Source organism: Hevea brasiliensis, chromosome 14 (genome assembly GCF_030052815.1).
Source record: "Hevea brasiliensis isolate MT/VB/25A 57/8 chromosome 14, ASM3005281v1, whole genome shotgun sequence".
Taxonomy (NCBI): domain Eukaryota; kingdom Viridiplantae; phylum Streptophyta; class Magnoliopsida; order Malpighiales; family Euphorbiaceae; genus Hevea; species Hevea brasiliensis.
The window spans coordinates 22,028,013-22,099,186 of record NC_079506.1 but is presented as its reverse complement, the minus strand read 5'-3'; the positions used below and the strand labels follow the sequence as shown (position 1 = coordinate 22,099,186).

Here is a 71,174-nt window from a genome sequence, read left to right as displayed (position 1 = left end):
ATTGGACCAACACAGCCCAAGCTATGGCAGTCCAAGTGGACTGAAATTTCAGTCACCCTGCTGCACTCACAAGGCAGCATGCTCCTTCACTTTGCCATGCTACATTTCAGTCCAATTTATGGCCAACTTACCTAAAATGGTCACTGATTGACCATTAAAATGTTCTCTAACAATTTCCCAAGCTAAATCCAAGTTTCACTCCCAAACCCTAGCTCATTTTCAAGGATTACACCAATTACCTTAGTTAGCACACCAATTCATCATACATATATATATATATATATATATATATATATATATATATATATATATATATATATATATATATATATATATACCTTAAACATCATCTTTAGTCCACTCTAAGTCCATCAAAAACACTTAATCTTGTTCCTCCCTAGGGCTGCCAAAATTCATTGTATACATACACATAAATTCCATTCATTTAATTCACAAATTCCTGCTTATTTTAGGTCTCTAATCATGGAAAGAGAAAGATGTATGCATAATAGGCACTAACCTCTTTAATGGCAGAATTTTCCTCATCAAATCTGAAATTTTCCTTTACTTTCTTAACTTTTCTTAGTAACCAAACACTTCCCCAAGAGGTGTAGACAATTTTTAATGAAGGCAATTTAGGTTTTAATGGTGAGAATTCATGGGAATGAAAGAGAGAAGAAAGAAAATTTTCATAGAGAGAGATGAGAGATTTTCGGCTAAGCTCTTTGTGGAAGAAGATGTGCAGATTTTTAATTTCATTTTCAGCCTTTTTTGTGTTTTAAGTGTATTTGGTGAAAGGTGATTAGTGGAAGAGGTTTTAATTGCATCATGGTGATGTCATAAGTCCCATTTTCATTCATTTTCTTTTCTTTTCTCCACTACTCATCTTCAATTTAATTTCTAGTAATGTTTATTCATATTTTATGTCATATTAATTATTTACTCAACTGAACAAGTCGGCCAAAAATCACCTCTGAAGGCGAAATGACCAAAATGCCCTCCGTTCGGCTTAACGAGTCTAAATCGTCTGTACTGATTGAAAAATTTTTCTAGGTATTTTCTTGGCATTCTAATGCCATGGGAACCTCAATAACCCTTCTCTGAAGTCCCAAAAATTATTTTATAATTTTTCCCCCGGGTCTAGGGCTCCTCGTTGCGAAAACCGCAACTTCCCTCTGGTTACCCCTCGCTAGGGTACCGGCTCATTTGATTTAGTTGTATTTTATTTCTAAAATTTTTACTAAATTTTTCTTACTAATATTTGAGTTAATTATGGTTCCTGACTTTAATTTAAATATTTTTCCGGACGTTCTAGCTGTCCGGACCGACACCGGTCACCGGAACAGTAGAATGTACGGAGTTGATACCGGGAGGGTGTTACAACTCTTCCCCTCTAATTTAAATTTCGTCCTCGAAATTTACCCAGTGTAAATAGCCGAGGAGCTACTACCTCTTTTTTCTTCACTTTTCTGTGTTATCCTACTTCACTTTCTCCTTAGTCTCAATCCTATCCTCAAATAATTCTGTACTCATCCACTTTCATCTTAAATACAGTCTCCTTCTCATGTCCATTCGCTATCTCATTGTCTCTTCACTCTCTTATTCCATACCCTAACCTAAAATAAACGGGAAATACAGATCTGCAATAGTGTCACCTCGACTCTTATGAATGCAATGCATGATATGCAGTCTATCTAGGTCCAGAAACGCCTAAACCGCGCTCTGATACCACTAAATGTGACACCCCTTACCCGACTACAGTGTAGCCGAGCAAGTTATGCCACTCAGTGTGCCGGAGCACTCTATTTTATCCGATTTCATTACAGTCCTTGATTTATTTATTCAAAAACTTTATTGAAGATTTAGGCTATTTTTACTTTTATCAGAATCTAACTAAATTGGAAATTTCAAAAATTTTAACGATAATCCGACAAAGTGTCGGCTGTAATTTGGACTAACAGTTCTTCTGAACCTGCCAAAGACAATTTCAATATATACTCAATTTCTCAAACTTAATAGTCTCAAAAATTTTCAAACATAATGTATCTCAATACAAGATTGATTTCTCAGAAATCTCATTAGATTTTCAATATCTCAATATTCACAAGTATAATCTCATTATAACTCAAATTCAATTCACATACTAAAATACTTACTTTGAATAGCTTCCATAATTCATAGGTTAATAAAATCATAATTTATTTGAGGTTCCGTAAATTTTAAAGAAAATCCGGCAGAGTACCGGCTAAAAATGGAGAAAACAGTTCTTCGGAACCTGTTAAAAACACTTCCAATGAACAAATTCATTCATTCTCAACTCCAATATCATCACAAAGCTCAATATCAAGATCTCAACATTTTTTTCAATTTCAGGTCTCAACAACCTTTTCATTTCTCAAACATTCATTTCTTAGGGTTCTCATATATAAACAACAATTAAATACTCAAATTATTTCCATACATAACCATAAATCTTTATTATTTACATGAACCTCAAAATACATTACATAAATCCCAAATACATATAAGAAAACAAATATTTAATTACAAAATGACAAAATGACATCTAATGTCCTACCAATGCACTGCAGGTGATGAGGTGACACGGACACTGTGCAGAACTGCAGGATGGACTCACCCAGTCTGTGGTCTACTGGGCTCACGATCGGGATCTCCGGTACCTACGCGTGGCAAAAGCAACGCGCTAAGCAATAATGCTTAGTGGTGCAATAATATAATAGAAGAAATAACAAAAAGTAAATATGTATTGCATGTGGATGTTTTGTTTGTTTTGTATTTGTATATCCATTCATTTCGTTACTTTGTCCACTTTCATTCATGTAGTTGCCCAAGTAACCTATACTAGATGACTGGACTGGATAACGGGTAAACTGGCACTGAGTACATAGTACCTCGGGCCGTCACACCATCGGTCACATATGCATCTCCCGGTGTGCAACAGAACAGCTAACAAGCTGTAAATAATATCAGGCACAAAGCCAAGTCTCAATACAAAGTCAGAATGGCTAAAAGCCATGAAATCACAGAATGGAATATTGCCATGTGCAGTACTGCTAACTGAACCCTATTGGCATGCCAAACTATCCAAACCAATCTTGTTAGGAATACTAGGGCATTTAATACTTGAAAATGTTAATATATTGTGCTTTATGACTTCATTATTTCATGATAAATTTCAATCATAATTCATACATTCATTTGATCATTTATATGATCACAATTCACATCAATTATTCTTTTATACCATTGTACTCAAAATACTTCTCCTCTTTACAATAATGAGAACTAATGTCTCATTCATACATTAAAATGGTTTATTTATCCATTCATTATGTTATTCATATTGATCACAATTCTAAACAATGGTTCACATGTACCATTGTATTCAAAACATTTTTCCTTTCTCATTTATACATTCAAGAATCTACTTATGTAATTACAAATTTTATATTTCAAGTTTTGGTGTCACTATTCACCTCATTGGTCAACAAAAATGTTGACTTTTGCATAGACAATAGGTACATTGGTTTTAACACTCCCGATGTACCACATTTTGCATTTAAAACTTGTTGGAATCAATTACCAAATCCATTTCCAAGCTTATTTCAAGTTTTCATGTCACTATTCACTTCATTAGTCAACTAAAATGTTGACTTTTGCATAGAAAATATGTACATTGACTTTGGCACTTCAAACATACTACATTTTTCATTTAAAACTTGTTGGTTTTGGTCACTTTCTTAAAGCTTAGGTCATTTTGGCAAAATTGCCAATTTTCGGTTTTGGTGCTCCGAAGTTGCACTGTTTCATTGGTCGATTTACTGTTGGAATTTGACAAAACTTCCTTCATAGAAAATGTTCCTTATTTTGTCTAGTTGAATTTCTTTTTTTGAATCACTCCATTTGGAGTTTTGTAGCTCAAGTTATGGCCAAAATAAGTTTACTGTTCACGTGCACTGTTCATGCTGCACTTTTGGGTTTTGGCAGATTTTGGTCCAACTTTGGTCAGTAATTTGATCAAGTTAAGTTCATAATTTGGTCTAACTTTCTTCATATGAAATGTTCTACTATGCCTTAGGTTTCCATCGGTTTAAGAATCGCCTAAATCCGAGTTTTCTAGAGAGAGTTATAGCCATCCAAACATTACTGCTCAAATGAAAATTCTGGAAATCTTAGTACAGTAAACTTCACTTTTCTCAATGATTTGATTAGGTTCTGTTCATAATTTGGGGTAGGTTTCTTCATGAAAGTTGTTTGTCTATGTCTTAACTTGTTGCTGTAAAAATTTCAGATCAATTGACCATTTCTACAGTGAATTATGGCCAAATGAACAGTTACTGTTCATTTGGTCATTCTGCAGGGGCTGTTTGCAGGGTATCCGGATTGGGGCCAACTTTTGGTCCTCTTGCTTTGGTCTTTTGGGCATGGTTTCTTCAGCAAAAATGTGCCATTATAAGCCTAGTTTCATGTCCAATTGGCCAAACACCAATTGGACCAACACAGCCCAAGCTATGGCAGTCCAAGTGGACTGAAATTTCAGTCACCCTGCTGCACTCACAAGGCAGCATGCTCCTTCACTTTGCCATGCTACATTTCAGTCCAATTTATGGCCAACTTACCTAAAATGGTCACTAATTGACCATTAAAATGTTCTCTAACAATTTCCCAAGCTAAATCCAAGTTTCACTCCCAAACCCTAGCTCATTTTCAAGGATTACACCAATTACCTTAGTTAGCACACCAATTCATCATACATATATATATATATATATATACCTTAAACATCATCTTTAGTCCACTCTAAGTCCATCAAAAACACTTAATCTTGTTCCTCCCTAGGGCTGCCAAAATTCATTGTATACATACACATAAATTCCATTCATTTAATTCACAAATTCTTGCTTATTTTAGGTCTCTAATCATGGAAAGAGAAAGATGTATGCATAATAGGCACTAACCTCTTTAATGGCAGAATTTTCCTCATCAAATCTGAAATTTTCCTTTACTTTCTTAACTTTTCTTAGTAACCAAACACTTCCCCAAGAGGTGTAGACAATTTTTAATGAAGGCAATTTAGGTTTTAATAGTGAGAATTCATGGGAATGAAAGAGAGAAGAAAGAAAATTTTCATAGAGAGAGATGAGAGATTTTCGGCTAAGCTCTTTGTGGAAGAAGATGTGCAGATTTTTAATTTCATTTTCAGCCTTTTTTGTGTTTTAAGTGTATTTGGTGAAAGGTGATTGGTGGAAGAGGTTTTAATTGCATCATGGTGATGTCATAAGTCCCATTTTCATTCATTTTCTTTTCTTTTCTCCACTACTCATCTTCAATTTCATTTCTAGTAATGTTTATTCATATTTTATGTCATATTAATTATTTACTCAACTGGACAAGTCGGCCAAAAATCACCTCTGAAGGCGAAATGACCAAAATGCCCTCCGTTCGGCTTAACGAGTCTAAATCGTCTGTACCGATTGAAAAATTTTTCTAGGTATTTTCTTGGCATTCTAATGCCATGGGAACCTCAATAACCCTTCTCTGAAGTCCCAAAAATTATTTTATAATTTTTCCCCTGGGTCTAGGGCTCCTCGTTGCGAGAACCGCAACTTCCCTCTGGTTACCCCTCGCTAGGGTACCGGCTCATTTGATTTAGTTGTATTTTATTTCTAAAATTTTTACTAAATTTTTCTTACTAATATTTGAGTTAATTATGGTTCCTGACTTTAATTTAAATATTTTTCCGGACGTTCTAGCTGTCCGGACCGACACCGGTCACCGGAACAGTAGAATGTACGGAGTTGATACCGAGAGGGTGTTACATGACCCAACTTCAAACTTCAACTTTTCTTCTTCTTATAGGTATCTAAAGCTTCCTTATGGAGTGGGCTAAATTTTTAATGAAGGGAACTATGGGTTTTGGTGAGGAGAAAGCTTGGGAAATCAAGCTTTAAGGAAAACAAAAATGGTGGAAGGGAGCATCCATGGCAGCTAGCTCAAAGGAGAGAGAAGAGGTGGAGAAGAAGATGAGTTAGGTAGGTTTTGTCATCTTGTGTCTATTTATATACATATACTTATTGTACTTTAATTTTTCAAAATGTCATTAGCCTTTTCATTTTCTTTTCTTTTCTTTTCTTTTTCTTTTCTCTTCTTCTTCTTCCTAATTAAACTCATAATTTTTAACTTATATTAATTATTTCATTCTCTAAATTTTATTTTGACATTTAGATCAAAATTCACATCTGAGGGTGAAATGACCAAAATACCCTTCTAGTGCATATCGGATTATTTTTATTATTTTTGTACCAATTAATAAATTCTCTTAAATTTTATTTTATTTTCTCTAAATTTTCTTTAACATCTTTAATGTCATTTTTACCTAAATAAACCTTTAATTAGTCCCAAAATTATTTTCCTATATTTTTTTAACATTTATTCCTTCAATTTATGTCTCTTCATTATAGTTTAAGTGTAGTCCCAAACAGTCTGACTGTCCAAACAGACATTAGTCGTCGGAACAATAGAATGTACGGACTACCTACGGTGAGGGCGTTACAACCTTGCTTCTTACCATAAAGATTGGGCTCATTCTTACTTCTTTCAAAGCCATTTTGGAGAAAGTAAGTATCAATTTTGTTGTACCATGCACGCGGTGCCTGCTTCAGTCCATAGAGAGCTTTTCAGAGCTTATAAACTTTCTCCTCTTTGCCTTTAACTATGAATCCTTCAGGCTGAGCAATGTAAACCTCTTCTTGCAATTCGCCATTTAGAAATGTTGATTTAACATCAAACTGATACACGGTCCTTTTCAAATATGCAGCCAATGCCAAGATCATTCTGACTGTCTCAAACAGTGCAACTGGAGAGAAAATATCATCATAATCCACTCCTAGTTGTTGTGAATAGCCTTTCACTACCAATCGTGCTTTGTGCTTTTGAATACCGCCATCTGTTTGAAACTTGGTTCAAAAGACCCATTTGACTCCAATTACTTTCCTGTCTTTGGGAAGATCTACAAGCTCCCACGTCTCATTTCGTTGAATTGCTACAAGTTCCTCCTTCATTACATTGCGCCACTTTTCTTTTTCTACTGCTTCTTCATAAGTTATTGGATCAGCAACAAACAAGGCCTGTGTAGACTCATAAATTTCAGCCAATGATCTGAATTTCCTTGGAGGAGTGTCATCTTCAGATGAACTTCTGCTATTTGAAGATGACAAGTTTGGTGAAGTTGGAGGATATGAACTTGAAGAATTTGGGGAAGGAGGCTGTTGGACTTCAGTCTGTGGAGCTTCATTTAAGACTTCAAACTGAACACCATCTGAATTTTCTTCCCAAATCTAGCTTGCTTCCTCATTAAAAATAACATTCCTGTTGATAATAACTTTGCCATCAATGGGATTATTCAGCCTATACGCTTTAGATTGAGAACAATAACCAATAAAAATGCATTTTGTTGATTTATCATTAAGTTTACTGTGATTATGTGAATCAATTAAAGTATAGGCAATGGAGCCAAAAACCTTTAATTGGCTTACCCACGATTTCCTCCTACACTAAGCCTCATATGGTATTTGATTCAAAACAGCCTTTGTTGGGGATAAATTGAGCAAGTATACTGTCGTTGTTACTGCTTCTACCCAAAACTGGTATGGAAGTCCTTCAGTTTTCAGCAAAATTCTCGCCATCTCAACAACTGTTTGATTTTTACGTTCAATGACATCGTTCTACTCTGGAGTGTATGGAGCAGTCAGCTCTCTTTGCGAGCCTTGTTCTTTGCAAAATTGATTAAATTCCTACAATACAAACTCACCACCCCTATCTGTGCACAGCGCCTTGATGCAACTTCTAGTTTGCTTCTCCACAAGTGTCTTGAACTTTTTAAAGTTCTCAAATGTTTTTGACTTGGATTGCAAAAAATACACCCTGCTCATCCAGCTATAGTCATCTGTAAATAACAAAAAATATCTGCTCCCACCAAACGATTATGTTTTCATGGGACCAACCAAGTCAGCATGCACAAGCTCAAGACAACTAGATGCCCTTCTAGACTTCCTTATAGGAAATGGTTTCTTACATTGTTTTCCATATACACACCCTTCACATACATCTAAAGACTCAATTTTAGGCAACCCAAAAACCATTTCCTTTTGACTCAATAATTTCAGACCTTTTACATTTAAATGCCCATACCGTAAATGCCATAATCTTGACTCACTAGCTTCTTTAACAATAAGTGCATGGCTTTCAACACTAGAAATTTCAAGTGGGAATAATTTGTTTGGTGTCATGCGAACATCAACTATACTTTTGATCTGATTTTTTATCTCTAATCACACAAGACACATCATCAAATATAATAGAATATCCAGTAGCCATGAGTTGCCCAACACTCAATAAATTTTGTGACAAACTAGGAATGTAATAGACATCATAGAGAAGCTTTACATTACCATAACTGTTTTTTATTGCCACAGTACCTTTGCCTTCCACTTGAATCTTCTTGCTGTCTCCAAGTGTTACTTTTTGTTTGAAAGTGTCATCAAGCTCCTTGAATAGTAACCGTACACCAGTCATGTGATTAGAGCATCCGTTGTCCAGGAACCAAATGCTGCTGTCAATATTTCTTCTTGATGAGCCATGAAAAGCTTGAGCTCCTCCTCTTCTTGTTCTGCATTATTTGCTTATTCTTGTTTTTTTCTTTTCCAGCAGTCAGCTTTTATATGCCCAAACAGCTTACAATAGTAGCATTGAACACCACTTTTGTTACCTCCCTACTGCTATTTTTGATTTTGGTGCTCATCACCTCGTTCTCGTCCTCTGCCGCGACCACCTCTTCTATGAAATCCACCTCTGCCACGTCCTCTACTGCTTGCTTCTCTTTGCTCATTTTTCTTGTGTGATGCCTCCCCCTTCACATGAAAAGCCTTTTCTTCATTCTTCTCATCTAACCTATTCAGTTTTGCCTCATGGGATTGTAGTGACCCCATCAATTCATCAAATGAGTAGGTAGCCAAGTCTTTGGATTTTTCTATAGTTGCTACTACATGATCAAAATTTGGAGTCAAACTCCGCAACACTTTTACAACTATGGTTTGATAAAAAAATCTTTTCTGCATAGGACCTCATTTGATTAACAATTGTTGTTATTCTAGACAAAAACTCTTGCACTGATTCTCCACTTTTCATATGCAAGGTTTCAAAATCTCGGCGAAGAGTTTAAAGTTTCACCGTGATTACCTTCGAGGAGCCTTGGAACATGTCTGCAAAGTAGTCCAAGCCTCTTTAGTAGTAGTTGTTGCTGCAATTTTTGAGAAAATTGACTCATATACTGCTTGTTGAATGAAGAATAATGCGTTCGAGTCTTTCTTCTTATTCTCTCTTAGCCTGGCCTCTTCATCTGGATCAGCAAATCCATTCTCAACCAAGTCCACAGATTTTGAGACTTGAATAATGTCTTCATCTTAATACTCCAAAACTCATAGCTTTCACCTTTGAAAACTGGAATTGCTGGCTGAGAAATGCTCACAACATTGCCGTTAGTTGCCATAAATCTTTATGCCCAGTTACAAACGAACCTGGCTCTAATACCACAAATGTTGGAAATCTGCAGTAAATGCAAGAGGCTACTGCACAAGACTTTTATCAGATAGATGGTGACAAAAAAAATCTGCAGTAGGCTTGAGCTAATTTAGGAATTAAACAAAGCAACAAAAAAATGGAGGAATTATAGTAGAAAGACGAGATATAGTTGACTGAAGTTGCTATTTTATTCACTTGCAAAATGAAGTAAACAACAGGCCTATAAATAGGCTTTACACAATAACAAATTAGCGAAAGAAGAGCAACAAAATACTAGCATAAAGTAGAAAATAAAGGAACAGAATTAACAACATCCAACTCAATAAAAAAAAAACTAATATTTTGGTAACTGACTTTGAATCATTCTCCAACAGTTCTTTGAAGGCTCTTGCAACTACAGATCCTTTGTATCCTGCTTGGGAGATATGTAACACTATGGTGTTATCATGGTTAACCCATTCTTTATCTCAGTTAATTACTCACACTATGATTTGGATTGATAAGGCAGTAGATGTATGGAAAGATTTGAAGGAAAGGTTTTCTTAGGGAGACATCCTTCAAATTTTAGATCTGCAGGAAGAGATTTATTCTCTCAAGCAAGGTGATCAAACAATTACTGAATATTTTACAGAATTAAAGCTATTGTGGGATGAATTAATGAATTTTAGACCTATTCCTAATTATTCTTTGTGCAAATCCTTATAACCGTGGTTCACTGCTGAAAGGTACAGAGTATTTGGATCATGATTATGTAATAAGATTTTTGAAGGGTCTGAATGATCAATATATCGATGTTAGATCTCAAATAATGATGCTGGATTCATTTCCACAATCAACAAAGCATTTTCTTTAGTTGTTCAATAAGAAAGACAGATCAGTTCCTCAGGTAATCAAATTGAACCCAAAGTGCTTGTTAATAAAGCTATTAGAGGTAATCAATAAGAATTCAAGCCAAAGTCATTTTTTAGTGGTCTAAGATCATTCACTAATAATGGTCCAAGACCAGCTGCACCTTCTGTTGACACAAGGCTTTGTACTTTTTGTGGGAAGCCAAGGCATACTTTGGAAACATGCTATAAGAAGCATGGCTATCCACCAAGTTTTAAAAGATATTCTGCTACTACCAATTATGTTAGTATAGATGATGATCCTACTATTGTTCTTCAGCATTCTGAAGGTGCTCCTATTAGTCAATCCCAAGGGAGTCTTGGTAATATTCCTAGTTTTGGTTTCATTCAAGATCAATACCAAGGTTTGCTGGCCCTTCAAGTTTCACAAATTAATTCATCTATTGCTTCTAACTCAGTTCATTATCCTCCTGTTGTCACACCTTACGGCTCCGTAAGGCATAGCATGATCCCGTAGTATACCTAATGAATTACCAAACTTTGTCTACTGATAACCCATTAAATACACTACAAGAGATTTTAAACCTTTTCTTATTTCTTTTTACAGTGGTGAGCACTTTTGACAGGTATTAAAATTTTTTTTTTAACTGAAGTGAAATCAAATAACAAATCTGAAGTATCAATAATTTCTATAAAAATTTCGGCAGAGTGCCATCTGTATTTAGAGCAAAACAGTTTTTCAAAAACCTATAAAATGCACTTCCAATATATTTGTTTAATTCCAAACTCTAATATGGTTCAACTCAAATCAGTGTCCTCAACACAGTTCAAACTCAATTCAATATAATTTTCAGCAATTTCAAAGATAAAGTGCAAAATAAATGAGTATTTCAAAAACTAAAATAAGAGAATTGTAATACAACATTTTGATAGGCCAAAATAATTTATAACTTTATTTTACAACTTTAGTTTATAACTGCTCAAGACCAAGTACAATATACACATACAGTTCACATACATTACAACAAAAATTACAAAAAGGTGGTATACTCAATATACCCGACAGAATCCCAAAAGTTTAGCATAAGCAGCCTATTCTACTACTTTATCTGTCTGTCTACCTGCGACAACAATGAAAAAGCTATCGCTGAGCCAATGTCTCAGTGGTGCACAACATTAAGAAAATACAATTTAAAACCATAAACAATAAATCACATAAACTATGGATACTTAAAATTATAGTTAAATTCAAAAGACAGAGAATGTCATAAAGAATTAAATTCCATTTCACAATGTCTCAATAAATACCAATAAATCACACACACAACTTAATCATGATTCCAAAGTCCAATTCATCCCAAAAGCCAATGGCTAATGAGAAATAACATAGCTAGCTAGCAATTATATGAGTACTTATCCTATTCATCCTCAACTGGCACACACCTTAACACTTCAGCCAGAGAGGGAATTCAAAGCCAATTCATTCCACTAGACAAGCTAACGAGGAATTCAATCAATATACATGATAGCTGTGGTTTCAAACCATTTGCAGTATTTTTCAAGCAATAAGTATCCATCAAATTTCATTCAAATAAAATTTTCACAATTTAAGCAATAACATACAAATTGTCATAATATATTTCAATTGAAAATTCAAAAGAAATAACTGTTGCACACAAACCTTTGATGAGTAGCCTCTTGGCCTTGACTCAGTGGTTCTTTCCCCTTCTCTGAGTCTTTGCTAACTGAAACACATAATTTAAAGTATTTCAGTACTCATTTAAATTGTTTCTAATAATAAGGTTCAATAATTAAATTTTATTAATACTATTACTTTCATTAGTCAACCTATAATGTTGACCTTTAATACACACTAGGTGAATTAATTTTAATATTACCAATATGTCACATTTTATAGTCCTTTAGTATTGGTATATGTTACCAATTTCATTTTTAAGTGTATTGCATTTTATTGCAATTTATCAGATTTTGGTATGCTGTTTTAACCTAGCTGGATGACCTAGTTTCCTTAGTTTCTAGGTTCTAGTCAGAATTACAAACTTGTAGGTCTATGTCTTATTGAACTTTTGCCACAAATTTTAGGTCATTTGGAGTTTACTAGACCAAGTTATGGTCATTTTACCAATGCTGGACAGGTTGCACTAAAATGGCAAACTTAGGTCATTTTTAGGTCACTTCTAATTCTGGTAGGTTTTATACCCAAACTTTTGCAAGCATTTTGACTTACTTATGGTCATTTCTGGGTTTTGTGATCTCTACAAAAGATGTAGCCCTATGTCTAAGCTTTCCAATGGTATAAATTTCAGGTCATTTGGACCTGTTTTGAGTGAGTTATGGCCAAAAGACTGACTGCTGTTCAAATAGTCAATTTCTGGGTTACCAAGTTTGTAATTTCGGATTAGGTCAGTTGTCACTTTCCGGACAGAATTTTGGTAGGCTTTCAACATGAAAGTTGGCACATTTTGTGCCTAATTTCACCTCCAATTGGCCTCATACCAATTGGAGTCACACAATCCTATTTATAGCCTAAAATACATACTGCCTTTAACATATTTCTAAAGCACCAACCAATCACACATTCAACTAGCTATAACTTCACTTCCCAAACCTAATTCTGCATTTGTATCATACCACAACCATTCATCACTTTACATTATAATCACTTTGGGCAGAATACAATGACCTTTAATACACCAATTATAGTCCTAAATCACAATACACCAAATATAGTCCTAAATTACAAAGTCCATTTATAACAATATATACATGTAAACACTCCCAATATTACATATAATTTCACTAATAAATTATATACATATTCTGCCACCTTCAATACCATAATTTAACAAACCATTCATGAAATTAAACACTTCCAACTTCACCATAATGCTACCCAAGTTACACATATACATCAAGCTTTCATTTTCAATTCATAAACTAACAATTCAAACTATATACATGGTAAATCAACTCCTATACGTTTAAGCACTTAAATCAACACCTCAAATCACTATTTACATGAAGAAATAATTCATTAACCTTGAGATTCCATGGCTGCCGAAAATAGTACCTTCCAATAACTCATTAAAACCTCAAAATTTCTTCACAAATCCACTCACCATAACACCAACACAAACTTTAACAAAGAAATGAAAGAAAATTGGACATGTACCTCAAGTGGAACTTGTCAAACCTCTTCAAATCTCTCCCTTTTTGCTCCCAAAATGCTGCCTTAGGTGTGGTGATCAACTTTAATGAAGACAACTAGGACAAATAGTGACTTGAAGATGGTGGAGTGGAGCTCATGCAAGTGGCTGGCCATGGAGTTTCCATGGAGAATTGGTTTTGGCTGAATGGTGAGAGGTTGAAGATGAGATTATTTTCTATCCAAGAAGGCTTATATATGGCCATTTAAGCATGGTTAGTGGAGCACTAACCTTGCTTAATTATTTAAATAATTCAAAGTTTCTTAATTTTACAATTATGCCACTAATTATAATATGTACCACATTTCTTATTTTTCATGATATTTTCAAAGTTTAATATTATTTTATTTTCATGGACATTTAGGTCAAAAGGCAACTCGGAGTGTCATTTGACCAAGATGCTCCTCTTCGGGTTTTATTTCTAATTTTTCAATACTACCGATTAACTTCTTGACTCGCCGATATCTTTAATTTTCGTTTTTGTTTATATTGACTTGCTAAATTTTCTTTGACATTTCCAATGTCAATTACACCTCTATGAATGTTTATTCAAGTCTTAAAAATATTTTCTAGAATTCCCCGTGGTCCAGGGCTAATCAACGGTCCTCGCTGCAACTTCTCGGTGTGGTCACCCATCGCTACAGTTTTTTGGCTCGTTTAACTTAGTTATATTTCATTGCTCTTATTTTTCCTTTACTTTTCTTGTATTTTCCGCTATTGTATTTCATTATTTTATGTCTCCTCACTAACATTTAAATATAGTTCCAGGCATTCTAGCTGTCCGGACAGACACTGGTCACCGAAACAGTAGAATGTACTACCGAATATAGGGGTGTTACACCTGTTCATACAACCAATCTTGTTTCTTCCTTTGACTCCAACATAGGTAATCATTTTGTTTTTCCTTGTAAAAGTAATTTTGATTAGTGGATCCTTGACACTGGAGCCACAGATCACATAATTCATTCTTTAAAGTTTTTTTGTTCTTCAAAATTAATTCCTCTTGTTTCTGTCACTTTGCCAAATGGCACTAAAGTCACAACTAACAGTTCTAGTACTATCATTCTTTCTTCTCACTTAGTTCTATATGATGTTTTGTATATCCCTACTTTTCATTTTAATCTCATTTTAATCACAAAATTAATTTTTTCTTATGATTGTTGCTTATTTTTTCATAAACAAATATGTTTTATTCAGAAACTTCCAAACTGGAAGATAATTGGTATAGCTGAAGAGCAAGGAGGCCTCTATACATTGAACAATCCTGTAAGTTCATTTCATTTTCACAAAGTCTTTACTTCTTCCTCTATTGCCTTTGATCCTTGGCATTATAGACTTGGACATCCATTTGATTCAAGACTCAAAATTCTTCAACAATATCTTTCTAGTTTTTCTCCTGTAAATAATGCTTATTGTGACATTTGTCATTTTGCTAAACAAAAGAAACTCTCATTTGTTTTAGTACCTCTATTACAAATAAACCATTTGAATTGATACATGCAGACCTTTGGGGTCCTTTCTCTGTTCCATCAGTTCATAATCATAAATTTTCTTGATAATTATGGATGATTACATTAGACATACGTGGATATTTCTTTTAAAATCTAAATCTCAAACAAGACAAGTTTTAAAATCTTTTTTTTCTTTAGTTGAAACACAATTTTCTTCCTCAATTAAAATAATAAGAAGTGACAATGGTGCTGAATTTAATATGCCACTTTTTTATGCAGCAAAAGGAACTATCCATCAAACTTCTTGTGTTGAAACTCCACAACAAAATGGCATTGTGAAGAGAAAACATCAACATATCATGAATGTTGCTAGATCCCTTTTATTTCAATCAAATTTACCTAAAGTGTACTGGTCTTACACTATTCTTCATGCTGTTTTCCTCATCAATAGACTTCCTTCTCCCCTTTTCAACAACAAAACTCCCTATGAAATGCTTTATTCTTAAATACCAGATTTTACATAACTGAAAACATTTGGATCTCTTTGTTTTGCCTCCACCTTGACAGCTCATAGAACTAAATTTGATCCAAGGGCTCGAAAATGTGTTTTCTTAGTTTTTAAACCTAAAACTAAAGGATTTATGTTGCTTAACATTCAAAATGGAAATATCTTTACATCCAGACATGTCATTTTTCATGAAAATATATTTCCTTTCCATCAAACTTCTACTACCATTCCACCATTACTTTATCTTCCTTAAAATTCTTCTTTACCTATTTTTGATGATTTCCCCACCATTCCTTCTGCTACTTCACAAAAATCCTTCTTCTTCTGCTTCTCATTCTCCTCTTCCTTCTACTTCCTCACAAAATATTCCTTCTAGATAGTCTCAAAGAATCAAAAGACCTCCATCATACTTGCAAGATTACCATTGCAATCTTATTTTTGTTTCAGTTGTTACTAATGATCTACCAAGTACTCTTTATCCCTTAGAGTCTGTCATTTCATATTCTCATCTTTCTCCTACACAAACATTTTCTTCTCTCTATTACTGCTCATGACAAACCTAAAACTTTTTAACAAGCTGTAAAACATGATTGTTGGAGAAAGGCTTTGCAGGCTAAAATCCAAGCTCTTGAGGAAAATAAAACTTGGAATATTACTAAGTTACCTACTGGCAAAACTCCAATGGGTTACAAATGGGTTTTTAAGATCAAATATAAGGCGGATGGGACAATTGAAAGGCACAATGCACATTTAGTTGCAAAAGGGTACCCTCAGCAAGAGGGTGTGGATTACTTTGATATATTCAGTCTAGTTGCTAAGATGACTATAATCAGATCACTATTGGCAATTGCTTCTTCCAATAGCTGGATTTTACAACAATTCAATATCATTAATGCATTTCTTCATGGTGACCTCCATGAAGAAGTGTATATGGTACTACCAACCAGTTTTTCAAGCTCTAAACCCAACCAAGTCTATCATCTTCAAAAGTCACTCTATGGACTTAAGAAGGCAAGTAGACAATGGTTTAGCAAACTAACCCAGGCATTGCTCTCATTGGGGTATCATCAATCAAGTTCTGATTACTCTCTTTTTGTCAAGAAAACTTCAGCAGATATTATAGTGCTTCTTGTTTATGTCGATGATGTCATCCTAGCTGGCACTAATCTTGTAGAGATTAATGTAAAAGCCTTTCTTGACCATAAATTTAGAATTAAAGACTTTGAAAATTTAAAATTTTTCCTTGGTCTTGAAGTGACTAGAACTTCTTCTGGTATCATTTTAAGTGAGAGAAAGTATGCCCTTGATATATTCCCTGACGCAGGCTTCTTAGATTCCAAACCGGCTCTTACACCAATGGACAGCAAGTTGAAACTTAGTCAATCAGCAGGTGATCCTCTCATTGACATTCAACAGTATGGAAGACTTGTTGGCAGGCTTTTGTATCTCACTTCTACAAGGCCGGATCTTTCTTTTGCCACACAACAAGTAAGTTAGTTTATGGACAAACCTACCTCGCAACACTTGCAAGTAGCACATAGAGTTCTAAGGTACATTAAAGGGTCACCAGGAGCAGCAATTTTCTTCCTAGCATCATCAAATTTGCAATTGAAAGCTTTTTCTGATTCGGATTGGGCAGGATGTGTGGATTCTCACAAATCTATAACTTGTTATTGTATTTTTCTTGGAGGATCATTTATATGTTGGAGAGCTAAGAAGCAATCAACAGTATCTCGATCCTCTTTAGAAGAAGAGTATCGAGAACTAGCTTCAACAACTTGTGAGTTACAGTGGTTGTGTTACTTGCTCAAAGATTTCCATGTTCCTCACTCAAACCCAGCACTTCTTTTCTGTGATAATAAATCAGCTCTCCAGATTGCTGCTAATCCCACCTTCCATGAACGTTCTAAGCATATTGAGATATGCTACTATCTGGTAAGTGAGAAGGTTCATTCTAGTCTCATCAAATTGCTTCCTTTTTCTTCCATAACTTAGCTAGCAGATATTTGCACAAAGTCGCTTCCTGTTGCTTCTTTTCAAAAGCTTACTGCCAAGCTGGGCATGAAGAACATATAGGGGCTATTAGACCAGAAAACAGAATTAGGCGCTTAGACTAGAAAACAGAATTAGGCGCTAAAGCTTCAAAAGTCAGTTAGTCAGTTAGTTAGCTGCTCTATGTGTATTTGATTAGCTAGTTATATATATATATATATATATATATATATATATATATATATATATATATATATATATATATATATATATATATATGTATAGGCTGAAGAGACTCCAGTATTTTTTTCGTTCTTCTCAATCAATAATATTCTTTTCCTTTTTCTCATATGAGATTCATCTAATATTATCATTAAATTGAGGTTTCAAATCTTACCAACTATTCTTGTTGATAGGCACCAATAAACTCTACTGGAATCATTTAAAATATTTTATACCCCTAAAATATCTAAGAAATTTCTCTCTAGTCCTATGAGCAGCTGGTCATCAACTTAACTTTTTTTTTTCTCATTTAATTAATAAACAAAAGATCGTGCATAATGGGCAGATCGTGAAATAGGCGGCGAAGTCCTTTTTTTAATAATAATAATAATAATAATAATTGATGAATATGGAAACTTCACTTGCTTATGGATTAATATGAAATAAAATAAGAATATAATGAATATTATTTTATATTTTAAATATAAAACAATTTTTTCTAAAATTAATTAAATCATGTAAAATAGTTACTTAATTTCCTAGATTAAATAAGTGAAAAATTGTTATTATTGCTGTTCTACTATCTCTTAGGATTACACATCGATTATGAAAATGTGCATAAAATATATAAATTAGTACGTCTTAACAAAAATGCTTTCATTAATTAATTAGGTATAAAAGTAGAGATGACAACAAATTAAATTTTTACGGGTATCCAATCCGACTGAACCCTAATAGAACGGGTTTGAATAATATATAATCGAGGATTTGGATAAATTTGAGTTTGAAATTTAATAACATGGAAAAAAATATATAAAAAATTATTGAGTGGATCCAGTATATATGCACTCCCTATCTAAATACAATGTGCCATATTCTTAAAATTAAGAAAAAATTAACCGTTTTATTTTTAAATGAGCACTATTTTTTAGTGCTATCTGGATATAATAATTTTCCAAAACGTGTTTCTGATTGGTGGGGGTTAAAACCTGAAAATACGGCATAGAAAAAAAAAAACCTGATAATACGGCATAAAAAAAAAAACCTGATAATACGCCACTTATTTTTTATTGAATGGCTGGTAAAAGCTGGTAGACTAAACTGTTTGCAGTCAGCTATACAGAATTAAAAATTGTTACAATTGGTTCCAGTTTTCCCAATAAATATCGTGGGACTGAAACTTACCTATGCATGCAGTTTTCTTAGAAAACTTACTTGAAAATTAGTCTAAATTCTTTGCTTCTGAACAGGGCATTGAGTGCTTGATCTATGGAGACCTTTCAATTTCTTTGGATCATCTGTCTGTTATCTGGAGAATTAATTTGTGGTGGGGTTGCTCAATTGGTGCACTGCAATGCAGCTGAGAGAGAGGCTCTTCTTGACCTCAAAATGGGTCTTAATGATAGCTGGAATCGGCTTTCCTCATGGCATGGAACCAATTGCTGTCAATGGTCAGGAATAGCTTGTCACAATACAACTGGTGCTGTTCTCGCAGTTGATCTCCCAAATTCATCAGGTCGTCAGCCATTAGGTGGGGAGATTAGACCTTCACTTGCAAAACTTAAGTCCTTGAAACATCTGGATTTAAGTGGGAACAATTTCACTGGTAAAATTCCTCATTTCTTGTCCTCTTTGGAGAACTTGCAATATCTAAACCTGTCATATGCTGGGTTTAGTGGTGCAATTCCTCCAAATCTTGGAAACCTCTCTAGCTTGCAGTTCCTTGATGTCTCTTATTGGGGTTTAACTGTTGATAATCTTGAATGGGTGAGCGGTCTTCTTTCACTAAAATATTTGGCAATGAATTCTGTACACCTTTCAAAGTTAGGAGGAGAATGGATTGAGCCATTAAACAAGCTTCCACTTTTATCTGAGTTGCACTTAGAATATTGTGGTTTATCTGGTTTCTCCTATTCTCTTCCTTCTCTTAATTTTACTTCGCTTAAAGTCCTAAACCTTCAGGGCAGCCTCTTCAAGGCTAAGTTGCCAACTTGGCTTGCGAACATTAGCAGCCTTGTATCTGTTGACATCGGAAATAGCATGTTGACTGGAAGGATTCCACTTGGTTTTGGTGAATTACCAAATTTGCAGTCATTGAAGCTTAATTATAATTTGAAACTCTCAGCAAGTTGCTTCCAACTATTTGCAAGAAGCTGGAAAAAGATACAAATTCTTGATTTATCTATCAATGGGTTGCATGGTAGACTTCCTACTCTTCTTGGAAATATGACATCTCTTATTCATTTTGATTTACACTTCAATTATATTGAGGGTGGGATTCCAAGCTCCATTGGCAAGCTTTCTAATTTGCAGTACATTGACTTGTATTTAAACAACCTGACCGGAAGTTTACCTGATTCAATTGGCCAGCTCAGGAATCTTGTCGAACTCCGGTTGAACAGTAACTTGCTTCAAGGTTCCATTCCTTCTTCTATTGGAAACTTACAGCGTTTGACTACCCTCACGCTTGCGTCAAATAAGCTAAATGGTACTCTGCCTGATAGCATTGGACTGCTCTCTGAGTTGTCTTCCCTTGATGTTTCTCTCAATAAATTGACAGGTGTTATTTCAGAAGCACATTTTCGTAGGCTGGGGAAACTGGAGAAAATTGATCTATCAGAAAATTCTTTCATTCTAAATGTCAGCTCCAACTGGGTCCCTCCTTTCCAAGTCATTTTCTTGCAGATGGGTTCATGCCATCTGGGTCCTTCCTTCCCTTCTTGGCTTAGATCTCAAAAACAGGTCCAAGTTTTAGATTTCTCAGGGGCTGGTATTTCCGGTTCTATCCCAAAATGGTTCTGGGACATGACTAGCATTCTAGCCTTTTTGAATGTTTCTTTCAATAGTTTAGAGGGTCATATACCAAATCCATTCAATGTAACTTCCTATGCAAATGTTGATTTGAGCTCCAACCAATTCAAAGGACCCATTCCTCTTCCAAATGTCTTCTTACTAGATCTTTCTAATAACCAGTTTTCAGGTAGTATACCAGAAAATATTGGTCAAGTCATGTCAATGTTGTCATTTCTTTCACTTTCTGGTAACGAGTTGACCGGTGCAATCCCAGTCTCAATCGGAGAGATATCGCTCGATGTCCTTGATCTCTCAAAAATAACTTGGCAGGAAGCATTCCTTCAAGCATAGGAAATTGTTCTTCTCTCACTGTTCTAGACCTTCAAAAACAATTTGTCTGGTGGGATTCCAAACTCTATAGGTCAGATAACTGGGCTTCAAACACTTCACTTGAGCAACAACCAACTCTCAGGAAAAATTCCATCATCTCTTCAAAATTTGTCAAAGTTGGAAACTTTAGACTTCGGAAACAACATGTTGACAGGAAATTTACCACGATGGATTGGAGAAGATTTTCCGCGTCTCAGGATACTTAGTCTCAGGTCAAATAAATTTTCTGGAGAACTTCTCTTGGCACTTTCAAATTTGAGTTCCCTGCAAATTTTGGATCTGGCGGAAAACCAATTAAATGGTTCCATTCCTGCTAACTTGAGCAATCTTAAAGCCATGACTCAACAGCAGAACGTTAACCATTATTTGCTTTATGGAACTCTTTCTGAACATCACAATTACCAAGAGAACATATATGTGACCATAAATGGCCTTGAATTAAGGTACACTAGGACTCTTTCCCTGCTAACCAGTATAGATATGTCTGGAAACAATTTAAGTGGAGAACTTCCTGAAGCAATAACAAAATTAGTTGGTTTGGAAGTTTTGAATCTATCAAGAAACCACATCAGTGGCCAGATTCCTAAGAGCATTTCAGAATTGCGTCAGTTGTTATCTCTTGATCTCTCAGGCAATAGGCTTTCAGGTCCTATTCCCCAAAGCATATCTTCATTGACATTTCTGGGGAATTTGAATGTGTCAAACAATAACTTGTCAGGCATAATACCTTCTACAAATCAGATGTCAACTTTTAATGCATCCTCTTTTGCTGGGAACCCTGGTCTATGTGGAGATCCTCTGACGGTGAAGTGTCTGAATGATTCAAACAATGGAGGTGACAATTATCCAGATGGTGGAGGGAAAGCAGATCAGGCTGACAATGGCAATGGCTTCATCGATAAATGGTTTTACATGAGCATTGGGGTGGGATTCGCAGCAGGTTTATTGCTTCCTTATTTAGTTTTTGCAATGAAAAGGTCTTGGGGTGGAGTGTACTTTGCATTTGTGGATGGAACTGCTTATAGATTGTCAAGTGAGAAAATGAAAGCAGCTACAAGAAGAAGAAATCGGGGGGCACGCTGACGTTTTTCATTTTTCTTTTGCAAGTCTTAAATTTCTTATACAATCTAGTGAAGTAATTCAGCAAGTCTGGGATGTTAAAGTTGCTTGAATTTGGAGAAAGGGAAATTTAGGAATAAACTTTTTGGAGGGATTATTAAGCGCTCTCATCACCTCTTATAGGTATGTGAGATTCATCATCTCTGTTGTAAGAAAAATTTACTTTTTTATAAAAGAGATAATACTATTTTTATATGCACCAAAATATTTTAAAATCTTTCAACTTCTTGTTATTTCAACTTAGTTGTATGCTATCTTTTGATTAATTGATTTAAAAGAGTTCATTTGAAAAAAATTATTTATAAAAAAAAATTTTAAAAATTCTTTCACTTTTTTTTGAATGAAAATTTTTTTTAATTAAAAAAAAATTAACTCTTTTATTTTAAGCTTAAAAATTAACTAAAAAATCAGTTAAATTGAATTCTTAATAAGAGGAAAATTCTTCCAGCATTGACATTCTTTCATGACATCTACTAAGGAAGTCCAAAAGTTTAGTCCAAAAGTTTTTAAAATTATAATTTTACCTACAAAATTTAATAATTTTAAAAAAAAAGTTATTGTTGGGACCTTTAAAAGTTTTTAAAACTATAATTTTACCTATAAAATTTAATGATTTTTTTCAAAAATTACTGTTTACTCTGTAAAATTTTTTAATTTAAAATTTTACCTGCAAAAAATCTACTGTATTTTTTAGAAAATTATTATTTACCCCCTAATATTTTTATTTTTATTGTGGTCTTTGCACTTCTATGTAAATTTCATTTATATTTTTATATTATTCAATTTTTGATCTTTTAATATTATGTATTTTTATTTTAGTCCACATATTTTTATGGAGATTTCATTTAATTTCTTTTTAATATTTATTTAAAGATTAACATATGATTTTCAAATTTTTACAATTTTATTTTATATTATAAAAATTATTACTTTTATCAATTTTATCCTATCATTAACAAAATTATTATTTTATTAACAGATATGTTATGTCAATTATCACATCATCTTTGACATTATACTAATGATAAAATATAATTATTAAAAGTTAAAAAATATGAGGTTTAATTAGAAATTTAATTAGTATAGCTTAAAAAAATTAAAAGTATAGGGCCTTATATAATTTTTTCTAAAATTATTAGATTTTAAAATATAAATTACTAATTATTATATTTTATGTAGAGTATTAATTAAAATATATAAATTAAAACGGTTTGAATGTCATTCAAGCAATATAACTAAATTTGGGTCTTTAAAATACTTATTGGATTCAAAAAAATAATTTTCACTAGTACTTTATATATTGTTATTCCTAACATAGTTTAAAAACTAAAAAATAATTTTTTTTTTAAATATTTACTATAAAAATTATATATAATTAATTAAAATATATAGAACTACAATAATAATTAGCTTTTCAAAATTAGATAAAATTAGCTACATAAATCATTGTTTTCCATTAATTATGTTTAAAACTAATTTTGTACCAATATTCAAAGATTATAAATTTTTTCAAAATTATTTTCTTATTTTAAGTATCTTTCTTTCTGTTTTCATTTTTTTTGCTACTATTTTATTAAATTTTTATATTGAAACATTTTCATACCAATCAAATTAATCCAAATAAAATTATTAATTAATTCTTAATTTTAAAAATAATTTAAAATTTTATATAAATTAAAATAGAGTAAGAAAATTATAAAAAAAAAACTTTATACTTTTCAAATTTTTTATAGTTCTATCTATATAAAAGAATTACTAATTAAATTCCAATTGCACCTTACTGTGGCCTAATGTGACATCTCCATGACATAGTGTAAAATTAAAAATTCATTTACATTTATTTTCTAAAATATTTTTGACATCCTAATCATATAAAATAAATAATAAATTTGTAATTATATTTATTTTACTTAACATGATAATTTTATATTTATTTTTTTTATTAAGATACATAATATGTTCATATTTTATATATTATTACCTATGTAAATTAAATAATTTAAAATGATAAAATAATATAAAAATGAGCTTGAAAAAAATTAGGTTTTATGAGGTAAAAGGAACGGTGATATAAAGATGAGAGCCAAGAAAATGAGTTCTGCGAAGGAACATAATAGATGTAATTTTGTTATAAAAATTTTATTATCTTTCGCAAGGTATTTTGCAGTCGCTTGGACAAAAGCTCTTCATCGAAGTGGTAAAAGTGAGAAGTCGCCACTTTAATTTTGAGGAAAATTAAAGAAAACCATTTGTGAAAATAAATTAGAGAGAAACCACTTTGAAAACAAAGATTCTAGGTTCGGGTTCCGTATATGGGCGGGAAGGTGTTAGGCACTCGCCTTGTCCTCAATGAGAGTAAACAGATTTAATATTATGCTCTTCCATAAATTAAAAAGGTAATTAGAGGGTTGGGATAGTGATAATGTTAATCCTTTGTGCAAAAATAAAGGAGTGCTTGATATTTCACTTATTTTGGGTTGCCCAAGAACACGAGTTCATGAGATGGCCCTTTAGTGAATAAGTGTTCGGATAAAGTTGTCTTGTGTATTAGAGTTTTGTTTAATTTGAATTTCATTAAGAGAGCTCTGATGGAGCTTCTCCGATCTCTCGATATGTTTTATTTAAAGTTTCAAGCGGGAGATTTCGGATAAGAACTCTCCTCCGATCTTCTCATGTTTGACTTAAACGAGAATCAGGTAAGAACTCTCCCCCGATCTCTTAAAGTGTTTGTTTTAAGATTTGATGAAGGGTCTCGGATAAGAACTTCCTCCTATCTCTGTGTTTTTATTTGAATGAGGATCAGGTGAGAACTTTCCCCCCGACCTCTGTGTTTGGTTTGAAAATTTTAAAGAAGGATATCAGATAAGAACCTTCCTCCGATCTCCGGGTTTTTATTTGGATGAGGATCAAGTAAGAACTCTCCCCCGACCTCTTAAGGTGATAGGTTCAAAATTTTAAATGGAGGATTTCGGATAAGAACTCTCCTCCGATCTCCGAGTTTTTATTTGGATGAGGATCAGGTAAGAACTCTCCCCCGACCTCTTAAGCTGTTAGGTTCAAAATTTTAAATGGAGGATCTCGGATAAGAGCTCTCCTCCGATCTACGAGTTTTTATTTGGATGAGGATCAGGTAAGAACTCTCCCCCGACCTCTTAAGGTGTTAGGTTCAAAATTTTAAATGGAGGATCTCGGATAAGAACTCTCCTCCGATCTCTGAGTTTTCATTTGGATGAGGATCAGGTAAGAACTCTCCCCTGACCTCTTAAAGTGTTCGGTTTGAAATCTTAACGAAGGATCTCGGATAAGAACTCAACTCCGATCTCCGTGTTTTTTTATTTGAATGTTCGGCTTAAGACCGAGCTTTTCACCGATCTCGCATATGACTACCTTTTCACTGATCCAGAGGTTGATGACAGAAATTTAAATGCTGAAAAATTAAAATCAACTTAGATCAAGGATCCAGAGGTTGATGACAGAAATTTAAATGCTGAAAAATTAAAATCAACTTAGATCAAGAATCCAGAGGTTAATGACAGAAATTTAAATACTGAAAAATTAAAATCAACTTAGATCAAGGATCCAGAGGTTGATGACAGGAATTTTAAATGCAAGAAATTGAAATGCTAACAAAGCAAGCCTAACCTGACACGAGAAGTTCTTCCGCGACGAAGTGTACTTAACAGGATCCCGAAGATAAATGATTAATGGAGGACGAGTTACAAGACTTGACCTATAACTTCCCCTCTCTTACTCACTTCCCCGAATGCCCTTCCTGTTCTTGATTTTCTTCTTATTTTGCAGAAAGCGCCCTTCTAGGTTTTCACTTTCCCCTCTTCATATTTGACTAGAAGCGCCCTTCTGGGTTTTCACCCCTAGTTTTTTTTTTTTTTTTGAGCATTGATCATTTCCTGCAAATCTCATAGCAAAGTACATGAGGTTATCAATATCCAAATCCTAATCTTATGACAAAATTTTAACAGATTAATAGCGCATAAAATAAAGATGTAAGAGAAAAATAACATCAGAACGTGGGTATATAAGAAAGATGGATCTGAGTGTAAGTATAAAAGTATAAATATATAAAGAAGATATATCAAGGAGAAAGAATGACTTTATTATGGCTTGAGAGAAAAAGGTACAGTCTCAAAGAAAAATGGTACAATAATAAATCTCACAGATTCTTTGTAATTAACTTTGAAGTCCCTTAACTGCCATTATTTCAAGTACTCTATTGACTAACATTCATGCTGTGTCAACTTATTTCCTTTTCTGGTCCCGCATTTCTCTCCTTATTTCTCCCTCTTCTGGTCCTAAGGGAACCTTTTCGGGTTTTTACCCCTAGATTTTTTTTTTATCGCTTTTTCAAGGTGCCTTTTTGACCCTTCACTCATTTTACAAAAAGCGCCCTTCCGGGTTTTCGCTTTCTTTCGCACATTTTGCTAGGAGCGCCCTTTTAGGTTTTCACCCCTACCCCCCCCCCCCCTTTTTTTTAGGCATAATACCTTTTGACTGAGTCGAAATTCACGGGTCTTGGGAATTCTTCGCCGTCTATGTGGGTCAAGATCAGGGCCCCACCAGAAAATGCCTTTTGAACCACATAGGGTCCCTCATAAGTTGGCGACCATTTGCCCCGGGCATCATTTTGATTCGGAAGCACCTTTTTCAGGACTAGATCCCCTGGTTGGAATTCGCGCGGGCGAACGCCTTTGTTAAATGCCCTAACCATTCTTCTCTGGTACAATTGCCCATGACACGCTGCTGCTAGCCTTTTCTCATCCAACAAATTCAATTGGTCTAACTTTGATTGGATCCATTCTGACTCATCGATTCCTGATTCTTTCAGAATTCTTAGGGAAGGAATTTCTACTTCAATAGGTAAAACAGCTTCCATTCCATAAACCAGCGAGTATGGAGTTGCCCCAGTTGATGTCCTTACAGAGGTCCGATATGCATGAAGGGTGTAGGGAAGCATATCATGCCAATCTCTATATGTGACGGTCATTTTCTGGATGATTCTCTTGAGATTTTTATTGGCGGCTTCCACTGCTGCATTCATCTGGGGACGGTATGGTGAAGAATTAAGGTGTCGGATCTTGTATTGGTCACATAAATTTCGGATCTTCGGACCATTCAAATTCTTGGCGTTGTCAGTAACAATCTCACTGGGGAGGCCGTGTCGGCAGATGACATTATTTCGGAGAAATTTGAGGAATGTGTTCTGCGTGATGTGAGCATATGATGTCGCTTCGACCCATTTAGAAAAATAATCAATAGCTACCAAGATGAACCTATGCCCATTGGATGCCTTGGGATTAATGGGACCAATTACGTCAATGCCCGCATAGCGAAAGGCCAAGGCGAGACGAGATTGAACAATTGATGAGGCATAATGTTTATCGGATCCGCATAGATTTGACATTTATTACACTTCCGAAAGTACTCGATGCAATCTTTCTCCATAGTAGTTCAGAAGTATCCCAGTCTCTTGATTTACTTAGCCATCATATGTCCATTAGCATGGGTTGCACAATTTCCCTCATGAGTCTCGAAAAGGATCTTCCTTATTTCTTTTGCATTCATGCACCTTAACAATTCGCCATTGGAGCTCCTTTTGTACAAAATTTCACCACTAGGGAAGTATCCTAGAGCTAACCTCCAGATCATTCTCCTTTCATTTCTTTTTGCCCTGGGAGGGTATCCTCTGGTTTTGACGTAGACCTGGATGTCATGATACCAAGGTTTACCATCTGTTTCTTCTTCGATCATGAAGTAGTACGCCGGCTCACTCCTTGCTTTGATTTGCAATACCCGAGTCATCTGCCCCTCCTCCATTTGAGCCATGACAGCCAGAGTGGCTAAGGCATCCACGAATTGATTCTTATCCCAACTGAGGTGAGTGAAAGAAATTTCTTCAAACCTCTTGATCAATTTCAGTAAGTACTTTTGATATGGGATCAGCTTCGGATCCTTGGTTTGCCATTCTCCCTTAACCTGATAAATGATCAAGGCCGAATCACCATACACCTCTAACTTCCTGACTTTCATTTCGATGGCAGCCTGTAAACCCTTCACACAGGCTTTGTATTCCGTGACATTGTTGGTGTAGTCGAATCTTAACTTGATAGCTATCGGGAAGTGCTTTCCATCAAGGGATACCAACACAGCTCTGATCCCATTACCAGACAAATTGACAGCTCCGTCAAAATACATTTCCCACATGTCAGCTGATTCCCTCTGTTCGCTACCGACCTCATTAACATGCTCATCAGGGAATTCGAAATCCAAGGCTTCATAATCTTGGATAGGGTTTTCTGCTAGGAGATCAGTAATTACGCTCCCTTTTATCGTCTTTCTGGTCATATAGATAATATCATATTAAGAAAGTATGACCTACCATTTTGCTATTCTCCCTGGCACGAATGGGCTTTCAAATACATTCTTGATGGGATCCATCCAGGAGATGAGCCATGTCTTATGATTCATCATATAGTGTTTGAGCCGATTAGCCATCCAAGCCAACGCGCAACAAGTTTTCTTTAGGAAAGAGTACCTGGTCTCGTAATCATTGAATTTCTTGCTCAGGTAATAAATGGCCCTCTCCTTTCGGCCTGTGCCATCATGCTGCCCCAAAACACATCCCATCAAGCTCGTTGGATCGCCATATACGTAATCAACGGCCTTCCTGCCACTGGAGGGACCAATATTGGCGGGTTCGACAAGTACTGTTTAATTTTCTCGAAAGCCTCTTAATAAACTAAATCCCATTGAGTGGTGTTGTTCTTTCTGAGTAACTTAAAGATGGGCTCGGCTTTAGCAGTGAGGTTGGAAATAAATCTTGAGATGTAGTTCAACTTCCCCAGGAAACTGCGCACCTCCCTCTCTATTTTTAGGGATGGCATTTCTTGAATGGCTCAAACTTTGTCCGGATCCACTTCTATTCCCTTCTCACTCACTATGAATCCCAACAACTTTCCAGATCTAGCTCCGAACACACATTTGGCAGGGTTTAACTTCAGCTGATACTTTCTGAGTCTTTCGAATACTTTCTTCAGCACTTGTACATGACTTTCTCCCTCTCTAGATTTGATGATCATATCATTCACATACACCTCTACTTCTTTGTGCATCATATCGTGGAATAATGTGACCATAGCGCGTTGGTAGGTAGCCCCAGCATTCTTTAAGCCAAATGGCATGACCCGATAACAGAATACCCCCCATTGAGTGATAAAAGCAGTTTTCTCCTTGTCTTCTTCATCCATGGGGATTTGGTTGTACCCGGATGCCCCATCAATACACGAACATCTGCCCAATCCTGCAGCATTGTCTACTAGCACAACTATGTGTGGGAGAGGGAAATCATCCTTTAAGCTCACTTTATTGAGATCCCTGTAATCAACACACACCTTGACTATTCCGTCCTTCTTCATTACTGGGACAACATTAGCTATCCATTAAGGGTACTTGACCACTTCCAAAAACCTGGCCTCATACTGCTTTTTGACTTCATCCCTAACTTTGAGTAGCGTATCAGGGTTCATCCTTCTTAACTTCTACTTTATTGGAATTGTCTCAGGAATTAGGGGAATCTTCTGTGTCACAATCTGAGGGTCTAAACTGATCATATCATCATAGCTCCATGAAAATACATCCAAGATTTCTTTGAGCAAACTGACCATATCTTCTAATTCCTCACTCCCCACAATCTTAAGTTCCCTTTTTATTTCTTCTGTGCCTAGATTGATGGTATGCGTTTCATCCCCGCAAGGTACCAGGGAAGGTTCATCTCTCTCACCTCTTTCTTCAGCCAGTTCTTCTTCAGAATCACTTAAAGTAATGGCAGTTATGGGAGTTTCAAAATTAACGTGAGGAATTTCTGAGTCTATTGAATTATTAGGCGTTAATTAATGAATGGTTCTGAAGAAACGAAAGTGGAGTATATTATAAGAATGGATTTCAAGAGGAAAAGGAAAAGAGAATTGGATGCAAAATGCGCTATTAATTCATTAATATTTGACTCATAAGAAAAGGGTCCATTTACAACATTACACTTGCTATCATGGACAAAATGATCAAATGTAGATAACAAAATGTACTTTACTCGAGATTGAGCATTGGAAGGTCTTTTACTTCCCAATTATCCAGCTCCTGTCCCTCAGCAATTGGCGAGATCAGGGCTTCATACAAGGAGTCCAGTTGTATGACATCTACAGATGGTTCTTCGGGTGATTCTTCGCCCTTCTCGGGATTTTCAATGATTGGTTTGGTGAAGACATCTATGATTTTCGGGAAAACTTTCATTTTCCCAACTTCCTGGTCAAATCTCTGATCCCGAAGTATGTTCCTCCTCCAGAATTGCCCATCCATGAGAGCATCCCCCTCATATCCCAGGTCGAAACGGCCAATCTTCTGAATAGCCGGTATAGGTTCAACAATTCCCTGCAACGCGGTGCCTAATCCCTTGCCTATCTCGTATCCATTTTACAGCATCATCTTTGCAATCATGGCTGTAGCCCCTTCATCCCTCAGGGTAGTTTCTTGCAATTCTAAAGCCTGGAAAGAACTTTCGAAGGACTTTTCAGTTGTTTCCACATAAGGAAGTGATTGCGGCTTAGTAACCAGCATGGCTTCTTCCCCCCTTACAGTGATGATTCTGCCGTCCATGATGTATTTAATCCTTTGGTGCAGGGTCGAAGGTACGGCATTTGCTGAATGGATCCAAGGTCTCCCTAACAGCATGGTGTATGCAGGTTCAATATCCATCACTTGGAATATGATGTTGAAAGTGCATGCCCTGATTTGAAGTGGCAAGTTGATGTCTCCCAGTACCTCCCTCCTTGTGCCGTCAAAGGCTCTAACCACCATGGTACTTTGGTGTATGTTTGATCGATCGATAGGTAGCCTTGCCAAGGTGTCATTGGGCAAGACATTAAGGGCAGATCCGTTGTCAATTAGAACCTTGGCGACTATGCACCCTTTGCATTTGACTGTCACGTGTAAAGCCTTGGTGTGCTTCAAGCCAGCCGGGTCTATCTCCTCTTCCGAGAAAGTGACGAAACTGGATGCCTGAATTTGTCCCACTATTTTTTCGAATTACCCCGGTGTGATATCGGGGTTTACAAAGGCCTGATCTAGAATCTTTTGTAGGGCTTGGCGATGCACTTCTGAGCTCAAGATCAATGACAGCAACGAAATCCGAGCGGGTGTCTTCCTCAGTTACTCAACAACATCATATTCACTTTGCTTCATTATCTAAAGCAAAAGCTCATCTTCTCCACTTGATCCAGTAGGTTCTCCTTTCTCAACTTTCTCAACCTCCTCTTCCGTGTTTTCTTGTGTCTCTCCTTTCTCAACTTGGAGGGAGATCTTTTCCCTTTCTCACTGCGTTTCTTGCTCCTCAAACTCTGCCTTTTCAGTCATTGCTTCTTCCCTCAGCCTTTTTACCTCTCTTTTGAGGATGTGCTGTTGATCCTCTAACTGCCTTATCTGTTCTTGTAATTGCCGGTTCTCGGTGTCCGATTTTTGTAGAGAGTTGACCAGACGAGTATTAGCTTCTTCTGAAAGGATGTTCTGATGGGGGATGCTACCTTTGAGCACCGTTGGCTCGTCAGTTGGGTGTCCTTAATCCCTGCTGGCCCTCCATTTAAGATAATCGTCCGTGGCACCCGGACCTTTAGGCGACCTTTCCATCATAGTGATGTTTTCCCAGGATTTGTGAACTACTTTCAATTCCTCTTCACTACCGAGCTCATGATAGAAATGACCTTGGTGGTATTCTTCAATACTGAGTGCGGACTGGGTTGAGCCAAACTGCCTCATTACCAATGCTGGCTCAATAATTACCCCCTGTGCTGCACAAAATAGGTTGACCTGACGTCCATAATTTCCTCCAGCAGTAATTGTGGCTATTGAAGCTTAGAATCCGTTCTTGCCACTGCAGCTCGTCCTTTGGGCTGATTACTAATCTGGTCATTTTCTCAATAAGAGGCTGGTCGGGATACCAGGTTAACCCCTTTGTCTCTATAGGGCACATGTGACTGATGATCCAGAGGTGCAACAATTGATAACAACACTTAATAGATCCCCTGCCTTGTCGTCGATAGTAAGTAAGAGTCAATAGAGTCTCTGCAAGGATCGCCGGTATTGGGTTGACCTTCTGCTTTTCTACGGCCCAAAACATCTCCGTGACACTGCAGGTTATAATTCCCGAAGGCCCAGGGAACAAGATCAGGCCATAGATCCCCAAAGCTAGTGCCAATGAAGCTTACTCCTATTGTTCATCCTGGATGTATCGGTCCAACCATTTCTTGAGGTAAGTCCAATACCATCCATGCGTGTTTCCTTTGATAGTTTCTCTTGCCTTTGCTTCCTCTGGGGGAATCCCCAACATATGCGCGAATCGTTTCCAAGTCTGCCTATGCTCAAGGTGTAGGTAGATCCGATTCTGTGCAATATAAGGAACTTCTAGCAACACTTGATATTCTTCCATAGTAAGGGTCATATCGATGTCGTTGAAGGAGAACACCCCATACTTGGGATTCCAAACTGACAACATGGCCTTTAATGCTGGAACTTGGACTTTGACCAGTATCAAGGTCACAATCCTTCCATATTTTTCCTCGAACTGTGCCTTGACGTGATCGGGAAGTAACCTCCAACTACCGGATAAACCCTCGAGACCAGTCATTCTGACTTTGACTTTGCTTGGGTCTAATGGAGGTAATAGGCTAACATCTACCCCGGTGATATCACTTTGTGGGGGTGCTGAGCTATGAAGCGGTCTGGACCACGGTCTGGCATTCTGTTCTTGTGTAGGAACCTCTTTCGCCGACTGACTCGAGGATACCATGTTAAAATTAATGTCTATTCTTTTACAAACCCCAATTCTGTGATGCCTGTGGAGAAAACTTGTTAGCAGGACAAATTCAGGTAATTTTGAATTACACTATTGGCGGGGTGATACCTACACATTTATCAAAGTAGGAAAATGTGTAGATCCTCCTACCAGTATGATCCAAAATTTCCCTTAAAGGTAAAAACATAAGAAAACATAAATAGAGTAGGGTGAGAGTAAGTATGTCCCTTTTGTCCTAAAATAGGGAGAATCCTAGTACCGGGTAAGTGCTACCTAATTGGATAGTTCTATCTTATGAGGTAGTTTGCTACGGCTTCCAGCTATTGTGATGGTTTAGCTTAAGGTCTAATTTTCTAAAAGCCACAGGTCCCCAAATTGCCCCTACTGTAAACAGTAGAGCCTCATTCCATCACCATGATACTAACGGAGGATTCCACTGTATCACAAAGAGATGGAATAAGTTTCAATCTGAGCAGAAGCCTTCACGGATACTAACGGGGTAGAACCCACGGGTACCACTACATGACTCCCTCCTACTTTCCTAAAGGGTAAGAAAGCCTGGGTATAGGGCTGAAGTATGTGAGGACATTGTGTAAGTACTCAGTGTGTGAAGGGACACATTTACCTCTTCCCTTCGTGGGGGAGTTTTTGTTTGCGTTTTTTATTTTGACAAAAGTTGCTGTGGGAAATAAGACAAGCAAAAATGGTTAGAATAATAACAAGTCAATATATCACGATTTTCGAATATTGCAAATTCAAACCCCTCCCTAATCATGATTTCAATTTATATGAGCATAAAACTAAATCTATCCTTGGACCTCTAAAAGGATGGTAAAAATATTCCAAGTCCCCAGTAGAGTCGCCAAGCTATTTCAAGGTATTTTGCGGTCACCTGGACGAAAGCTCTTCACCAAAGTGGTAAAAGTAAGGAGTCGCCACTTTAATTTTGTGAAAAATTAAAGAAAATCATTTGTTAAAATAAATTAGAGAAAAACCACTTTTAAAAAAAAGATTCTAGGTTCGGGGTCAGTATACGGGCGGGGAGGGTAAACAGATTTAATTTTATGCTCCTCCATAAATTAAAAGGGTAATTAGGGGGTTAGAATGGTGATAATGTTAATCCTTTGTGCAAAAATAAAGGAGTGCTTGATATTTCACTTATTTTGGGTTGCTCAAGAACACGAGTTCATGAGATAGCCCTTTAGTGAATAGGTGTTCGGATAAAGTTGTCTTGTGTATTGGAGTTTTGTTTAATTTGAATTTCATTAAGAGAGCTCGAGATGGAGCTTCTCCCGATCTCTCGATATGTTTTATTTAAAGTTTCAAGCGGGAGATTTCGGATAAGAACTCTCCTCCGATCTCCTCATGTTTGATTTAAACGAGAATCAGGTAAGAACTCTCTCCCAATCTCTTAAAGTGTTTGTTTTAAGATTTGATGAAGGGTCTCGGATAAGAACTTTCCTCCGATCTCTGTGTTTTTATTTGAATGAGGATCAGGTGAGAACTTTCCCCCCGACCTCTTAAGGTGTTAGGTTCGAAAATTTTAAAGAAGAATCTCGGATAAGAACCTTCCTCCGATCTCCGGGTTTTTATTTGGATGAGGATTAGGTAAGAACTCTCCCCTGACCTCTTAAGGTGTTAGGTTCAAAATTTTAAATGGAGGATCTCGGATAAGAACTCTCCTCCGATCTCCGAGTTTTTATTTGGATGAGGATCAGGTAAGAACTCTCCCCCTACCTCTTAAGGTGTTAGGTTTAAAATTTTAAATGGAGGATCTCGGATAAGAGCTCTCCTCCGATCTCCGAGTTTTTATTTAGATGACGATCAGGTAAGAACTCTCCCCCGACCTCTTAAGTTGTTAGGTTCAAAATTTTAAATGGAGGATCTCAGATAAGAACTCTCCTCCGATCTCCGAGTTTTCATTTGGATAAGGATCAGGTAATAACTCTCCCCCGACCTCTTAAAGTGTTCGGTTTGAAATCTTAAAGAAGGATCTCGGATAAGAACTCTCCTTCAATCTCCGTGTTTTTTTATTTGAATGTTTGGCTTAAGACCGAGCTTTTCACCGATCTCGCATATGACTACCTTGTCTGAATTCTTTGTCTGACTATATCTGATCTTTTTCGGTTACTAGTCTGGAGTCCGATCTTATCTCGGTTCTCGCTCTATTATGCTATTTCCTAGACATTGTTTAGCCACCCGACCTCATAACTTTTCCTCAGATTTCCTATTCACTCTTTGATTATTTTCATTTATTCAAAGAAACTCTCGTGTTAAGATACTGCTACCAATATTTTATTAAACTACCTACAAGTTACTCGTAACCGGAACACCTATATTCGAAGGAAATAAAAGCTAAGAACAAATAAATAACGTGAACTGATGAATAGAAAAAAAAAAATTAACTCAAGAGAATAACTATCGGCCTGAAAGATCTACGTGGGGATCGTTAGTATAACTGAACTTAATGAAAATTACGAGAATAAAAGCAGAGAGAGCAAAATGCGAGCGTTCGACAAGGTGACAGTCTAGACACTTACCTATGTGAGGTCGAGGCTATCAAACTGACTCTGGAGATTACGAATATTATTGCGTTGAAGGCTGGCGGTATAGGGACTAATGCTCACTTTGAGGTTGTGAGAGTCAGGTTGAGATGCAGTAGAGCCAAAGCGACGGAAATCAGGTTAGAGCATGTAACACCCCCGTTGCATAGCCTGGTATATTTCACTGTTCCGGTGACCGGTGTCGGTCCGGACAATTAATGGGATTAGGGCCACACCTAAGACAACTTGAGAAGCCATAAACACAAATAATTAATAATGTTTAATTAGTTAACTATAAATAAGAAAAACAGAACATAAGAGGTTAAACGAGCCGAGAGTCACAACGATGAGTGACCTCCTCGGGAACGATCACAAGTCGCTTTAAACTCAAATTTCAATCGTAAAGTGACGCGGTCCTTAGGACCCTTATGAATACAAATGGAAAAGAAAATCACGAAAAGAACTGTTAAGCCCAAATAATTAGGTCGTGAGCCTAAGAAATATTAGATTATTTGCAAACCGATGAACCTACGAGGCGATTTGGTCAATTGACCCTAGAGTCGACTCGACCTAATCACAAATAAAATCGGAGAAAAGAAAATTTCTGAATCGAGAATTAAATTAAAGAACTAATAGAAAAATAAATAGAAAAAAAAAAGAAGAAAAAGATGGAAAAGTCAAAGTTGATGACATCATGAATGATGTCATAAACAAATTAATTAAGTGAATTATTAAATGGGAATTTTGGTCTTCAAAAAGGGATAAGGTTAAAAGAAACAAAAGAAAAAAAAATTTAGAAAAGTCTTCTTCCTTGCCCTTGGTTGCCCCACTTCCCCCATGAATTTCCATGAAGTTTTCTTCCTTTAAGCTTCCATTAAGCTTAATTTCCTTCACCCAATTAACATGACTCCCCTAAAAACCTCACTAGACCTTGCAATCTCAACTTAAGAACAAGAAAGAAAGAAGAAAGGAGGAGAGGAATTAAAGGCTTGGCATTTAAATTGAGGTTAGTATGCTAAACTCTTCATTTATCCATTCAAATACATATGTGATGGTTGAAAATGAGCTTAGAACTTGATTAAATGAAACAAACATGGGAGAAGGACTAAACTGAAATTTCGTCCAGCCTAAAGGGAGTATGGATTGCATGAATTTAATGGGTTTGAATGAGTTTAGGAACCCTACTTAGTTGATTGATTATGGTTTAAAGTTTTGAATTTAGTTAATTGCACAATTTAAGTGAATTAGGGTTTGGAGGCTAGGGTTTGTGAACCAATTTTTGGAGAAATGCTTAAATGATGACTTTAGTCTATTATGAGATGAAAAATGGTCAATAATGATCAAAAGAGATGTGTGGGAATTGTTGGAATGAAAACTAAATTCGTAGGTCCAATGGTCATGCTGCTGGCAGCATGACCAAACCCACTTTGAAGGACCAAAACTCAAGTTTTACAAGCCTAATTGATATGCTACCAATTGGAGATGAAAATAGACATAAAATAGCACAATTTTCATTAAGGAACCATGGCCAAAAACTGACCAAAACTTGGTGAAACAATTGACCAAAGTGAAATGAGAGCAAGCTGCCACTGCACCAAACTGACCAAATGAACAGTAACTGTTCATTTGGTCATAACTCGAGTTAGACAGGTCAAATTGACCTGAAATTTGGCCAGGGGTTAGAGGGCATATAGACCTAAAACTTTCATGAAGAACATCACCCCAAATTATGCCATTAACCCATTCAAATTATTGAGCAAAGTTGAGTTATCAAACCTGCAACTCTGCAGATTTTCAGTTGAGCAGTAATGTTTGGATGGCTATAACTCTTTCTAGGAAACTCGGATTTAGACGATTCTTAAACCAATGGAAATCTAAGACATAGTAGAATATTTCATATGAAGAAAGTTAGACCAAATTATGAACTTAACTTGATCAAATTACTGACCAAAGTTGGATCAAAATCTGCTAGAACCCAAGATACCAGTATGAACAGTACACGTGAACAGTAAACTTATTTTGGCCATAACTTGAGCTACAAAACTCCGATTGAGGTGATCCAAAAATGAGAATACACTTAAGACAATAAGGAACATTTTCTATGAAGGAAGTTTTGTCAAATTCCAACAGTAGATCGACCAATGGAACAGTGCAACTTCGGAGCACCAAAATCGAAAATTGGCAATTTTTCCAAATTGACCTAAGCTTTGAGAAAATGACCAAAACCAACAAGTTTAATGACCAAAATGTGGTATGTGGGTGAAGTTGGAGTTCCCATACCTATTAATCCTTAAAAAGTCAACAATTTGACTTGAATAGTGTAGTGAATAGTAACCCGAAACACAAAAACTTTGAGAACATCGAATTTAACACAATAGAGCTAGTTAAAGTGAAGTTAAATTTATTTTTGGACTTATGTTAAGTTATGGTACTGAAACACTATGAAATTGTGTGTTTCAGCTGAAAAAGACTTGGAAGCTCGGAGAGACTGAGTCAAGGCCTAGAGGCGACTCTAGTCAAGTTTGTGCACAATAAATCCTATTTAAGCATTTTACCCTTAAAAAATTGATTTAGCATGCAGTATGAATTTATGAACTTTTGTGTTGCCACCTTGTGATCAAATTGTAACTTTGGGAATTGATTTGATTTTTGTATGCAATATTTGAATGAAATGTTTAAAATGGATTTTATGTTCACACTTAGCATGACAGTATCACATTTCCTCCTCCATTTATGGGGTTGAGATCATTTATTTTCCTCCCTCTCTGGCTTGCCAGTTGAGGTTGTAGATCAGATGAGTACTCATTAGCTAGCTAGCCACCTCCCTCATTGATTTCGATTAATGGGTTGTAGATTGCTTTGTCGTGGTGTACAACGCGGCATTGATCGGAAATTTTGTGTCATGGCTTAAGTTGTGTATGATTTTGGTAACACTGTGTTTATGAAATTGTTTGACTAAACTGTATTTAATATATTATTGGACAAAATGAGTTGTTATGAGCTTTGATATTTGTGAAATGTGGTTATGAAGTATTCAAATTATGTTTCATCAATAAATGATTTATGTATCGCATTTTAAATTTTATTGTGCACCACTGAGTATGTTTATACTCAGCGATAGTTTAATTTACTGTCGCAGATAAGAGCAAGGAGAAAGCAGCAGAGTGAGCTGCGGGATTGATAAGAACTTCTTGATCCCTGTTGTATAGGTATTGTTTTATACCCATATGGTTATTTTGATGTAAATGCTGTAATGTCATAAATATCAATGTAAATTGAGCAGTTGTAAATAAATTGTAATAATATTATTTTGGGTTTGTTTCTGTAAATTTAATATTTGTAAATATGAATTTTCTGCTTTATGCCTTGTTAATGAAGTATTAAAAATTTTGTGAGAACCAAATTTGATTAAATTGTGAAAATTGCTTTGAAGTGATTTGAATTGGGTTGATTTGAGTTTTATTGGAGATTGGGAGTTATGGAAAACTTTTGAAAGTGCTTTTTACAGGTCTTTGAAGAACTGGTTTCTCAAAATACAGAGGGAACTCTGTCAAAATTTTTATAAAATTTGCGGCAAAATTAAAATGGACAAAAATTTTTACTAGTATTTAAACTTTGAATACATGGTTTTTAATTCACTAAAATGCTCACCACTTCTAAAATGTAAGAAAATTATTTTAAAATCCCTTGTAGGGTACTTAATGAGTTATCGGTAGGTGAAGTTCGGTAGTTCATTAAGTATTCTACGGGATCATGTTATGCCTTATGGAGGGGTAAGGTGTGACAGAGCAAGATCAGGTAGAAAGAATAATGTGTTGATATTGGGGTGATGCAGACGGGATTGAATGGAAATGGTAATAGCAGAGTGATGAACAAACTAAAAATGAAGAATTTCAGGATTCGAAAACTCTATCAATGGAGATACTCAAGAAAACTAGTTTATGAATTTCCTCTATTTTATGTAAGCTCAAAGTAGCAAGACTGAATTAAATTTCAGAGTCTTTCCACTATAATCACCACCACCTTTTTTTCGTCCTCCTTCAACAGTATTGCATGAAGGTATTTATAGGGAACGGGTGCTCCTGATGAAGGGTCAGGATCTCTTCTGGGGAGATGGAAGGTTTGGATTTAAAAGGACATGATCCGATGCCTGAGAATTGAAGAGAATCAAAATGGACGGCTGAGATCCTATTCAGAATATCTGTCCTTTCTCTTTTTCAATCCAACGGCTCAGGATCTTTCCTGTCAAGACGGATCTGAAGGCCGGGAATAAAAGGCGTCGATCCTGTCGTCTACTTTTTGATCCAAGGGCTCCAAGTTTGTCCTTACGAGTAAGATCAATGGTGGATATTGAGAAGCAGAGGACTATCATAACTGTCGTGGCATCTGTCAGCAATGTGGGCGATTCTACAAATGAGGCGTGCGGTGAAGATTCGATCACACCTGCAACGCTTTAACTACCTCGGCTCTGATTATGACGAAAGTTATTAGAAGTCTTTTTGTCCTCTTTTCCGATCTCTATTCCTTCCGATCTCTCAATTATGACTCTTTTCTGATCTCTCTCACATCAGGTCCCTCATCACTTCCCTATTTGAAATCGCCCAAACGATGAAGTTTGATCTTTAAAGGTTCTCTCAATGATGTAATTCGATCTCTTGGGATCGCCCAAATGGTGAAATCTGACCTTATGGAAATGAAATGAAATTTTATTTGAAGGTCATTATTTAATTATTGCATTGGTGAACTTTCCAATCTCTGATGTGCCTACCCGATCTGGTTCCTAACAAGATCGTCCTTAGCCGACCTGTGACTCTGAGCATTTGCCCTAATCCGACGACCTTAGCTAACCGATCTCATTTTATTTTATTTATGGTATTTCTGGAACCTTTCCGCGACGTGTCAGTAAAGCGGGCGGATTCCACTAACCGATGCATTGCTTGGGACTCTGTGAGCATTGAATGCTCGAACGTGTATAAATAGGGGGAGGGTCCATCAGTTGCTCTCCTATGTTATTTTCAGCACTCTGCTTGCAACTTCAACTTTATCTCATTTCTTCAAGTTTTTTCGGCACCGATCACACTCCGGTAAGAACTTTAATCCTTCTCTTACTTAAACTTCTTTTATGTCTTTGAAAATAAGCGGCGCCGAGGGTCAGAGAGCGGCGAGCCCCCCTTCCATCCATATCTTGTGGACCGGAGCCTCCTACGACTTCCGCTTCAGTTCATGATCGAGCAGCCCAATTAAGATAGACATCTTCCTCTAGTAGAGAAAATCTTCCCATGGACGAGTTGTCGTCAGTCCTTTAGGAAACTGATCTGCAATTCATTAGTCAAGAGTACAACTTTCGGACCAACTCCTACGAGCTTATCAGATGTCATAGCGATCTCCGAGCCGATCACTTCTTCGACGAAAATGATGTGATCATGGTGTATGAAGAGTAATTAAAAGCCGGGCTTCGGTTTCCCCTTGATGACTTCTTCAAGGACGTTCTGAAGTTTCACCACGTATGTGTAGCCCAAGTGCATCCGAACTCGTGGTGAATCCTAGTGGCTTTCAGAGGCTTATGCCGGGCCAAGAAGCTCGATCCCACAGCGAAAGTTTTGCCGAGTCAGATAGGCTTACTCGTCGAAAGGACGACGAGTACTGGTTCTTCCAAGCAAAATCGCACTGTAGGCTTTTTACCGATCTCCCCTCTTCACTAAAGAATTGGAAAAATCGCTTCTTCATGTTGAGGAGCAAGATTCTGAATGGTTTCGAGGGTTTCCCCCATAGCTGGCAATATCTAGTCCCGTCGATTCCGAAGAAGGTCGCCCTGAGTAGGGACGAGGGTGCCATGGTAATGGAACTAAAGGATCAGGCGGCCACCCAGAAGTTCTCTTGCTTAGACATGGTGATGGCCAAACTGAAATATTGGATGATGCGGCTGATCACCGACGAAGAATACGAGTTTCAGCTCTCTGACCTTGGCCCTGGTACCTTCCCTATCTCTGATCTCTGAATCTTAGCGAACTCACTGACTTTTCTTTGTGCAGGTATGGCGGGCGACGAGGCTTCCAAGGAGAGCCGTAAGTGGAAGAGGGAGATCTCCAAAAAGGTGAGAAAAATGAAAATTGCCGCGGCATCATAGACACTAAGGTGAGATTCAGGAGGAGTGCCGGGAGACTCGTCCCGACCTTCGGGACAATCGGTTCGGGAAGTAGAGGTAGCTCCTTCCCCCCTCGACAAGAAGAGCCACCACCTCCACCTGTTCCCACAAGTGCGGAAGGGGGACCTTCCCAACCTACTGTGAGGACCCTTTCCCATGGCGCCCAGGTCTTCATTCACTCTCTGGAGAAGAACCAATCTGTTCGGGAGAATCCAGGCTTGGCCAAAGTTTTGGGCGCTACCATATGCCTCCAGGAGGATCGGAATAGGCTGACCCCAGGTAGCACCGACGATCTCCTGGCCCAGACGATGAGTTTGAGCGTAGAGAGCTTGGTAAATCAATATATAATCAAGGAAAAGGCTCATCTTCTAAGGCAAGAAATTCTAAAAGTGGTCCAGGACACAGCTTTTGCCCAAGCCCAACTTTCATCCGCCCAGGATTATATTGCCGAAATCGAAGGTCGGATGAAGTCCTACGAGGATAAGTTGGCCGAACAGGCTCATGAACTTGGAGAAGCTCGGGCGCTCCGAACTGCTGATGTTGCACGCCTCACCGAAGAACTCAAAGTAAAAGAAGAAGAGGCTATGACGAGGGAAGCTGGTGCTTATGTGAATGCCCACAGCGACCTTTTGGCTGAGCTCAGGAGGCATTATCCTGAGGAAGACTTCTCGTGGATGGTGGATCTGGCTCCTCAAGACGAAGAGGAGAGTGAGGAGGAAACCGAGAGAGAGAGGGGGAATGAGAGAAATGTTAATGTATCTGGAGAACAGGCTGGGGGTGAACCTCCAGCCGAATGACTTGTAACTTTTTGTTTTAACATGAAATAAAATTTCTTTCGTTCAATTTCTTAATGAGATCAGAAAGTATCCAGATTGTATGAGTGCTTAATTGTTTGAACATATTAGAACATCAAACTTAAAAACAATTATTAATCTAAGTATAAGAGGTCGAAAAAGATCGTAAACATGAGATTGGCCTAAGCCGAGCACAAATACCGGGTAGAACTTCTAAGACATTAAAATTGGAAAGGCTGAATTTGAATTAGATCAGAATCACCATTAAATCGGACTGGGATTTTAACCTTATTTTAAGTAATGTCTAAGATATACAAGTGAGGAACCCGATCTTAGTGTTAGCTAAATGACTTTCAACTACATTTTGTAAAGAAGAGATCGGAAATTAGACCGAACGGCATAGAGACCTAGTGTTGGTTTGATTCACTTTGATGAGAGATCGAAAATGGGATTTGATGGCATGGAGACTTGATATTGGTTTGAGAGATCGAAACTGAGATTGAATAAAACTGAGATTGAATGACATGGAGACTTGACATTGGTTTGATCTCGTTTGACGAGAGCTCAGAAATGAGATTGGATGGCATAGAGACTTGATATTGGTTTGACCTCGAGAAATCGGAAAGCAATCGACTAGATGGGGGATCGGTTTATTTCCTGATCGAGTCATTTGTAACACAAGAATGTCAGGAGGGGATAGTTACGGTTATTTGTAACAGGAGATCGGTCAAAATATGGTGTCGACGTTATCTTAAATTTATTTAAAATTTTTATAGTTACGGTTAGTGTCGGACATCTGTACAATGTGCGGCTAAATCAAAATCTCTTTGCCGGCACAGAAACTCACTGCTACTCTTTCCCATTTCTAAAGTTTCGAGTCTTCTTTCATGTCTGATCGCCACTGTCGCAGAAATCAGCTACACGAACTAGCTTCTTTATCCTAGTCATGTCATTTACAGTCACTTTATCATGTCCTTTTTCCTTCTCTCAAACACCCCACCACCGGCACCGACGAAGAACTCACCACTTCCAATCTCGTCCCGAATCGACCATCCGATTTTTCTCTCTCTTAAAGCTCATCCTCCTTTTCTTCTTCTGCTTCCTCAAGCTTCTAGGAGGATTTCTAGATTGAATAGTAATAATGGCAATCTCGTAGATGATCCTCGGAATTGGAGTCGATCAATTAACAATGAATTTTTGGTTGATGATGATGAAGATGAGGATGAAGATGAAGATAGGAGTTTGGATCTGTTGGTTAGGTTCATTCAAAATGTTTTCAAGAAGGTATCTAAACGAGCCAGGAAGGCGTTGTGTCGGTCTTGCCTGCTTCCATCTCCACCGAATTGGTAATTTAGATGGTTTAATTTTTTACCAGTGAGTTTTGTTTCTGGGCGTCTTTTAATTTGTATCTTTGTTGATTATAGGTGGGGTTTTCCGTAAATGGGGTCCTAATGCTTGCACTTTTGTGGGTTTTTAAGGCATTTCTTTAGGTAATATACTCTACCTTATATCTTCAACTTTGCATTTCTGCTAGTTTTTGATTGCTGGCTGTTTACAGTGATAATTTTAGGGATGAATTCGTTTTCATCTGGTAATTATGTACATGGGATCAGTTATTTGTTTGATTTTTAGATTTTGCTTGTTCCTATACAAATAGGAACTGTGATGATTCTTGATCCGTTACAGTTAGTAGTGAAGACGTTAGTGGTCCTTTGGCAATTGATATTACCATTCTGAAATGTCTTCAGCTTTTGCTATTCTCAAACATCAGAACTGCCAATATATAATTGCAGAGTAAAACTAGCCTTTCTATAGTTCTATTTTCTTTCAACTTACAATGCGGTCTTCAATGGGTATTGGGCTATTGCTCCAGTTTTATGAAGTTAAATGCAAGAGTAAAACCAAAGAAAATGTTAAATCCAAGTTGGAATGGAGAGGCATAGCTTTGAGTTGGAGTTTCCAGGATATGTTGAATATGAGAGGAAGATACAGAAGACTTCTTTGGTATATTTGACTAGTTTGGTGGGAATGGTACAGACAGATGACAATGCTTGCAGGAAAATACTAACAATCATTTAGCTCAACAGTCATAAGTGGCAGATTAGATTAAGGGTGGTCATAGCAGCATTTGAACCCACAATTCTGCTTTAAGTATCTTTGTCACCCTGCCACATGACCTGCTTGCCACTTGCCACCACAAAAGGGATAACCCATGTATAACAATGGGGCAAGCTGTGTCACAAGAACACCCTGAAATAATGAACAGCATGTTCAGCAAGAATGTCATATGAGATTGTTCCCTTATTACAGACACTGTTTGGATAATAGTTAATAAGTTTGCACTTTATGGTTGTGAATAGTAGAATCAACCATTTGTTATGCTATTCTGGAATTTATGCTGTGCAACGATGTGTGTACAGCTGTACATGTGTTAGATTGGTGTATTCCCAAGTCCAGCAAAATGGAACACAGTTGAATTGTCAGATGTCCATTTATCTTTATCATGGGGCTGTAGTAGTGTGCCTATGCATATCATTGTAAAAACCTCCTTGATTGATTTGATTAGTTTAATGCTTACCTTTTTTTTTTTTTTTATCTTGCAAGTATATAAGGCCACAATTCTTCTACAACAATCCCTTACTTTCTTTCATCCAATATATTATTGGACCTTATACAGATGACCTTGGAAATGTATTGCCTTATGCAGTGGAGGGTGTGGGGGTTCCTGTTGATCCCCTTGCTTTTGCTGGACTTTCAGGTGAGTCCTTGATCTTTTGGATCTCTGTTATGTATGCAATACTTTCTGGTTGGATATGAGATGAGACAACTTACCGAGCAAAGAAACAAATTAGTCAAGCAATTTTGTACTTTCTTTTTTTCACCTTCTGATAAGTGAGTGTCAATACTTAATATGGCCATGAAGAATGCTAAAGATTTAGGATATGTTTAGTCACATGGTACTGGTAAAAGTTTCCTGATAAAAGAGTATAGTGAAGGATGCAAATCCTTCTTGTACATCAGTTATCTGTAGCCCTGCAAACCAGGTGTAAACTGACTTGTACACTCGCTGTTAATCATCTTGTTTTGAACTTTTACATTAGGACTATGCTTGAGGTCCTATTACAAACAATAATAAGAAGCAGAAGCTTTATAAGCACCTCTCTTGACTGATACAGACTTTGTGCACTATAGCAATAGATCAAGTTGGCAAATGAAACTGAAGAATGATGGACCATTCGATTTTTTTTTTCCACAAATTCTACATTTATTAACTGTCATGTTCGCCATTATAATTATCATGTTATGATCAGTAACATTAATTTAGCATACACTTATACATTTGCTGATTGGTTATGTTGGGTTGTGAGCTAGTTTATGAGTTTGGCTAGCAGCCTGGGACAGCGAGACCAACTTGAAGTATGTTGTTTTGGTTTGGTTGTTCTGGTTCTATATTTTTACAGAAGATGGTGTCCCATGTTGAGATCTTGACTCCTGACAATACTATGCGTCTGCAGGAATGGTTGTGACTTCATTGAATTTGTTACCCTGTGGAAGACTCGAAGGAGGTCGCATAGCGCAAGCTATGTTTGGAAGAAGCACAGCCACATTGCTTTCTTTTGCAACATCCCTCTTGCTGGGCATTGGTGGTCTGAGTGGAAGTGTGCTGTGTCTGGCGTGGGGATTATTTGCAACCTTCTTTCGAGGTGGGGAGGAACTACCTGCTAAAGATGAGATAACTTCTTTGGTAAATGACAGATATGCTTGGGGGTTTGTTCTTGGCCTTATCTGTCTCCTCACTCTTCCCCAATGAAGGAGGAACCTTCTCCAACCCATTCTTAAGTGATCCATTTTTCAGGGGTGATCTTTAAGATTTTTCTTTGTTCGTGCATAGAATTTTTCAAAGTGTCAAAGACGTATATATATGTATATATTTTACATGTAATCGATCAACTTTGAAACTGTGAAATTTCGGGTGAATTTCAATCAGAAATGTGTAGATATAATCATTATTGGTATATTATTTAAGTAAATGAAAATATAGCAATATAACATTTCTTTTATTTATATTTAATCTATTTAAAATGCTCTAAGAAATGTTTGTAAAATAAATCATAAAATATAAAGAAAATAAATACCACAAATAAATAAAAATTAATCATTTTCTTTTAATGTTTTGATTATTAAAATATCATTGAATAGGTTTGATAGAAAATTTTGGTTGAATATTAAATTTTTCTATTTATACTAAGAGGTGGTTAATTTGATTTTGATGTGTCATATTGATTTATATAGTTTATGATTATGACTTTTGATTTTTTTTAATATTAGTTAAGTTAAAACTAATTAATTAATTGTTGTTGTTGTGTATATTATCTAATTTTAAGCGAAACCAAGAAATGATTTTTCATTATTTTTGCTGATTTAGTGATTTTGTCAGTACTAATGAGTAATGATCCTTTGTTGAAGTAACATGTACTAAACCATTATCAATAATTCTATAATGGATATGGAAGTTGAAAAAAAAAAAAAAAAAACAAGAAGGAAGACGACTTTTATGTCGTGTGAAGGGTGATGATTTCGAAGAAGGTGACTAAGGGTAGGGTGAGTATTCGGTTCAAATCGAATTGAATTGAACTAAATCGAATTAAATTATGAAAATTGAATTACATATTTTAGAAGCTGAATCGAATCGAAATGGATGAAAAATCAAATTGAATCGAACGGTTCTATTTCAGTTCGGTTCGGTTCAAATAGATCGGCTTTGATTTTTATTGATTTTTAATTTAGACTTGATTTTCAGGTTTTTTAGTCTAGTTTTGACTTTGGTTTGAACCTAATAATCATTCATCAATGAAATTAAATAATTTTTATATATATAATTAAATATAATTCATAAATTCCCCATAAAAATAAATCAATTCAAAAATCGATTTGGTTCGATTTAAATATATAAAATTACTATTCGGTTTAGTTCACCAATTTTTTTCTTCAAAACTGAACCGAACCAAAATAATTGAAATTTTTATAATATAAAATCGAACCAAACTGATTAAATTTTAAAACTAAATCGATTGAACCGAATTGATTCGGTTCGGTTCAGTTTTTCGGTTTGAACCAAAATTTGCTCACTCCTAACTAAGGGGGTGTTTAGTTCACCTGTTGGATATAACTGATAGCTGATGGACACCTCAATAGGTGAACTAGAGTTTTTGGTAGGCTTAAAAAAATAAAGCTGATGACTAATAGGTAGCTAATATGCTACCTATTAGCTGCATTTTGTATCAGCTCTATTTTTAGAGCTGTTTCTCATCAGTTGATAGTTGATAGCTGATTTGATTTTATTTTTTATTGTGACTATATTATCCTTTTTTATTTAACTCAAAAATTAATATGATTAATACTTTTATCTTTTTCATTTATAATTTTAATATTTTAATTAATGCATTTCAATTTTGTTAAAATATTTTTTTATTAATAACATAAAATATAAAATATTTATTTACATCTAAAAACTTAAAATTAATTATAAGTTTTTTCTTTATCAACAATAATAATTATTTTATTATTTTATTTATATTTTTAAAGTTATTTAATTATTTTTTAAAAAAATTTAATTATTTTCTTATTTCAACAATAAAATAAATGATATGATATAATAGATTAATAATTATATATTTATTTTAATAATATAATAAATTTATAATTTTATATTTATTTTAATAATAAAATAAATTATATAGTATATACATTTATTAGCCATTTCGCATATAAACAGTAATAACTAAATATAGTATTACCAAACACTTAACATAAATCAGCTATCATCAACTACCAGCTATCGACTATCAGCTAATAGTAACAGCTATCAACTAACAGTTATTAACTGTATTCAACAGTTAAACCAAACATGCCTTAAATTATAAGAAATGACAGAAAAGGCTTGTTCCAAGAAAGAATTACAGATTAGAAAAAGAAAATATTGGGGTGGATGTATAAGGTGCAAAATGGAATAGAAGATTATGCTAACTGAAAAATACTTAAATGACCCGTAATTCAATAGAATTAATTGATAATTTCATTTATAGTATTAGAATTTTATTGAGCTATGAATAGATAGATGGAAGATTTAATGTATCAATATTTTGTGTTTGAAAGTGCTGAGTTTTGTCCTCCCAACTTAAATTTCTGATTTCACTCGATTATATTACCTGAAAAATACTTGAATTCATTTAAATTTACATATTTTAGTTAATAATTTGTATAAAATATATATCATTTATTAATTATATATTTTAAAATTTAATAATTTTAGAGAAAAAATAAAAAACTGTATTTTCAATTTTTTAATTATACTATATACTAATTAAATTACCATTTAAATCATATACTTTTGAGCCTTTTCTAATTATATCTTATTGTTGGCGTGACGTGATAAATCCATTATGTAATTAATATACGAATTCAATGATGGTGGAATATAATTAGTAAAAATTGAAAAATATAGTGTTGTGCACTGCGGAAACGTGTAAACTATAAAGAAATAAAGCAAACACACAAAACACTAATATTTACGTGATTCACCCTCTCAACATAGAGCTACATCTTCGGGCATGCCATCTTCCACTATCAATAATAAATAAATCATCGTTACAAGCTCATAGCTATACTACTCATCAACCCAATTACAGCCAAGAGAATCCATACAATATCAAACTGTTCATATTAAATATATTAATTAGTCCCTCTCAGTCTCCTCTAGACATAATCCAATATATTTACTATTACAACACTACACAATAAAGGGTGTCTTCAACTATATGGGCAAAAGGACTCTCACCAATGGACAAGAATCCCTTCCTCTTGAATTCTATGTCTTTACTCCACCTTAGGCTGAAGCCTCTCTCCACTGCAATGGACAAGTGACCTTCATCAATGGGCAGAGTCAAATCCTCAGCAATTGACAAGACCCCTCTTTACAATGGGCAATAGCCTCACTCCATAAACTGAAAGCCAAATAACCCTTTTCACCATTCTCCTATTTATAGTATTAATTCCCTCAATTCTGATCTGATTAGGAGTCCCACTCAATTTAGGAATAACACTAAAATAAGAGTTTTATTTTATATAGGAAATATTCCTCTATCCTATTGAGGAATATTTCTCCTACTCAAATTAGGAAAATGTCTCTTCAAATCTTACTAGGATTTCGAGTCATAATTCTAACAATTTCCACCTTGATTCAAAATCCATCAACCATTGCATACCTCAAATTCTTGGGTGCCTTCAATCATCACATCTCTATGCTTGAACTTGAATCCTTCAAATCATCAATCTTTCCAATCTTCATCTTGGATGTAACTTGCTTCTTTGCTTCTTTCTTCAAAAAATTTTCACATAATCAATCTTCTTGATTTTGCATCAAGAGCTTCACTTCAATTTCAACTCTCCATCATCACCATTATTGCATGTGCGACTTTTAAATGTCGCAGTAGCTCCACCTTTAACCAAACTCACCAATATTATTTCCATGTTGTGATACCAATTGTTGTGTACTGCGGAAGTATGTAAACTACAAAGAAATGAAGCAAACACACAAAACACCAATACTTACGTGATTCACCCTCTCAACATACGGCTACATCCACAGGCATGCCATTTTTCACTATCAACAATAAATAAATCATCGTTACAAGCTCATAGCTATACTACTCATTAACCCAATTACACACAAGAGAACCCATACAACATCAAACTGCTCATAGTATATTAGTTAGTCCCTCTCAGTCTCTTCTAGACATAACCCAATATATTTACCATTACAACATTACACCACAAAGGGTGCATTCAACTATATGAGCAAGAGCCCTCTCACCAATGAATAAGAATCTATTCCTCTTGAATTCTATGTCTTTACTCTACCTTAAACCAAAGCCTCTATGGGCAAGTGCCCCTCATCAATGGGCAGAGCCAAATCCTTAGCAATTAGCAAGGCCCCTCTCTACAATGGGCAACAGCCTCACTCCATAAGCTGAAAGCCAAATAACCCTTTCCACCATTCTCCTATTTATAGTGTTAATTCCCTCAATCTTGATCTGATTAGGAGTTCCACTCAATTTATGAATAACACTAAAATAAGAGTTCTACTTTATATAGAAAATATTTATCTATCCTATTGAAGAATATTTTTCCTACTCAAATTAGGAAAAAGTCTCTTTAAATCTTACTAGAATTTTGAGTCATAATTCTAACATATAGGATTAAATTGATTCTTTAAACTTTTATTTGAAAATAAGATTAAAACCGCCCCATAAAACTGCAAATGAATAGAAATTTTGACTAAATAAATTAGCAGACTTCCATCGTTAATCCAATTTAAGTTCACTCCAAATCACAAATCGAAACCAATTTGTTGCCAAGCTACTTCATCTTCCAACGTTACAATGGCAAACCTTAAATGACGGTCGCTTTTACTATAGAAGAAGTGAAGGAAAAAACATGATATCTATTCTTGTTCTTTTTGACTGAAAAGATTAAAATATATAATTAAAATTACTCTTTAGGAATGGCATTTACTTTCCAAAAGCATTATATTGAATAATAATTATATTAAAAAAATTATTAAATAATTAATATAGTTAATTTAATTAATAAAATTTATTCAGTTTTATTATTAAATCGATAATTTAAACCTTATTAATCGTTTTTTTAATAATTTATAAATTTTGCTGTAATCACTTAAAATAACTTTTAGAAATATTTAAGAAATTTCCCTCGAGTCCTATGAGCAGCTGGTCATCAACTTAACTATTTTTTTCTGAATTAATTAATAAACAAAAGATCGTGCATGATGGGCAAATCGTGAAATAGACGGCAAAGTCCCTTTTTTAATAATAATAATAATAATGCTAAGAATTGATAAATATGGAAACTAAATATAAAACAATTTTTTTAAATTAATTAAATCATGTAAACTAGTTACTTAATTTCCTAAATTAAATAAGTGAAAAATTGTTATTATTGTGGCTCCAATATCTTTCAGGATTAAGCATCCATTATGAAAATATGTGTATAAAATATATAAATTAATATGTCTTAACAAAAATGCTTTCATTAATCAATTAGACATAAAAGTAGGGATGACAACAAATCAAGTTTTATGAGTGCTCATTCTAACTGAACCCTTATAAAATAAATTTAGATGATATATAATCGGGTTTAGAGGTAATCAATTTCGGAAATTGAGTTATCAAAAGTCTTTTTCGGGTGGATCTCCTAGTTAATAACCTAATAGAACTTTTCAAAAGAAAATGTGGTACCCCATTAAAGCAATCACTGCAAATAGCCATTATATCTACCTAATGAAAATAGATGGCCACTGTCCCTGGATCTCTCAGACTCAGGATTATGTGATAGTAATTGTGATTGAAATTATTGAGCGCACTCGGTGTGTATGCATCTTTTTTTTTATCTAAATATAAGGTGTCATCTTTTTCAAATTAAGGAAAAACTGACTTTTTATTTTTAAGAGGGCACTATTATTTTTTAGTGCTATGATTCGTACAATAATTTTCCAAAAAGTGTTGCTAATTGGTGGGGGTTAAAACCTGAAAATACGGCATAAAAAAAAAAAAAACCTGATAATACGCCACTTATTTTTATTCAATGGCCGGTAAAAGCTGGTAGACTAAACTGTTTGTAGTCAGCTATACAGAATTAAAAATTGTTGCAATTTGTTCCAGTTTTCCCTTTAAATATCGTGGGATGAAACTTACCTATGCATGCAGTTTTCTTAGAAAACTCACTTGAAAATTAGACTAAATTCTTTGCTTCTGAACAGGGCATTGAGTGTTTGATCTATGGAGACCTTTCAATTTCTTTGGATCATCTGTCTGTTATCTGGAGAATTAATTTGTGGTGGGGTTGCTCAATTGGTGCACTGCAATGCAGCTGAGAGAGAGGCTCTTCTTGACCTCAAAATGGGTCTTAATGATAGCTGGAATCGGCTTTCCTCATGGCATGGAACCAATTGCTGTCAATGGTCAGGAATAGCTTGTGACAATACAACTGGTGCTGTTCTCGCAGTTGATCTCCCAAATTCATCAGGTCGTCAGCCATTAGGTGGGGAGATTAGACATTCACTCGCAAAACTTAAGTCCTTGAAATACCTGGATTTAAGTGGGAACAAATTCAGTGGTAAAATTCCTCATTTCTTTTCCTCTTTAGAGAACTTGCAATATTTGAACTTGTCATTTGCTGGGTTTAGTGGCGCAATTCCTCCAAATCTTGGAAACCTCTCTAGCTTGCAGTTTCTTGATGTCTCTTCATTTAGTTCAAATGTTGATAATCTTGAATGGGTGAGTGGTCTTGTCTCACTAAAGTATTTGAATATGTATTCTGTAGACCTTTCAAAGGTAGGAGGAGAATGGATTGAGCCATTGAATAAGCTTCCACTTTTATCTGAGTTGCACTTAGAATTCTGTGTTTTATCTGGTTTCATATATTCTATTTCTTCTGTTAATTTTACTTCCCTTAAAGTCCTAAAACTTCGAGACAACTCCTTCAAGGCCAACTTACCGAATTGGTTTGTGAACATTAGCAGCCTTGTATCTGTTGACATCAGAAATGGCATGTTGACTGGAAGGATTCCACTGGGTTTTGGTGAATTACCAAATTTGCAGTCATTGACGCTTAATTATAATTTCGAACTCTCAGCAAGCTGCTTCCAACTATTTTCAAGAAGCTGGAAAAAGATACAAGTTCTTGATTTATCTATCACTGAGCTACATGGTAGACTTCCTGCTCTTCTTGGAAATATGACATCTCTCATTCAATTTGATTTACACTTCAATTATATTGAGGGTGGCATTCCAAGCTCCATTGGTAAGCTTTCTAATTTGCAGTACATTGACTTGTCGTTAAACAACCTGACCGTAAGTTTACCAGATTCAATTGGCCAGCTCAAAAATCTTGTCGAGCTACGGTTGAACAATAACTTGCTTCAAGGTTCCATTCCTTCTTCTATTGTAAACTTACAGCGTTTGACTACCCTCACGCTTGCGTCAAATAAGCTAAATGGTACTCTGCCTGATAGCATTGGACTGCTTTCTGAGTTGTCTTCCCTTGATGTTTCTCTCAATAAATTGACAGGTGTTATTTCATAAGCACATTTTCATAGTCTGGGGAAACTGGAGAACATTAGTTTATCAGAAAATTCTTTCATTTTGAATGTAAGCTCCAATTGGGTCCCTCCTTTCCAAGTCATTGCCTTGGAGATGGGTTCATGCCATCTAGGTATGTCCTTCCCTTCTTGGCTTAAATCTCAAAAACAGGTCCACGTTTTAGATTTCTCAGGGGCTGGTATTTCCGGTTCTATCCCAAATTGGTTCTGGGACATGACTAGCATTCTAGCCATTTTGAATGTTTCTTTCAATAGTTTAGAGGGTCATATACCAAATCCATTCAATATAATTTCCTATGCAAGTGTTGATTTGAGCTCCAACCAATTCAAAGGACCCATTCCTCTTCCAAATGTCATCTTACTAGATCTTTCTAATAACCAGTTTTCTGGTAGTATACCAGAAAATATTGGTCAAGTCATGTCAGTGTTGTCATTTCTTTCACTTTCTGGTAACAAGTTGACCGGTGCAATCCCAGCCTCAATTGGAGAGTTATCGCTCGATGTCCTTGATCTTTCAAAAAATAACTTGGCAGGAAGCATTCCTTCAAGCATAGGAAATTGTTCTTCTCTTACTGTTCTAGACCTTCAAAAAAACAATTTGTCCGGTGAGATTCCAAACTCTATAGGTCAGACAACTGGGCTTCAAACACTTCACTTGAGCAACAACCAACTCTCAGGAAAAATTCCATCATCTCTTCAGAATTTGTCAAAGTTGGAAACCTTAGACTTCGGAAACAACATGTTGACAGGAAACTTACCACGATGGATTGGAGAAGCTTTTCCGCGTCTCAGGATACTTAGTCTCAGGTCAAATAAATTTTCTGGAGAACTTCCCTTGGCACTTTCAAATTCGAGTTCCCTGCAAATTTTGGGTCTGGCAGAAAACCAATTAAATGGTTCCATTCCTGCTAACTTGAGCAATCTTAAAGCCATGACTCAACAGCAGAACGTTAACCATTATTTGCTTTATGGAACTCTTTCTGACCATCACAATTACCAAGAGAACATATATGTGACCATAAATGGCCTTGGATTAACGTACACTAGGACTCTTTCCCTGCTAACCAGCATAGATATGTCTGGAAACAATTTAAGTGGAGAACTTCCTGAAGCAATAACAAAATTAGTTGGTTTGGAAGTTTTGAATCTATCAAGAAACCACATCAGTGGCCAGATTCCTAAGAGCATTTCAGAATTGCGTCAGTTGTTATCTCTTGATCTCTCAGGCAATAGGCTTTCAGGTCCTATTCCTCAAAGCATATCTTCATTGACATTTCTGGGGAATTTGAATGTGTCAAACAATAACTTGTCAGGCATAATACCTTCTACAAATCAGATGTCAACTTTTAATGCATCCTCTTTCGCGGGGAACCCTGGTCTATGTGGAGATCCTCTTACAGTGAAGTGTTCTAATGATTCAAACAATGGAGGAGACAATTATCCAGATGGTGGAGGGAAAGCAGATCAGACTGACATTGGCAATGGCTTCATTGATAAGTGGTTTTACATGAGCATTGGGGTGGGATTCGCAGCAGGTTTATTGCTTCCTTATTTAGTTTTTGCAATGAAAAGGTCTTGGGGTGGAGTATACTTTGCATTTGTGGATGGAACTGCTTATAGATTGTCAAGTGAGAAAATGAAAGCAGCTGCAAGAAGAAGAAATCGGGGCGCTCGTTGACGTTTTTCATTTTTCTTTTGCAAGTCTTAAATTTCTTGTACAATCTAGTGAAGTATTTCAGCAAGTCTCGGATTGTTTGAATTTGGAGAAAGGGAAATTTAAGAATAAACTTTTTGTTACTTCAACTTATTTGCTTGCTCTCTTCTTATTAATTTATTTAAAATGGTTAATTTGGAATAAATTATTTATAAGGAAAAATTTAAAAGAATTATTACATAATTATGCATAATTTTTTTTAATAAAAAGTTTTTAAATTAAAAAAATATATTCTTTTATTTTAAACTTAAAAATTAGTTAAATATAATTAATTAAATTAAATTCTTAAAAAATTTTACAATTTTTACCTATAAAATTTAATAATTTTTTTTGAAAAAATTATTGTTTGACCCTTAAAAGTTTTCAAAATTATAATTTTATTTATAAGCTTTAATTAATTTTTTCAAAATTACTATTTGCTCTGTAAAACTTTTAAATTTAAAATTTAACCTATAAAATTTTAGTGTATTCTTAGAAAATTACTATTTGCCTCTCTAATATTTTTATTTTTATTGTATTCTTTACACTTCTATGAAAATTTCATTCATATTTTTATATTATTCAATTTTTGATCTTTTAATATTATACGTTTTTATTTTAATCAAGATTTTATTTAGTTTTTTTATAAAAAATATATTTAAAATTAATATCTTACTCTATGAGTCGAACACTCGCTCTTGTTTACCCTATTTTTCCAGGCTACAGGAAAAGTTCTTTTTTAGAATAACTTGCTTCCTTCCTCACAGTTTTATTAGTAGTTATTTATTTGTATTATTATTTTTCAAAATTATATTCTAGAACTCCGCATGTATTAGCACTAATAATAATCTCGTCAAATATTATGTAAATTTAAGTTTTTGCGTTTTACTAAATGTAAAATTTTATGATATTTAAAATGTTTGCAAATGGTGGTATTAGGGCAGAGTTGTGTTCTCCTGACTTTAGTTTTGATGGTTATCGGGTTGAGTTAACCCAAATAAAAATGTAATATTTTATTTTATTTTATTTACAAAATAGGCCTCAGTTTTTTGCCCTGGTTATAAATTTGGGAATAATAAGACTTACTATAGGCCTCGGAGGTTTTATACTGACCTAGGTTTTAATGCCGGTACGGCCCGTGAGATCGGGACGTGACATAAATAAGAATGAAAATGGAGATACTTAAGTAAATAGTATAAAAAGATTTATAATATTTGAATATTGATATGAAATTGATTTCGAATATAACTTAATAGAAAAAAAAATTCATATAGCTAACTTTAACTAGTTTGAGAGACTTAATTATTATTGTTATTGTATGTTATTTAATTAATTATATATAACTTTATAGTAAATATTTGAGGAAAAATTATGCTAAGATGACAACATATAAAATATAAATAAAAATTATTCTATTTGAATTCAATTAGTAATTTAAATACCCAAAACCAATTATTTTACTTAGAAAATACTTGAACCCATTTAAATTTATATATTTTAATTAATAATTTACATAAAATATATTTATAATTAATAATTTATATTTTAAAATTTTTAATAATTTTAGAGAAAATATAAAAAATTTATATTTTCAATTATTTAATTATACCGCATATCAATTAAATTCTATACTTTTTAACTTTTTCTAAAATTATTGTGATAAATTTGTTATATTAAGAATATAAAATTAATTAATATTTATTATTCCGTAATTATATACTATTGTTAATGTGATGTGATAAATTCTTTAAGTAATTATTGTACGAATTCGATAATAATAGGATGTAATTAATAAAAATTAAAAAGTATAAAATTAAAAAATTCTATTTGAAATTAAAATTAGAACCACCTCGCAAAACTGATCTGAAAATGAATCAAAATTTTAAATAAATAAATTAGCAGAGACTTGACCGTTAATCCAATATAAGTTCACTCCAAATCACAAAACGCAAGCTACTCCATCTTCCAACGCTACAATGGCAAACCTTAAATGACGGTTGCTTTTTACTTAGAGGAGAAGCGAAGGAAAAAAACAATAATACCTATTCTTCTTTTTGACTAAAAAGATTAAAATATATAATTAAAATTAGTCTTTAGTAATGGCATTTACTTTCCAAAAGCATTATATTAATAATAATAATAATTAAGTAGTTAAAAGGTTAATTTAATTGATAAGCATTAGATAAAAAAAAAAAAAAAAAACAGAATTAGACGCTAAAACTTCAAAAGTCAGTTAGTCAGTTAATTAGCTGCTTCACATGTATTTGATTAGTTAGCTGAATTAGTTAGAGTCAGTTTCCTAGTTCCTTCTTTAGCTGGCTATATATATATATAAAAGCTAAAGAGACTCCAATATCTTTTTCATTCTTCTAAATTAATAATATTCTTTTTCCTTTTCTCATATGGTATCAGAGCACATTTTTTTTTCTCTCGAGATTGCTTCATTGTTCTTCATTTTCTTGCTGAAACCCTAAGCCTTTGTTCATGGCTACTAATCAAGATCCTACCCAAAAACCCTCTAGTCCGTATTATCTTCATCCTAATGAAAATCCAGCTCTTGTTCTGGTATCTCCAGTTCTCACTAGTCCTAATTACCATTCTTGGTCTCGTGCAATAAGGATGGCGCTTCTGTCAAAGAATAAGTTACATTTTGTTAATAGTTCTTGTTGGAAATCTACAATAAACACAAGAGGCTGCCACACAGGACTTTTATCAGATAGATGGTGACCAAAAAAAGTCTGCAGTAGGCTTGAGCTAATTTAGGAATTAAACAAAGCAACAGAAAAACAGAGAAATTATAGTAGAAAGACGGGATATAATTGGTTGAAGTTGCTATTTTATTCACTTACAAAATGAAGTAAACAACATGCCTATAAATAGGCTTTACACAATAACAAATTAGCAAAAGAAGAGCTGCAAAATACTAGCATAAAGTAGAAAATAAAGGAACAGAATTAACAACATCCAACTCCGTAAAAAAACACTAATATTTTGGTAACTGACTTTCAATCATTCTCCAATACTCCCCCTTGATTCAAAGTTACAGACACCAAGTTGGAGCTTAAAATAAACATGTTTATCTCAAGGAAGGGACTTTATCAAAATATCTACCACCTGCTCATTTGTGTTGCAGTACTTTAAAATGATTGATTCATCTGACACAAGATCTCGAATGAAATGAACTCGAATATCTATATGCTTGGTTCTTCCATGAAAAGCTAGATTTTTGGACATAAAAATTACGGCTTGATTTTTACAGTAAATTTCAGTTGCTTCCTGCTGTTCTTGATTGACATCAGCTAGAATTCTTCTTAACCATAAGGCTTAACATGCTGATGAACTTGCAGCTGTATATTCTGCTTCAGATGAAGACAAGGCTGTTGTTGTTTGCTTCTTTGAACTCCAGCACACAATAGTTGATCCAAGACTAAAAACATAACTAGATGTGCTTCTTCTATCCTCCAAACACCCAGTCCAATCACTATCAGTATAGCCAAATTATTTGAACTCTGAAACATGACCATACCATATCCCAAAATCGACTGTTCTAGCAATATAACGTAGAGCCCTTTTTTACAGCTCCAAAATGATGCTTTGATGGACAATGCATGAACCTAGAAATAACTCTAACAGAAATATCTGGCTGCGTATTAATCAAGTAGATTAAGCCTCCAACCAAACTTCTAAAACTCCTTGCATCCGCTGGTTCAGTACCATCATTAACTTGCAATTTTTCATTTAAATTCATTAGTGTGGCTACAATTTTACAACCCAAAATGTTAAACCTTTTAAGCAAATTAGCAGCATATTTCTTCTTTGACACAAAGATGCCATCTTCAACTTGCTTCACCTCAAGCCTAAGAAAGTAGTGCAACTCTCCAAGATCTGTCATTTTGAATTTCTTTTCCATGGAAGCTTTGAATTCATTAATAAGAGGAGAAGAAGATCCCAAATAAATCATATCATCCACATAGAGGCAAACAACGAGAAAATCATTTGTACCTTTGTGACGCCCCTCGCCCGTCTATAGTGTAGCCGAGCGAGGAGTGCCACATTCAGTGCTGGAGCACCCTATCTTATCTTGTCATGTCCATTGTTAATTTTAAACTTTATAGAAAACATGTGAAATTTTTTTTTCTGTGTGGAAACCAGGGCAGAGCCTCCTTTGTTTTATTGGCAGTTAGCAGGTTCCAATAGTTACCTGTTAAAAACAATTTCATCTCTTTACATGTCATATCATGTCATTTCTACTCATACCATTCCAAGTTCATTCATTCATTCATATAGAAATTCATATGCATAAATTCATAACTTTATTTACAATCCAAAATATGTAATTACAATTTTTATTTACATCACAAACTAGTAATTACATTATGATTATACACAATGAATCAAAACACTAGTCTATACATGGGCCTACCAAAATACAAAAGACTAATGAGGTGAACTTTGAACTGTATGCAGATCTGGTCAACTACGGTCGGAACACTATTGTGGCGGCTACTGATCTCTAGTACCTACGAGATGGAAAAACCAATGCACTAAGCAAATTGCTTAGTGGTGCATAATTTTAAGGAATAATAACTGAATAATTAAAAGTAATAGCTCTATGTAGAATTTTGCACTTCTAGGTCAATTATATATTTTATTGCACTTTGGAAAAAATTTACTTATCAGGATCTTATCTGTGCATATATCTTATTTTCAGTTTCCTTAAACTCATATCAGTGAAATTATTATCAATTCTAAGACATTTATAAATTTCCTACACTTTGGGAACAGTTAAATTTAACAGTATCTTTTCTGTTTATTTCTTATATAGTCTAAGTCATTTATGACTTTTTTATACTTTGAAAATAAATTAATTATAAGTATCTTTTCTATGTATTAATTTCATTCTCTGGTTTTTTAAACTCATATTAGAGTCTTTAGAATCATATCAGCGTATTTTATGTCATATCAGTGTATTTCATGTCATATCTGCATATTTGTGCCCAAATAACCTATAACAAACTATAATGCTGGATACATGAGAGTATATAGGTTAGACAGCCATATGTCTACCCTGTATATATTTTTCAGGCATGAGACCAGAAATAATGTTAGGCACAATGGCTAATGAGTAGGCATATAGCCTGTAAAACAATCATAATAGACATATATTGTCAGTTCATGATTTGCCCTGTAAGTAGTATTGCTATCTATAATCCCTAATTAGTATGCCAATCGATCCAACTATATAAATATAAGCCTAGGTTTAGTATGGGCAATTAAGTATTAATAATCATTTAACAGAATTTATATGTCCATGTGTCGTGGGAAAATGAGTCCCACATAACTATTTTATGTGATTTGGCATATATTGACTTATTAGGAATAAGTCAATAATTTATATCAAGAACCTTTCTTTAGGTTTATTTTTTTTTTTGTATCTTAATTTTTGCAAATCAATTTGAACAATTTATTTGGACAGCTTGTAGTAACATTTATGCCTAGTATTTTTCATAGAATTTGTTGCCCTATGTCTTATAATCATTTAGAAATTTTAATTGTAATTTTTCAAGCCTTATGGAATTATTTATAGTCACATTATTGGCTTGAATTCAAATAGCCTATATTAACATGCTTTCCATTTAGGTCAACAACTTTGACCTTAAATTTAGGCTTCATACATTTATAATTTGAGAAAGATGTCTAATACAAAGTTTTAGGTCTGTTTCTTAGCTTTCCAGATTGGTATGGCTCATTTCAATTGAAGACTTCTAGTGGGAAATATACTTAAATGAATATGCTGGGTTTAATGGTCACTTGTACCATTTCTAGTTTTTGTACACTAACTTTTACCTATCCATTTGATCAGTTTGTAGCCATTGTTTGGCCCCTACTTCCTTCATGGAAGTTGTTCCTCTCTGTCTTGTCTTTATTTTCCCTTTTAAATCATGTCAATTGGATGTTTAGAACTCAAGTTATGGTAAGATAACCATAACTGATTCATTTTCAGATTCTGGTTCCTTAACTAGGCAGCTTTTGGAGTTAAATTTTACCTAATTAATGGAACATGTTGCAGTCACTTTTAGGCATTGTGATCTTTAGAGAAATTGTTGTCCTATGTCCTATAATCATTGAGAAATTTGAATCACAATTTTTCAAGTTTTTTGGAATTGTTTATGGCCAATTAACTGACCAGGACTCATATACCCTGTGCTAACGGTGTTCAGTTCAGGTCAGTGAATGCAGGTCACTTTCTAAGATTCTTAACTTCATAATTTGGGGAGGGTTTCTAAAACAAAGTTGTAGCCCTGTCTCTTATGTTTCTGGAAAGGTATAGCACATCCCAATTAGATTTTTCTAGTGGGAGTTATGACTAAAAGACTGTTCTAGGGTCAAGTGAAGTTTGGTCAGATTCCAGGTTTTGATGCAGTGAGTTGTTCTAACTATTTGACCTAATTCTTTTGATTTCTGAGTTTTGGTCAAAATACCAATTTTGTATATCTGTGTCTTGTGGACATTTTGCCACTAGTTTCATTACATTTAAGTTCTTGTAGACCAAGTTATGGCCATTTTTGCCAAAACTGGTTGGGTAAGTTTATGTCCAGCAGTTTCTGGACAACCTAATTCTAGACAGTTTTGTGACCCTACTTGGGCTAGTAATTTAGTTTGGTTTAAGGCATTTTGGGTTCAGTGGTCTTCATGAAAATTGTAGCCCTATATCTAAGCTTTCCAATGGTATTAAATTCATGTCATTTGGACCAATATAGAGGGAGTTATGACCAAATGAATATATACTGTTCATTTGGTCATTTTCTGGGTTTTGTGCAGGGTCATCCGGATTTGGGCAGAAAATTGGTCAAGTTTGGACAGAATTTGAGCATAGTTTCTTCATGGAAAATGGGCTATTTTGGGTCTAGTTTCACCTCCAATTGGCCTCATACCAATTAGAGTCACATAATTTCAGTTATGATTCACCAAACACACTGGACTCATTGAGTCCCAAATCTACAGAAAATGGCACTCCCAATATTTAATCTCCTCCAACTTCCTTACTTCAATTTGACATTCAAGGCACTTCTAAATATCATCAACACATCTCAACAATCCAAATTGCAAGGTATAATGCAAAAGTACCAAAGTTAGGTCAAACCATAACTCACAATTTCAACCTTAAGAAACTTCCATGTAAATCAACTTCTAATACTTATAAATGCATAAATCAACATCACTCACTTTATATACACTAAAGTCATCAAAGTCCATCACTTACCATGGGTACCGAAAATTCACTCCCCTCATAACTCACTAATTTCTTTTAGTTTCTTGCAAATTTCACTTCATTTTAACCTTAACTCAAGGATTAATAAAGGGAGAAAGGAATATTAGGCACTAACCTCTTGTGACCCAACTTCAAACTCAACTTTTCTTCTTCTTATGGGTATCTAAAGCTTCCTTATGGAGTGGGCTAAATTTTTAATGAAGGGGACTATGGGTTTTGGTGAGGAGAAAGCTTGGGAAATCAAGCTTTAAGGAAAATAAAAATGGTGGAAGGGAGCATCCATGGCAGCCGGCTCAAAGGAGAGAGAAGAGGTGGAGAAGAAGGTGAGTTAGGTAGGTTTTGTCATCTTGTGTCTATTTATATACATATACTTATTGTACTTTAATTTTTTAAAATGTCATTAGCCTTTTCATTTTCTTTTCTTTTCTTTTCTTTTTCTTTTCTCTTCTTCTTCTTCCTAATTAAAATCATAATTTTTAACTTATATTAATTATTTCATTCTCTAAATTTTATTTTGACATTTAGGTTAAAATTCACCTCTAGGGGTGAAATGACCAAAATGCCTTTCATAGTACATATCGGGTTATTTTTATTATTTTTGTACTAATTAATAAATTCTCTTAAATTTTATTTTATTTTCTCTAAATTTTCTTTAACATCTTTAATGTCATTTTTACCTAAATAAACCTTTAATTAGTCCCAAAATTATTTTCCTATATTTTCTTAACATTTATTCCTTCAATTTATGTCTCTTCACTATAGTTTAAGTGTAGTCCCAAACAGTCTGACTGTCCGAACAGACATTAGTCGTCGGAACAATAGAATATACAGACTACATACGGTGAGGGCGTCACAACCTTGCTTCATACCATAAAGATTGGGCTCATTCTTACTTCTTTCAAAGCCATTTTGGAGAAAGTAAGTATCAATTTTGTTGTACCATGCATGCGATGCCTGCTTCAGTCCATAGAGAGCTTTTCGGAGCTTATACACTTTCTCCTCTTTGTCTTTAACTATGAATCCTTTAGGCTGAGCAATGTAAACCTCTTCTTGCAATTCGCCATTTAGAAATGCTGATTTAACATCAAACTGATACACGGTCCTTTTCAAATATGTAGCCAATGCCAAGATCATTCTGACTGTCTCAAACCATGTAACTGGAGAGAAAATATCATCATAATCCACTCCTGGTTGTTGTGAATAGCCTTTCACTACTAATCACGCTTTATGCTTTTGAATTTCGCCATCGGTTTGGTTCGAAAGACCCATTTGACTCCAATTACTTTCCTGTCTTTGGGAAGATCTACAAGCTCCCACGTCTCATTTCGCTGAATTGCTACAAGTTCCTCCTTCATTGCATTGCGCCACTCTTCTTTTTCTACTACTTCTTCATAAGTTGTTGGATCAGCAACAAACAAGGCCTGTGTAGACTCATAAATTTTAACCAATGATTTGAATTTCCTTGGAGGAGAGTCATCTTCAGATGAACTTCTGCTATTTGAAGATGACAAGTTTGGTGAAGTTGGAGGATATGAACTTGAAGAATTTGGGGAAGGAGGTTGTTGGACTTCAGTCTGTGGAGCTTCATTTAAGACTTCAAACTGAACACCATCTGGATTTTCTTCCCAAATCCAGCTTGCTTCCTCATTAAAAATAACATTCCTGCTGATAATAACTTTTCCACCAATGGGATTATTCAGCCTATATGCTTTAGATTGAGAACAATAACCAATAAAAATGCATTTTATTGATTTATCATCTAGTTTACTGTGATTATGTGAATCAATTAAAGTATAGGCAATGCAGCCAAAAACCTTTAAATGGCTTACCCACGATTTCCTCCTACACCAAGCCTCATATAGTATTTGATTCAAAATAGCCTTTGTTGGGGATAAATTGAGCAAGTATACTGTCGTTGCTACTGCTTTTACCCAAAACTGATATGGAAGTCCTTTAGTTTTCAGCAAACTTCTCGCCATCTCAACAACTGTTCGATTTTTACGTTCAATGACATCATTCTACTCTAGAGTGTATGGAGCAGTCAGCTCTCTTTGCAAGCCTTGTTCTTTGCAAAATTGATTAAATTCCTGCAATACAGACTCACCACCCCTATCTGTGCGCAGCGCCTTGATGCAACTTCCAGTTTGCTTCTCCATAAGTGTCTTGAACTTTTTAAAGTTCTCAAATGTTTCTGACTTGGATTGCAAAAAATACACCCTGCTCATCCGGCTATAGTCATCTGTAAATAACAAAAAATATCTACTCCCACCAAATGATTATGTTTTCATGGAACCAACCAAGTCAGCATGCACAAGCTCAAGACAAATAGATGCCCTTCTAGACTTCCTTATAGGAAATGGTTTCTTACATTCTTTTCCATATGCACACCCTTCACATACATCTAAAGACTCAATTTTACGCAACCCAAAAACCATTTCCTTTTGACTCAATAATTTCAGACCTTTTACATTTAAATGCCCATACCATAAATGCCATAATCTTGACTCACTAGCTTCTTTGACAATAAGTGCATGGCTTTCAAGACTAGAAATTTCAAGTGGGAATAATTTGTTTGGTGTCATACGAACATCAACTATACTTTTGATCTGATTTTTTATCTCTAATCACACAAGACACATCATCAAACACAATAGAATATCCAGTAGCCATGAGTTGCCCAAAACTCAATAAATTCTATGACAAACTAGGAATGTAATAGACATCATAGAGAAGCTTTACATTACCATAACTGTTTTTTATTGCCACAGTACCTTTGCCTTCCACTTGAATCTTCTTGCTGTCTCCAAGTGTTACTTTTTGTTTGAAAGTGTCATCAAGCTCCTTGAATAGTAATCGTACACCAATCATGTGATTAGAGCATCCGTTGTCCAGGAACCAAATGCTGCTGTCAATAATTTCTTCTTGATGAGCCATGAAAAGCTTGAGCTCCTCCTCTTCTTGTTCTGCATAATTTGCTTGTTCTTGTTTTTTTCTTTTCCAGCAGTCAGCTTTTAAATGCCCAAACTGCTAACAATAGCAGCATTGAACACCACTTTTGTTACCTCCCTGCTGCTGTTTTTGATTTTGGTGCTCATCACCTCGTTCTCGTCCTCTGCCGCGACCACCTCTTCCATGAAATCCACCTCTGCCACGTCCTCTACTGCTTGCTTCTCTTTGCTCATTTTTCTTATGTGATGCCTCCCCCTTTACATGAAAAGCCTTTTCTTCATTTTTCTCATCTAACCTATTCAGTCTTGCCTCATGGGATTGCAGTGACCCCATCAATTCATCAAATGAGTAGGTAGCCAAGTCTTTGAATTCTTCTATAGTTGCTACTACATGATCAAAATTTGGAGTCAAACTCCGCAACACTTTTGCAACTATGGTTTGATCAGAAATCTTTTCTGCATAGGACCTCATTTGATTAACAATTGTAGTTATTCTAGACAAAAACTCTTGCACTGATTCTCCACTTTTCATATGCAAGGTTTCAAAATCTTGGCGAAGAGTTTAAAGTTTCATCGTGATTACCTTCGAGGAGCCTTGGAACACTGTCTGCAAAGTAGTCCAAGCCTCCTTGGCAGTAGTTGCTACTGCAATTTTTGAGAAAATTGACTCATGTACTACTTACTGAATGAAGAATAATGCGTTCGAGTCTTTCTTCTTGTTCTCTCTTAGCCTAGCCTCTTCATCTGGATCAGCAAATCCATTCTCAACCAAGTCCACAGATCTTGAGACTTGAATAATGTCTTCATCTTAATACTCCAAAACTCATAGCTTTCACCTTTGAAAACTGGAATTGCTGGCTGAGAAATGCTCACAACATTGTCATTAGTTGCCATGAATCTTTACGCCCAGTTACAAACGAACCTGGCTCTAATACCACAAATGTTGGAAATCTGCAGTAAATGCAAGAGGCTGCCGCACAAGACTTTTATCAGATAGATGGTGACAAAAAAAAATCTACAGTAGGCTTGAGCTAATTTAGGAATTAAACAAAGCAACAAAAAAATAGAGGAATTATAGTAGAAAGATGGGATATAGTTGACTGAAGTTGCTATTTTATTAACTTGCAAAATGAAGTAAACAACAGGCCTATAAATAGGCTTTACACAATAACAAATTAGTAAAAGAAGAGTAGCAAAATACTAGCATAAAGTAGAAAATAAAGGAACAGAATTAACAACATCCAACTCAGTAAAAAAAAAAACTAATATTTTGGTAACTGACTTTGAATCATTCTCCAACAGTTCTTTGAAGGCTCTTGCAACTATAGATCCTTTGTATCCTGCTTGGGAGATATGTAACACTATGGTGTTATCATGGTTAATCCATTCTTTGTCTCAGTCAATTACTCACAATGTGATTTGGATTGATAAGGCAACAGATGTATGGAAAGATTTGAAGGAAAGGTTTTCTTAGGGAGACATCCTTCAAATTTCAGATCTGCAGGAAGAGATTTATTCTCTCAAGCAAGGTGATTAAACAATTACTGAATATTTTATAGAATTAAAGATATTGTGGGATGAATTAATGAATTTTAGACCTATTCCTAATTATTCTTTGTGCAAATCCTTGTAACTATGGTTCATTGCTGAAAGGTACAGAGTATTTGGATCATGATTATGTAATAAGATTTTTGAAGGGTCTGAATGATCAATATATCATTGTTAGATCTCAAATAATGATGCTAGATTCATTTCCCACAACCAACAAAGCATTTTCTTTAGTTGTTTAATAAGAAAGACAGATCAGTTCCTCAGGTAATCAAATTGAACCCAAAGTGCTTGTTAATAAAGCTATTAGAGGTAATCAACAAGAATTCAAGCCAAAGTCATTTTGTAGTGGTCCAAGATCATTCACTAATAATGGTCCAAGACCAGCTACACCTTCTATTGACACAAGGCTTTGTACTTTTTGTGGGAAGCCAAGGCATACTTTGGAAACATTCTATAAGAAGCATGGCTATCCACCAGGTTTTAAGAGATATTCTACTACTACCAATTATGTTAGTACAGATGATGATCCTACTGTTGTTCTTCAGCATTCTGAAGGTGCTCCTATTAGTCAATCCCAAGGGAGTCTTGGTAATATTCCTAGTTTTGGTTTCATTCAAGATCAATACCAAGGTTTGCTAGCCCTACTTCAGGCTTCACAAATTAATTCATCTACTACTTCTAACTCAGTTCAGTATCCTCTTGTTGTCACACCTTACCCCTCCGTAAGGCATAACATGACCCCGTAGTATACCTAATGAATTACCAAACTTCGTCTACTGATAACTCATTAAATACACTATAAGGGATTTTAAACCTTTTCTTATTTCTTTTTACAGTAGTGAGCACTTTTGACAGGTGTTAAAAAAATTTTTTTTAATTGAAGTGAAATCAAATAACAAATCTAAAGTATCAATAATTTATGTAAAAATTTCGGTAGAGTGCCGTCTGTATTTAGAGCAAAACAGTTCTTCAAAAACCTGCAAAAAGTACTTCCAATATATTTGTTCAATTCCAAACTCCAATATGGTTCAACTCAAATCAGTGTCCTCAACACAGTTTAAACTCAATTCAATATCATTTTCAGCAATTTCAAAGATAAAGTGCAAAATAAATGAGTATTTCAAAAACTAAAATAAGAGAATTGTAATACAATATTTTGACAGGCCAAAATAATTTATAACTTTATTTTACAACTTTAGTTTACAACTGCTCAAGACCAAGTACAATATATACATACAGTTCACATACATCACAACAAAAATTACAAAAGGTGGTATACTCAATATACCCGATAGAATCCCAAAAATGTAGCACAAGCAGCCTACTATGCTGCTTTATCTATCTATCTACCTGCGACAGCAATAAAAAAGCTATCACTGAGCCAATGTCTCAGTGGTGCACAACATTAAGAAAATACAATTTAAAACCATAAATAATAAATCACATAAACTGTGGATACTTAAAATCATAGTTAAATTCAAAAGACAGAGAATGTCATTAAGAATTAAATTCCATTTCACAATATTTCAATAAATACCAATAAATCACACACACAGCTTAATCATAATTCCAAAGTCCAATTCATCCCAAAAGCCAATGGCTAATGAGGAATAACATAGCTAGCTAGCAATTATATGAGTACTCATCCTATTCATCCTCAACTGGCACACACCTCAACACTTCAGCCAGAGAGGGAATTCAAAGCCAATTCATCCCACTAGACAAGCTAGCGAGGAATTTAATCAATATACATAATAGCTGTGATTTCAAACCATTTGCAATATTTTCAAGCAATAAGTATCCATCAAATTTCATTCAAATAAATTTTTCACAATTTAAGAAATAACATACAAATTGTCATAATTTATTTCAATTGAAAATTCAAAAGAAATAACTGTTGTACACAAACTTCTGATGAGTAGCCTCTTGGCCTTGACTCAGTGGTTCTTTCCCCTTCTCTGAGTCTTTGCTAACTGAAACACACAATTTAAAGTGTTTCATTACTCATTTAAATTGTTTCTAATAATAAGGTTCAATAATTAAATTTTATTAATACTATTACTTTCATTAGTCAACCTATAATGTTGACCTTTAATACACACTAGGTGAATTAATTTTAATGTTACCAATATGTCACATTTTATAGTCCTTTAGTATTGGTATATGTTTCCAATTTCATTTTCAAGTGTATTGCATTTTATTGCAATTTATCGGATTTTGGTATGCTATTTTGACCTAGCCGGATGACCTAGTTTTCTTAGTTTTTGGGTTCTGGTTAGAATTATAAACTTGTAGGTCTATGTCTTATTGAACTTTTGCTACAAATTTTAGGTCATTTGGAGTTTACTAGACCAAGTTATGGTCATTTTACCAATGCTGGACAGGTTGCACTAAAATGGCAAACTTAGGTCATTTTTAGGTCACTTCTAATTCTGGTAGGTTTTATACCCAAATTTTTGCAAGCATTTTGACTTGCTTATGGTCATTTCTGGGTTTTGTGATCTCTACAAAAGATGTAGCCCTATGTCTAAGATTTCCAACGGTATAAATTTCAGGTCATTTGGACCTATTTTGAGTGAGTTATGGCCAAAAGACTGACTGCTGTTCAAATGGTCAATTTCTGGGTTACCTAGTTTGTAATTCTGGATTAGATCAGTTTTAGTGTCACTTTCTGGACAGAATTTTGGTAGGCTTTCAACATGAAAGTTGGCACATTTTATGCCTAGTTTCACCTTCAATTGGCCTCATGCCAATTGGAGTCACACAATTCCATTTATAGCTTAAAATACATACTGCCCTTAACACATTTCTGAAGCACCAACCAATCACACATTCAACTAGCTATAACTTCACTTCCCAAACCTTATTATGCATTTGTATCATACCACAACCATTCATCACTTTACATTATAGTCACTTTGGGCAGAATACAATGACTTTTAATACACCAATTATAGTCCTAAATCATAATACACCAAATATAGTCCTAAATTACAAAGTGCATTTACAACAATATATACATGTAAACACTCCCAATATTACATATAACTTCACTAGTAAATTATATACAGATTCTGCCACCTTCAATACCATAATTTAACAAACCATTCATGAAATTACACACTTCCAACTTCACCATAATGCTGCCCAAGTTACACATATACATTAAACTTTCATTTTCAATTCATAAACTAACAATTCAAACTATATACATGGTAAATCAACTCCTATACATTTAAGCACTTAAATCAACACCTCAAATCACTATTTACATGAAGAAATAATTCATTAACCTTAAGATTCCATGGCTGCAGAAAATAGTACCTTCTAATAACTCATTAAAACCTCAAAATTTCTTCACAAATCCACTCATCACAACACCAACACAAACTTTAACAAAGAAATGAAAGAAAATTGGACATGTACCTCTAGTGGAACTTATCAAACCTCTTCAAATCTCTCCCTTTTTGCTCCCAAAATGCTGCCCAAGGTGTGGTGATCAACTTTAATGAAGACAACTAGGAGAAATAGTGACTTGAAGATGGTGGAGTGGAGCTCATGCGTGTGGCCGGCCATGGAGTTTCCATGGAGAATTGGTTTTGGCTGAATGGTGAGAGGTTGAAGATGAGATTATTTTTTGTCCACGAAGGCTTATATATGGCCACTTAAGCATGGTTAGTGGAGCACTAACCTTGCTTAATTATTTAAATAATCCAAAGTTTCTTAATTTTGCAATTATGCCACCAACTTCCACTATTTATAATATGTACCACATTTCTTATTTTTCATGACATTTTTAAAGTTTAATATTATTTTATTTTCATGGACATTTAGGTTAAAAGGCAACTTGGAGTGTCAACTGATCAAAATGCCCTATTCGGGTTGTATTTCGAATTTTTCAATGCTACCGATTAACTTCTTAACCCATCGATTTCTTTAATTTTCGTTTTTATTTATATTGACTTGCTAAATTTTCTTTGACATTTCCAATGTCAATTACACCTCTATAAATGTTTATTTAAGTCTTAAAAATATTTTCTAGG

At 35.0% G+C, this 71,174-nt stretch overlaps 2 protein-coding genes and 2 pseudogenes across 2 annotated transcripts; 3 read left to right on the top strand and 1 right to left on the bottom strand.

The window, feature by feature from the left end:
- Nucleotides 1-19,237: 19,237 nt before the first annotated feature.
- LOC131172902 (receptor-like protein EIX2) lies at nt 19,238-22,114 on the top strand. The gene is made up of 2 exons (XM_058134440.1): nt 19,238-20,828; nt 21,063-22,114. Exons 1-2 carry the CDS (start codon nt 19,238-19,240, stop codon nt 22,112-22,114), a joined length of 2,643 nt encoding a protein of 880 aa, XP_057990423.1.
- A 21,149-nt stretch (nt 22,115-43,263) lies between these two features.
- LOC131172901 (probable zinc metalloprotease EGY2, chloroplastic) lies at nt 43,264-46,298 on the top strand (annotated as a pseudogene).
- Nucleotides 46,299-52,291: 5,993 nt separating this feature from the next.
- On the top strand, nt 52,292-55,445 carry LOC110663086 (receptor-like protein EIX2; annotated as a pseudogene).
- A 3,238-nt stretch (nt 55,446-58,683) lies between these two features.
- LOC131172899 (uncharacterized mitochondrial protein AtMg00810-like) lies at nt 58,684-59,251 on the bottom strand. The gene is made up of 2 exons (XM_058134439.1): nt 58,937-59,251; nt 58,684-58,818 (listed from the first exon to the last, which is right to left on the bottom strand). The coding sequence occupies exons 1-2, from the start codon at nt 59,249-59,251 to the stop codon at nt 58,684-58,686; spliced, it is 450 nt and encodes a 149-aa protein (XP_057990422.1).
- Between the last annotated feature and the right edge of the window lie 11,923 nt (nt 59,252-71,174).

Coding starts and splice junctions, on each gene's coding strand:
- LOC131172902 (XM_058134440.1), top strand. CDS start 19,238: ATGGGTCTTAATGATAGCTGGAATCGGCTTTCCTCATGGCATGGAACC. Junction 20,829..21,062: donor TTCTAATAACCAGTTTTCAG/GTAGTATACCAG, acceptor CAAACTCTATAG/GTCAGATAACTGGGCTTCAA.
- LOC131172899 (XM_058134439.1), bottom strand. CDS start 59,251: ATGACAGATCTTGGAGAGTTGCACTACTTTCTTAGGCTTGAGGTGAAG. Junction 58,819..58,936: donor CAAAGCATCATTTTGGAGCT/GTAAAAAAGGGC, acceptor GGGTGTTTGGAG/GATAGAAGAAGCACATCTAG.